Source organism: Borostomias antarcticus (assembly GCF_949987555.1).
Source record: "Borostomias antarcticus genome assembly, chromosome: 16".
Lineage (NCBI taxonomy): Eukaryota > Metazoa > Chordata > Actinopteri > Stomiiformes > Stomiidae > Borostomias > Borostomias antarcticus.
In genome coordinates this window covers 10,463,283-10,535,371 of record NC_140249.1, presented here as the reverse complement: position 1 = coordinate 10,535,371, position 72,089 = coordinate 10,463,283, and the positions used below count along the sequence as shown (strand labels likewise).

Genomic DNA, 72,089 nt, shown 5'->3' with positions numbered 1-72,089 from the left:
CCAGGGAGAGGCTGGGACCCAGACGTGTCCAGGCTTGCTGGTGTCTGATAACACGGCTTCAACACAGCATGGTGACCTGCTTCTGTACAGAGCTGGTACGGAGTAGGTGTGTCCTCTCTAATCTACAAAGCCATGTCATAAACACACACACAACTAACACACACACACACACACACACACACCTCCTGTGTTGGAGGCACAGCAACCCACAACATAAACAGACCCATCACTCAGCCTCTCTGTTAAGACGATAGCCTCTTAAATATGGTGGTGGAACAACTAATGGTAGACACACAGGAGAGAGGGAGAGGGAGAGAGAGAGAGAGAGATAGACACAGAGAGAGAGACAGAGAGAGAGAGATAGAAAGGGAGAGACAACTGGGAAACCCCCAGGACACAGTGTCAACACATCTGATTTCCTCCAATCCATCACACTCTGAACCAGTGTGTATCTGAGTCCACTGGGCATGCATACAGAATAAGAGCTCTCGTCTCATTGTGTGGTGGCTCAGAGCTCTGAAACGGCATAGAGCTGTGACTGAAGAAACAAGCCCTCTCTGCATGTTACTCCATCTCCTCACAACAGAGAAAGAGAGAGAGAGAGGGGTAGACAGAGGGAGAGAGAAAGATCATTTGAGCTGAAATGGTTCGCCACATATTGGAAGACCTGAGACAGCTTTTCTACCTATCTATGTTCTCTGAGCCCCTGGAACTCCCAAACAGAGGACCCTCCCCCCCCACTAGCCAGCCTGTATATACCTGTCTGTGGACAGGACCATGGCTGTCTCTTTAAGAGCATGACAAACCTGCTTTAACCCAATATTAACAACAACTCTGCTTTAACCCAACATTAACAACTCCCAACTGATCTGCATTTTCACTGAGGTCAGCCAGGTTAATGAGTAATGGACCCCACAGTATCTGTCTGCCACTTGTAAAATCACATTCACTTGCCTGAGTTCCTTCTCTGTGTGCTCCAGGCTGCTTCTTCTGTCCTGACTTCACATAGCTGCGTGTACAAAACAAGAAGGAGGATTACTAGGAGGAAGATACAGATAGCTTAGACCATGATAGTGCACTGAATGGCACATTCTTCCCAATACGTCCCAGGTCTCTCCTCAACCACTAGTCATGACAGTAAGATAACAGGTAGATCATTCGATCTCAGATCTACTGATAGATTCTAGAACAGCCTACTGGAAAAGATTCTAGAACAGCCTACTGGAAAACATTCTAGAACAGCGTACTGGAAAACATTGTAGAACAGCCTACTGGAAAAGATTCTAGAACAGCTTCTGGAAAAGATTCTAGAACAGCCTACTGGAAAAGATTCTAGAACAGACACGTCAGCAGTAGTGCCACGGCAGCCCAACTTACTCCAGCTTTTTGAACCTCTCGAAGCCAGCTGCCACATATTGCGCTCCGCTGCGCAGGTCGGTCAGCTCCCGGACCCGGGTGCCCTGCCGGGGGGTGTACAAGGTCCGCACGGCCAGCGGCGCCTGGATGTTCAGGGTCACGTCGTTCAGGAAGGCCTCCATGGTGGCCACCTGCCGCTGGTTGACCACGAACCTGCGGCCGCAGTGGAAGGGATCTCCGTTCCTGTAGACGACCACGCTCTTCACCGGGGGCAGCACGACCCCCAGGCTCCCACCAGACGACATCTCCACCGCTGAACGCTCCTCTCAGTCTCTGGGTGACACACACACACACACATAAACACACACGCGCGCACACACACACACACACACACACACACACACACACACACACACACACACACAGACTCCTCAGTCTTCAGTCTTGACCATCATGGCTGAGAGAGAGTGTAGAGGAGATACAACTAAATGTCTAGAGGGTGGTAGAATAAAAGGTAGCAGAGATGAAACTGAGACCCTTGTCTCTCTTGTTGTTGTGGGGTAGTCTCTCTCTCTCTCTCTCTCTCTCTGCTCTGGACTTGTCAGCTCTCCCTCTGAAACAAACACACAAAGCATTCACTACGGCCGTGAGTGGTTCCTGGTTGTCATGGCAACAGTGTAAGCAATGACTGGCGTTGTGGGCTAGCTAGACCATCAGCAGCCACCATGGATGTATTATATAAACTGGATACAGCCACTCCATTCACTGGCCGCTATCAACAATGAAGCCCTATTGAACCGCGCCATCTTGGCAAAATTTGTAGTCATTTGACTATTTCCGGTTACTTTTGACTTGCGCAGTTGTGCTTTTCTGGCCTTCCGGTTACTTTTGACTTGCGCAGTTGAGCTTCTCTGGCCGACGCGCGTCCACGAAAAAGTTCACATTTCTCTGAAATGTAGACGCGCGTTCCCGGCTCTCCCCGCTTTGATTTAGCAATGAAAACCGGCTTGCATATTAACCTGTTTTTGTCAAATATATCAATTGGAGAAATTATTTTTTGATCCTGGCATCTTAGTTTTAACAGGTTAAATATAATTTAACATGTTTTGTTTGCTAGTAGATGGTATTCATTCCGTTCGCGATAACGTTATTGCAGCCAGGCTAAATTCCTCCAGGGAGTCAGTGACCGGCGAGTTGAAGAGCTTCACTCCCCGCCAGCAGGAGCTCTGGCCGCGGCTACCGCATCTCGGAAAACCCGCTGAGTTCGTGGCTGCTATTTCACATTCGCCCTTGATCAATCCCAATACCGATCCATGGTAACAATGAATCAATCGTTCAGATCAGATCGGCAGTGCTGCATGCATGTTACAACATCATTGTTAGCTTTATTAACATAACCATAGCCTACATTTATCTCTCTAACGTTAGGCTATCCATCACACCAGTCGGCCATTCGATAGCTGGAAGCGGTGAACGCCAACGTTGACTGAAAACACCCAAACTCAGTGTATCGTTTCATCTTCATGCTACACATCAACTCCTTTACATTGTATGTGAATAAATTCCTGTTATTCTAAAAATATCCCATTTCTGTCCATTCTTGGAAAAGGCTAATAATTGCTGTCAAAAGATCACTCCAGTTTATCACCGTATCCCACTACCATTTCAACTATGCACAGGAGGTTGTCTTGTGGTCATTTTCATTAAAAAATGATTAGCCTGATTAGTTTGTTGTATGTATTAAGCCCTTTTTGAGCGTTTTGTGTGTGTGCATTGTTAAGTGTAAGCTTATGCAGCCTACTCCAAACTTTAATGGTTACAGCAGTCTGAAACTGTGAAAGTCTTCATGTAGGCCTAGTTGTTATTTCCAAGTCTCCAATAGTTTAAGAAAATTTGGTCTTATATTTAGATGTTGTGTATATTCCTCGATTATTTGTATGCTGTGTTGTCCCGTCTGAGTTTGTCCTGTTCGTGATTGGTCTCGTGTTCCCACTCGATAGGCTTGCACCTTGACGTTGGTGAGTGGGCTTTAAACCAAGACGGGCCTTTGTATGTGTATGTGTGTATGTATGTGGTTTGTGTTTTGTGTGTCATATTCTATTATTGAAATGTAATAACAGAAACAGTGTGCCTCCTCTTATCCTCACAGCTCAAGCCATTTTTAGGAGACCAGTTCACACCTCAACCAGACCTGCTGCTGTTTAGGACCTGCTTTAAGCCCTTTTTTGTGGTGTTCGTTTTCTGTGTTCTGTGTCAAGTAAGCCAACCCACCTTCAATGCAGTGTAGCCTCCACATTTGAATGGTTACAGCAGTCTTGTCGTCTACAAGCAACAGTCTCTGGCTTTGCATGGCAATTTATGTAGTATCATCCGAGTTCTACAAATGCTGTACTTTTTTGTACTGTAAGTAACCCCTCAATTATTCAATTTTACTGGGGAGCAGTGACCATAGCCTACTTGCCAACCCTCCTGACTTCCGCGGGAGATTCATAAATTTGAACTAGGTTGTGTAGTAGATAGGCTACAATAAATTAGGACAGATGCACATTTACTGAACAGCACAGACAAAAGTCGGACATTAAAAACAATTGCTCCATACACACATATATATATATATATATAATGTTTCACATTTCGTTTTAATGCTTTTAATGTCTAATTTGTAATGCTTTTAATGCCCCCCCCCCCCCCCGCAATTTGGTTTGGAAATGCTCCCTATTTCTGAGGTCCCAAGGTTGGTGAGTATGGCAAGCTATAAGCTATTAATACAAGCATACCGCTCAAAAAGGGCTTAATACATACAACAAACTGATCAGGCTAATCATTTTTTAATGAAAATGACCACAAGACAACCTCCTGTGCATAGTTGAAATGGTAGTGGGATACGGTGATAAACTGGAGTGATCATTTGACAGCAATTATTAGCCTTTTCCAGGAATGGACAGAAATGGGATATTTTTAGAATAACAGGAATTTATTCACATACAATGTAAAGGAGTTGATGTGTAGCATGAAGATGAAACGATACACTGAGTTTGGGTGTTTTCAGTCAACGTTGGCGTTGACCGCTTCCAGCTATCGAATGGCCGACTGGTGTGATGGATAGCTTAACGTTAGAGAGATAAATGTAGGCTATGGTTATGTTAATAAAGCTAACAATGATGTTGTAACATGCATGCAGCACTGCCGATCTGATCTGAACGATTGATTCATTATTACCATGGATCGGTATTGGGATTGATCAAGGGCGAGTGTGAAATAGCAGCCACGAACTCAGCGGGTTTTCCGAGATGCGGTAGCCGCGGCCAGAGCTCCTGCTGGCGGGGAGTGAAGCTCTTCAACTCGCCTGTCACTGACTCCCTGGAGGAATTTAGCCTGGCTGCAATAACGTTATCGCGAACGGAATGAATACCATCTACTAGCAAACAAAACATGTTCAATTATATTTAACTTGTTAAAACTAAGATGCCAGGATCAAAAAATAATTTCTCCAATTGATATATTTGACAAAAACAGGTTAATATGCAAGCCGGTTTTCATTGCTAAATCAAAGCGGGGAGAGCCGGGAACGTGCGTGGACGCGCGTCGGCCAGAGAAGCTCAACTGCGCAAGTCAAAAGTAACCGGAAATAGCCAAGTGACTACAAATCTAGCCAAGATGGCGCGGTTCAATAGGCCTTCACTTTAGATTTCGATTCCTGGGGGCTTGGCAGCCACGCACCGTAACATCAGAGGGCTAGAGAATAGAGGTGAAGATAAAACATATCGCAGCCGGCAGCTCGGCCTATATTCCAGGCCAGAAATATTAATCTAAAAAAGTACATATTTTGTTAAAGGATGTGTTATCAAAAGTGATGTTATCTAAGAAAACAGTTGCTAGCTAGTTTGATAAAGCAACCATGACCGAACATCTTAAGCCATTTGATAGGGTCCCGGCTGCGAGAGTGGGGGGAAGGGGGGGGGCAAGCTAAGCTAGCGAGGGGAATGCTAATGCTAACGAGTGCACCCTGCTGACGTGCTAGCTGACAATAAACAAGAGTCACGTAATTTGTAACCTGTTTGAGTGACGAGTCCATCGTTGGTCCACGTTACAATGGGGTTAGAAGTGGGATAGACTCCTCTGTTAAAACTAAGATGGCCGGAGGGTGGCGGAGACTGGGTCCCGGCTCTTAAGCACTCTTCCCGATGGGAGCAGTGTTGCGCATACTTGGATAAGTGGAGAGTCAACCCGGGATTCTCCACTTAGGATTCTGAGTAAGCCGAAGGTCGGAGGGCGTATCGGAACGGCCAAGACAGAGGAGTGCAGCGTGGACTCAGAGAGGTGGAGACCTGTGCCAACCGCTGAGTCAAATAGACATGCTGAGTTCTCACCCACGGGGCGGTGTCCAGTCACCCACGGGGCAATGTCCCGGGGGCAAGGAGAAGCCTGACCTTCACAGGCCTCCAAAGGAGCATTCCTGCTGCAACCAGACCTACCCCCGGGACCGACTGGACCTCCCAGACCTTCTGGATCTCCCAGACCTCCTAGACCTCCCAGAACTTCTGAACCTCCCAGACCTTCTGGATCTCCCAGAACTTCGAGACCTCCCAGACCTTCTGGACCTCCCAGGCCTTCTAGACCATCGTGGGAGGAGATCATCATTGAAAAATACTTTGATGAACTGCCACAAGTCCATAGTGACATTGATGAATGGCTGGAGGATTATAATGACTGATGAACTGCCACAATACCCTCCCTCCCGGCCAAGCTCTGACCCCCTAACAAGCACCCCGTGGGTGAAGTTAGGTCGTTATGATGGGACCACTAACTGGGAGGGGTTACTAGCTCAGTTCCATCTAATCTCTGATGTGTCAGGATGGACCGAGAGCCAGCGAGGCCTCAAACTAGTCGCAGCTCTGGAGGGGGAAGCCAGACAGGTGCTCCTAGACAGGAGAAGAATATCCCTGGAGACGCTGACTACTGCCCTGGGCCGGCGGTTCAGCGATCACCAGTCGCTGATCAGCCTCGGAGAGCAGCTCCACTCAAGGAAGAGGCGAACCCAGGTCGAACAAGTTGAGGACCCTAGAAGCCGACATCCGCTGCCTCGTGAACCAGGCATACGCTGACATGCCCCTGTCAGCCACACAGTGCCTCGTCTTGGACTACCTCCTGCGCAGCCTACAGCCCCTTCGCCTCAGGCAACAAGTGCGACTCGCCAAGCCAGCCATGATCGAAGAAGCCTTGCAGACTGCAGGAAGTGGAGGCCATCCTAGCCGAAGAGGGAACAGCTACCATTACCAGCTATCAGCAAGATTGCCATGCAATCACTAAAAACTAACACACATTTCATCAACATCTGTTTTCATCCCCAAGGCAAAATTATTTTATCATTATCATTTTATCATTATAATTTTAAAATACTTTATTTTTTATTTTTGCACACATTCTGCTCCTGCCTGCAGTTAGGGGGTGCAGCACACCCTCTGCCCCCCACTTCCAGCGTCCCTGCCACAGTGATAGGCCTACCTGGAGGAGGTGAGCAGCAGTGATAGGCCTACCTGGAGGAGGTGAGCAGCAGTGATAGGCCTACCTGGAGGAGGTGAGCAGCAGTGATAGGCCTACCTGGAGGAGATGAGCAGCAGTGATAGGCCTACCTAGAGGAGGTGAGCAGCAGTGATAGGCCTACCTGGAGGAGGTGAGCAGCAGTGATAGGCCTACCTGGAGGAGGTGAGCAGCAGTGATAGGCCTACCTGGAGGAGGTGAGCAGCAGTGATAGGCCTACCTGGAGGAGGTGAGCAGCAGTGATAGGCCTACCTGGAGGAGGTGAGCAGCAGTGCAGATTTGACCAAGCTTCTACTCATGCACGTTCGAGAGCATCCTGACTGGGAATATCACCACCTGGTAAAGGAACAGCAGCTCTCAGGGTCACAAGGCCCTACAGAGAGTGATACGGTCAGCTGAACGTACTGTACTTTAGGGGGGGCAATCCGCCACCTCAAGGACATCTATACCAGAAGATGCAAGACCAAGGCCAACAGGATTCTGAAGGACCCCAGCCACCCAGGACCACAACGGACTGTTCTCTCTGCTACAATCAGGGAAAAGGTACTGCACACACATGGTGGAGAGACTCAGGAAGAGCCTCCCTCTCCCTATTGCATCTCTCTCTCCCTCCTACCTTCTAACCAGGTCCAGTGGTTGCCCCACTGTCACCCGCAGACCACCCTGAGTCCGATAGATACCCCCGTGTCTGCTGTGGATGTCCAGTACAGCCACTAACCCTGTCCTCCTCCCTAGTGTCTCTCCCTCTTATACTCTAAACAGGTCCTGTGGACACCCCCCGTCTCCTGCAGGCCACCCTGTAGCAGGCCCCGGAGAACCCCCCCCCCGGCCAAAAGTCCACCCTATGGCTCCTGAAAGGCCCCCTGCCCCCCCATGACTAGCTCCTCCCCTGTGTCCTCAGCTGCCCCTCCCCAGCCAACGCTACCCTTTTTTTTTTTTTTTTTTTACCCATGGCTCTCTGCTTTCCGTTTCCCCACCTCTGCCTTGCGGCATTCTCTATAAGCCTGTTCTGCTAAGTGCTTACTGTGCTTTGTTATATGATTCACTCAAATATCATATTAGAGACTACAGGGATAGCCAACACATAATGGCCTACCATGTAGGCAACTTCTCTGTAACTATTTGTGCACTCTACACTTAGTCATGTCTCTCTTATGAAGTATCTAGCCCATGTTTACTGATCTGTACAGGTATATGTTCTTAGCCAATAGACAAACATTTTCCAGGAGCTTGCTCGATCGTCTCGTTGAGAGGGGTCAGGGAAGAATTTTTACAGATCACTTTTCTGGCCCCCAGGTGAAACTGTTTTTTTGCTTCCCTCTGGAATATGTAGGGGAGGGACCTATACCCCCACCCCTGCTCTCTGTAAAGCGCATTGTGTTGCCTCTGTGTATGAAATGCGCTAAACAAATAAAGTTTGATTTGATTCTTTCCCAGTTAGTCATCCGGCACCTGAATGGCTCTAACTAATGTATACAGTGCCACTATATCTAGTGGGTCAGAATATCATATGATATATGATATCAGATGTTATATATAAGTATATAACATCACCATACATGTAAACGCAATGACAATATATCTCACCCCCGGGATTATTGACTATAGCTATAGCATGTACATAACACACCCATGCTCCCCTGGGTTATTAATATCCATGTATATAGCATGGTACATCACCCTTGAATAAAGGTGAAGAATAAAGCCTAATTTATACTCCAGAGGACGAGCTGTGGCTCATAGCTGCCGTAGAAGGGAATGCCTGGGTGTGTTTGACTTGTTTTCCATGGCAGCCATGAGCCCCAGCCTGTCTTAGGGACTATAAGTGAGGGTAAGAGCAGGGCTCCCTCCAGCCTGTTGAGTATATGCTCTCAGTGGGAAACGTGAGCCCATATGACGCACGGGTGGAAAACTGGTTTATGGTGGTTCCTCCATCTCTCCTTTGTGAACAATGGACATCATCATTGTTCTGTGTAGTCACCAACCTCATAGCAACAATAGCAGTAGTGTGAGTGTCTCATTAATATTGAATATTTTCACCAAGGAAAAAATACAAAAATAATGTTTATTCATTTTACAAGAACATACTAACTCGCACAGTGCACTAAATCACCAATATTTAAATAAAATACTCCAGTGAATGGGTTTAGGAGGTGTTCCATTACCATTACATAATTTGAAACATCCAATAAACATCCTTTGACAGTCAGAGTCACAACCGGTCACAAAGCAATGTCCCACCGACCAGTTTAGAATTCCAGAACACTGTTCCTCTGTGGTTAAGAAACATCCAGTCTCTCTTTCAGCGACAGGTACTGCAGGAAGGAGAGGGGAGTGGAGAGAATCATGAGAAAGTGTTTCATCATTGTAGAGGGTTTGATACACACTCAGTATGACCTGATGTAACTTGCTTACACCTACAGCATATGTAAGGGTTAACGTACGTATGGCCAGCCGCAGCCGATCATTATAGAAAAATAAGAGCCCAAAGTGTGTTCATAACGGTTCTGTAATGCACTGAAGGGCCCTTATTTTTCGATAATGACTGGCTGGCCATACCACACTTATTACATGGCTACTTACTAACGACATTAATACATAGACAAAATATTGATTCGAATATATTTGATGTTTATTTTGCAGCTTCGGCGAAAGACAGTACCAAGGGTTGGCTTCAGCTACAAAACAGCATCCCTAGCAATGCTGCTGCTTGTTTCCGTAGAACATTGTGTATAAATATAGCCTATTAAACTAACCCTAACTCTATATCGTGGCATATACAACGGCTGTTAACCAATCAGATTGCAAGGTCGGAACTACCCATTGTATACATTTTATACAACGGGTAGTTCCGACCTCGCAATCTGATTGGTTAACAGCCGTTGTATATGCCACGATATACCACGGGCAAAACCTCTATTGTTTTATGTAAAATATCACTGCGCCAATTATTACTGCCTGTACAAACATCAGTTCCATTGCGTAACTGTGTGTTAGTTACATTACGGTTTCTCCTCAAGAAAAATTGAAACATTCAATGTGAATTTTGAGTTGTTCTATCCGTCCTGTAGCCTACCACTCTGGTTTATCATCACCACTTTTGCAACTCGTAGTTGCACAGCAAAGGTAGGCTACACTTCGTTCATGGCTAGCTAGGTTGGTCAGGAGCATTAGTTTGTTGCTAGGGCTCATTGTTTGTCGCTTTGAAACTCCATAGCAACGTGATAGTTTTATGAACTACTGTACCTTTCTTGGCGGAGTTCAGTAAAATCGATATTAAGACACTGAAATAGTCTGTATTTATCCAATAATGTTTCCCGATGATGTAACCGTTGTATACAAGCTATAACTCACTCGAGGGTTGTGGTATATGGTCAATATACCACGGGTTGTGCTGGTCGACGGCACTCGGCTGCGCCTGTGACCAGTATATTGGCCATTTACCACACCCTCTCATGAGTTATTGCTCCAATGTTTAGGCTACTGTTTAAATTAAATTGCACGTTGCCATTAATTGTAAAGTTTGACAGGCTAAATGGAACAATGGGGACATGTAAGTTGACAGCCAAATGGTTCGTGTTGTTCGTTTCCCTCAAGCAAAACAATATTACCCAGCTTACAAGTTTCAGTGTTGCAATGTCGTCCATGGTTGTACGCCACACTTTTTCTTCCGTCAGCGAATTCGCTTAGCTACTGTAGATAACAGTTGGACTTGGTGCCCCTAGCACCGGTCAATATTGCTCCGTTGCCCCTAATGTCGGTCAGGTGTTGAGAAATAATTCACTGTAGAATGTGTTGGTTGTCCAATCAGAATCAAGTATTTGAGAGAGCCATGTAATAAATCTGATTAACAGCGTCTTCTAAACAAGCACAATGTGATCTAGCCATCACCAAAACTGGAGCAGGGAGAGGATGATCGACAGCTGCCACCTTCTTCCTGCTGGTGATAGCCTGCTGTAACCACAGCAGCTCCATGGCGATGGTGTTCCTATGGAGACGCAGGGCATCTGGTGTACGGGGCATGTCCTGGGCCAAACAGCACTGCAAAAAACCTGAGAAGAGAGGGAGATAAGAGGTAGTGTCACACACACACAGTTATTCCACTGCGTAAACACAGCCACTCTCTCCTTACCTTTATGTAAGCGTCGGTAGCTCCGGTCCAGCCCCACGTTGTGGCTCCAGACGGTGGTGGTGTCCAGGACCCTCTCTGTCTCTCCACCGCCCCCTGAAGGGCAGGGCAAGATCCTGCAGAGAGGCGTCTGTCCCTGGCTCGGAGACCCGTCTCTCTCTGGCTCTATGCTCCTCTCAGGCTGGTGATGGCTCACTGCCTCATGCTCTGCATGACTGGCACCAACATCAGGTCCTGCTGTCACAGGCTTTTTGACAGAATTGCAGAGTGTCTGCAATAGGTTGTCCTGTATTGAACACAACAGAATAGCAGTCAGATATGAATTAATAGTTAAATCGTACAGCAGACACAAACCCTGTTGTGAGCAGAAATAATATAACTGCATACAGCTAGCTAGCTAGCTAGCTACCTGGTGAGTAGTGAATAACATCAATGCAAACTGACCGTGTCTGACTCTGTGAAGTGAGGCGTGCGGAGAACGCCCTCTCTCCAGGCTAGGTGGTCTGTCTCTCCATCCAGGTCTCTCACGATGTCTTCATACTCCGAACGAACACTGTTGATTTCCTTCCTGACCATGTATCCACGGACGTGAGCCTATACAATGAGACATGTTGTTGTAGCCAGCGTTGAGCGAGAGCCTGTAGCTAGCTAGAATAAACATGTCATTGTCTATGCTCAGTGTAGTGTTAACGTTAGTCTAACTTAACTAGCTAGATAGACCATAGTTAACGTTAGCCTAGCTAGCTAGGTTGAATAGGTTTTCTTCTTACGTTAGCTGCAACAGAACAGAGGGATGAGCTAACGTTAGCTAGCATGTGGATAGCAAACGAGCGACACAATTCACCATTCAGCGACAGCTAGCTACACGTTATCTAGGCTACGATTATGTTACTTTTGTACCTGAAAATGCGTGAAAGTAATTTCCCACTCACGTCCCGCCATTTCCATGGCAACGATGCGAAATCCGCGGCAGACGAACTGTTGACCTTGTCTTCCGGTCTGGACGCGTCGACATGTCAAAACAAAAGTCGAAAAATACAAGTGAGAGATACGATAAATGGTAACTGAAGATACGAAAAGCTAAAATAGGTTAACATTGTAAACTAAATACATAATTGTTGGGCACAAAGGAATAAAAACGTCGGGAAAACGTGAAAGGTATTTATCGGACTCTTTATTTTGAAAAGCATCTGACCGGAACTAAATCAGTGTTTATATATTTCTTCCCCCAACTTTTGAAGCGTTACCGCTCTGCACATGGACGCAACCCAGCTGCTCAGAATGAGTGGTGGGAACCAAATGACTTTGTTCCAGACGTGGGGCGCTTCGGCTCCTCAAAAGGTGCAAACGAACCAGGTTGTCAAAAAGGCAACTGCTGGAGGGCGGCGTAAAACGACCCCGAGCACCACGGGAACAGGCAAGAGTCGGCGGACAGACGGCGATAACATAACGCTGCCTGCCCGCAGCTCGCTCTGGGGTGAAATTGGACAAGGGTCCACAGCTGACTGCGGCATTAAGGATGATGTTGCTGATGAAGATAACGATGATGCTGATGATGATGACTTGATGGTAGTAGCTGTCTGTGAAGCTGAGAAATCTTTGCAAATTGATGCCCGTTTTGGACAACAAGATCCCCCATGTATCGCCGAGAGCACTCACCTCACGCCCACACCTGCGAGTGGAGTGTGTTACCAAGACTTCCCTGGACTTGACAGATCCTCAGCCCAAGTATGGATATATCCCACCAACTACCCAGTCAGGGACTACCAGCTGAAGATATCAGAGGCTGCGTTGTTCCAGAACACACTGGTCTGCCTGCCCACTGGCCTGGGCAAGACCTTCATTGCCTCTGTGGTGATGTACAACTTCTACCGCTGGTACCCTTCAGGGAAGATCGTGTTCATGGCACCCACAAAACCTCTTGTGGCACAACAGATAGAGGCTTGTTATAAAGTGATGGGGATACCACAGACACACATGGCTGAGCTGACAGGTGTGTGGGTGACACACACACACACGCACACACACACACACACACACACACACACACACACACACACACACACACACACACACACACACACACTCTTCATCGTCCTTTCCTTGCTCCCTCTCGTCCTCTGTTCTTCCCCCTGTTACAGTATTGTTCCTCCATGGTTTCTGTACCTGACGGGTGTTTAGCTGCGCAGACGGTAAACCTGACTCCTCCCCTGCAGGCAACACGCCGGCAGCACAGCGCCAGGCCCTGTGGCGAGGGAGGCGCGTGTTCTTCCTGACCCCCCAGGTGATGGTCAATGACCTGACCCGAGACAGCTGCCCCGGCCTGCAGGTGAAGTGTGTGGTGATCGACGAGGCCCACAAGGCTCTGGGTAACCACGCCTACTGCCAGGTACTGCTCAGCCTGTCTGGCTGGGTCTCCTGAACTGTTACTGAACACAAGATGAAGCCTATAGACTGAGAAATGTGTCACTGGGATTCTTCATGTCATATAAATGTCTTCTTCGGCCCATCAATTAGCCTAATCTGTGTCCATGGAATCTGACCTCTCATTGACGTCAATTCATCTCTACAGCACCTGGATGAGCTTTCACAGAGCGCTCTTTGTCCCACACCCCAGCGAAGTGGAAGGGGTGGGACTTTAGATCCACCCATAGTCTAGTATATTCAGGAAGCTGTCTACTTTGTAAATCCACAAATTGTCATTATATTTCATATTTGTGTGTGTGTTTGTGTGTGTGTGTGTGTGTGTGTGTTCAGGTGGTCAGACAGCTGGGTAGCCAGACCCAGCGTTTCCGTGTCCTGGCTCTCAGTGCTACTCCTGGAGGAGACACCAATGTGAGCAGATACTCTGTCATACTCTGTCAGAGTTGTTACAGCAGCGCATGGAAAGTGCTCGAGATATCGCCCAGGAACATGAAATGATGACTACTTCCGTCTGTCCCTCTCTCTCCCTCCTTCCTCTCCTCTCTGTCTCTCTCTCTCCTCTCCATCCCTCTCTCTCCCTCCTTCCTCTCTTTTCTGTCTCTCTCCTCTCCTCTCCATCCCTCTCTCCTCTCCTCTCCATCCCTCTCTCCCAGTCGGTGCAGCAGGTGATCTCCAACCTGCTGATCTCTCATATTGAGCTGCGATCTGAGGAGAGCCCAGACCTGCAGGCCCACTCCCACCAGCGCAGCCTGGAGAAGCTGGTCCTCCCCCTGGGAGAGGCCCTCACTGCCTACCAGGCTACCTATCTACAGGTCAGATAACACTGCTGCCTGCCAGGCTACCTACCTACAGGTCAGATAACACTGCTGCCTGCCAGGCTACCTACCTACAGGTCAGATAACACTGCTGCCTGCCAGGCTTCCTACTGTACCTACAGGTCAGATAACACTGCTGCCTGCCAGGCTACCTACCTACAGGTCAGATAACACTGCTGCCTGCCAGGCTTCCTACCTACAGGTCAGATAACACTGCTGCCTGCCAGGCTTCCTACCTACAGGTCAGATAACACTGCTGCCTGCCAGGCTACCTACCTACAGGTCAGATAACACTGCTGCCTGCCAGGCTACCTACCTACAGGTCAGATGGTATTGTGTATAACAGCTAGTACTGTGTGTATCAGCTAATTCAAACTTCTCGCCTGGTGGACTGCTGGCTTCGGAGGCTGCTTCCACACACACACATCCACTAGCCTGGCTTCATCCTGATCATGTGACCTCACATGCTGTGTTCGATCATGGAGAGACATCATGTGATGGTGGATGTTTTGAAGCAGGAGGGAACCACAGAACGTTGCAGAGAAAATGTCCGTTAAAAAAATCTGTTAAAAACACCAGAGCCATTTGACGGAGCGGGCTACGTCCGCTACAGCGGAAGAGATTGTACCAACCTCTGTAGAGCTGACTGTCAGTGTTCACTTTTGACATTATAGAGTACTTTCTGTTTATCAGTGACAAGAAAACTAAATTAAATCAATTTTAATTCTATGTAGTAACACAATAAAATTTGAAAAAGTCTAAAGGGGTAAAATACTTGTTATAAGCACTGCATTCTGCCTCTCTGCCCTCTGAGTATACCATCTGCTCATCTGTTCCACCAGACATGGGAACAGAGAATAAGAGAGGCAAACACTGTATTGTCTTTAGTTGAAATAATAACCTTTTCTCTCTTTCTCTGTCTCTCTCTCTGTCTCTCTCTGTCTCTCTCTGTCTCTCTCTGTCTCTCTCTGTCTCTCTCTCTCTGTCTCTCTGTCTCTCTGTCTCTCTGTCTCTCTCTCTGTCTCTCTCTCTCTCTCTCTCTCTCTCTCTCTCTCTCTCTCTCTCTCTCTCTCTCTCTCTCTCTCTCTGTGTGCAGGTTCTGGAAAGGTTTACCTCCAGGCTGATCCAGAGCAGGGTTCTCTCCTCCAGAGATCTGCGTTCCCTCACCAAGTACCAGCTCATCCTGGCTAGAGAACAGTTCCGCAGGAACCCTCCAGCCCACGTCATGGTACAGTACACACTCAGCCATCACCCACCAAACAGCCACCAGAACTCAGCCATCACCCACCAAACAGCCACCAGAACTCAGCCATCACCCACCAAACAGCCACCAGAACTCAGCCATCCCCCACCAAACAGCCACCAGAGAAATACCATACACACAATCACACTGACAGGTCTACATGTAGTGACTAGGGTTGCAACATTTCAGGAGTATTCAAAGCTGGAAACTTTCCATGGGAATTAACTGGAATTAACAGGAATTTAAGGGAATTAACGGGAATAAACTGGTCATTTTGGGGTTATCTATACCAACTGTATTTACCTTGTCATAAAGAGACATAAATATAAAAAATTTGTTTTGTCATAAGCAGACATGCAGGCAAACATTTCTAATACAAATATTATTTTGCTTAATCTATTTGTGAGTAGAACTTGAATGGATTCTACAGTCCTCTTAGTGTGTAGGATGCTAGGAATTAGCTGTGCATGTGATGGATGAATGCACTGCACATGTGATGGATGAATGCACTGCACATGTGATGGATGAATGCACTGCACATGTGATGGATGAATGCACAAAACAGGGTTGAAATTCAACTGGATTCGTTTTAAATCAGGTTGTTTTAACCAAGATCATGCAGCAAGATCTAGAATTGCATTTTATGTTTTTTTCTCCAACTAGGCCACATTGAAGTTCCCTGTTATAGAGTGGTCTCTCCCTTTCACATTGCCGACCGGACGGGTTGTGTGACGAATCCTCAACCGTTAGTAGGGGTAACTGGACACTAGGTCAGGGTCAATTTGCTACCAAATTGGATGAAAACGGGATAAAATCCTAAAATAAGTATATAAAATAAAAAATTTACAATTGTCAGAAAAAAGCTGTTATAGGCTACAAAAAGGTCAAAATTTCCAAAATTCCCGAGCCTAACTTCCCATGGTAAGTTGCCGGAAATTTGCCCGCTTGCAACCCTAGTAGTGACTACATGTAATGACATGCAAGGCCATACTGCATGATCTACTGCATGTTAATAAGGCCATGAGAAGCTAAGCTAGGTGAGGCTAGGCTGGGTTTATAGGCTAGACCTCTTACATGATATGACATCATCGACCAAACTCAGTGTGCTGATCTTAGCCTGGTGCTGTTTGCTGTTGACAGGGGGGGCAACAGGGGGCGCTAGAGGGGGACTTCGCCCTGTGTATCAGCCTGTACCACGGCTATGAGCTGCTGCTGCAGATGGGCCTGAGGTCACTCTTCTTCTATGTCCAGGGCATCATGGACGGCTTCAGAGGTAAGAGGCCCTCAGCCCACACACACACACACCTGTACTGTAGCTTCACGTTGTTTCTAGTTGTAGCTCACACTTTATACCTAGACCTTAGTTTGGGACTGGGGTGGGAGGGGCCGACCACAATCTCTCCTGCCCTCTTCAGGGCCCTGGTAGGTCGATTACCGTCTGTAATTGTTTTTAGCAGAATTTCTTGTTCTTGTATATTTTATGCTATTTTCTTGTTTGGCTTTTTTGTTTTTATCAGTCTTTATCGCTTTATCTCTTTCATTTTTATCTGTTTTATCTCAGTGTAAGTGAAAGTGTCCTTGGAGTTTAAGTAAAGGTTATTGAATTGAATTTTAGATTATACTATCTTCTATTGTTTTAATGTCTCTGTGTGTCAGAGATGCCCCGAGCCAAGAGCGAACTCAAGAGGAACTCCACCTTCATGGACCTGTACCAGGAGATGGAGAACATGTTCCTCAAACCCTCCACAGGTACAGAACATGTTTCGCAAGCCATTCACATAGGCATAGAACATGTTCCTCAAGCCGTTTGTTTTTTACAGAACATGTTCCTCAAGCCTTCTGTAGGTACAAAACATTCCCTCCCATCATTCACATGTCCCATCATGACTGGTTTGTGTTCAGAGTGTTGAGTGTAGACACTAGACACGATGCGCTCCGCTCTATGTTGGTAAGCCCTGTGATGAGGCTACAGAGCATTTTTCTCAGATAAGTTTGCCATGGGCCCTGCTGGTCATGTGACCTGGCGGTTCCTCCGTGTCCTAGGTCTGGACCAGCCCTTCATCTACAGCCATCCCAAGCTGCAGAAGCTGGAGGAGGTTGTGCTGCAGCACTTTAATCAATGGGCCGAGAACTCACACTCAGGTAATTCACTAAAGTCTATTTACCAGTGCTACTCCCTACTTTCTACCATGGCCCGATGAATTCCATGTTTTCCCATTTCAGTTCTGTTTTATTTTTTTTATTTTTTATTTTTAGGATTTTTGCTGTGCAAATCATTGTCAGATAAGCTTTGCTTCCATTGTTTCAGAAACTGGGTACTTGTATGTATTTGATCGGCTCCAAACATCTCTCCTCTTATTGTTCTAGGCTCTGGGTCTGCTGCTGGACAGCAGGTAGTGAGCACACGCGTGATGATCTTCTCATCTTATCGCGAGAGTGTGCAGGAGATTGCCGTCATGTTGAACCGCCACCGGCCCCTCATCAGTGTCATGACCTTCATGGGTCAGGCCTCGGTGGGCAAGGTCAAAGGGTTCACCCAGAAGGAGCAGCTGGAGGTAGGAAGTACAGCCACCATGTTATACCACTGCTAACACTCTAAACTACAGCCACCATGTTATATATCAAGGTTGTCTCCTCCTCCTCTTCTCTGCTCTCAGGTCATGCGGCGTTTCCGCGAGGGCGGCTTCAACACGCTGGTGTCCACCTGCGTGGGCGAGGAGGGGCTGGACATCGGCGAGGTCGACCTCATCATCTGCTTCGATGCTCAAAAGAGCCCGATCCGATTGGTCCAAAGAATGGGCCGCACGGGACGCAAACGCCAGGGCAGGATAGTGGTGATCCTGGCAGAGGGAAGAGAGGAGAGGGTGAGTTGGGGGAGGAGAGGAGAGGAGGAGGGGTGAGGAGAGGAGGAGAGGAGAGGTGAGGACGAGAGGAGAGGAGGAGAGGAGAGGAGGAGGGGTGAGGAGAGGAGGAGAGGAGAGGTGAGGACGAGAGGAGGAGGAGAGGAGGAGAGGAGAGGAGGAGGGGTGAGGAGAGGAGGAGAGGAGGAGAGGAGAGGAGGAGGGGTGAGGAGAGGAGGAGAGGAGAGGAGGAGGGGTGAGGAGAGGAGAGGAGGAGGGGTGAGGTGAGGAGGAGAGGAGAGAGGAGGTGAGGAGGGGTGAGGAGAGGAGGAGGAGGGGTGAGGTGAGGAGGAGAGGAGAGGTGATGAGAGAGGAGGTGAGGAGAGGAGGAGGGGTGAGGAGAGGAGGTGAGGTGAGGAGGAGAGGAGAGGAGAGGTGATGAGAGAGGAGGAGAGGAGGAGGGGTGAGGAGAGGAGGAGAGGAGAGGTAAGGAGGAGAGGAGAGGAGGAGGGGTGAAGAGAGGAGGAGGGGAGAGGAGAGGAGGAGGGGTGAGGAGAGCAGGAGGGGTGAGGTGAGGAGGAGAGGAGAGGAGAGGAGGAGGGGTGAGGAGAGGAGGAGGGGTGAGGTGAGGAGGAGAGGAGAGAGGAGGTGAGGAGGGGTGAGGAGAGGAGGAGGGGTGAGGTGAGGAGGAGAGGTGATGAGAGAGGAGGTGAGGAGGGGTGAGGAGAGGAGAGTTGATGAGAGAGGAGGTGAGGAGGGGTGAGGAGAGGAGGAGAGGAGAGGAGCTGAGGAGGGGTGAGGAGAGGAGAGGAGAGGTGATGAGAGAGCAGGAGAGGAGGGGCTGGGAGAGCGGGAGGAAGACAAGGGTAGAGAGGGTGATGAAGGTCTCATGGGTCTCAGTGTAATGGCCTCCTTCACTAATTTAACAACCACTTCAGCACAAACACACACACACACACACACACACACACACACACACACACACACACACACACACACACACACACACACACCAACTCCCTTCTTTACTGTCATCCCTCTATCTCTCCCAGATCTACAACCAGAGCCAGAGTAACAAGCGGAGCCTCCAGAAGTCCATCCTGAACCAGAGCAGCTTCCACATGCTGCCCCCCTGCCCCCTGCTGCCCCCGGGGCTCCGCCCGGCCCTGCACAGGATGCACATCACCTGCCCCCAGTCTGACCAGCAGGGGCCCCAGCAGGAGCCCAGCACAAGACGCTCACACACGCCTCACAGCCTGGACAGCAAGACCGCAGCCCTCATCCACCCCCACAACCTGGGTAAGAACTCATCCACCCCCACAACCTTGGTAAGAACTCATCCACCCCCACAACCTGGGTAAGAACTCATCCACCCACCCAACCTGGGTAAGAACTCATCCACCCCCACAACCTGGGTAAGAACTCATCCACCCTCATAACCTGGGTAAGAGATAGAGACCCTCATCAACTGTGTGTGTGTGTGTGTGTGTGTGTGTGTGTGTGTGTGGGTGTGTGTGTGTGTTGCAGTCAGTCACCAGGGGTCTGTGAAGGAGGACGGGTATCTCACTCCGTCTGAGTACTCTCTCTGGGCATCGACCATGAAGCTGGGGGAAGACGAGGCTCCGCCCACTCTAAGGCCATCTCACTTCCTGTCCCTCCCGGGAGACAGTCCCACACAGGAAGTCCCCGGGGCCAAGCGGCTCTCTCTGTGGGAATGGAGACACTGGCAGAACAGGCCCCTCCCCTTCCACAGCATTGACCACTCGCAGCTCTGCCTCCACTTCACCAGCGTCATGGAGATGATAGACGGCTTCAGACACCAGGAAGAGGTGAGAGGTCAACCTGGGGTCGGGGTTAGGGTTAGGGCAGGGTCAGGAGATGATAAGATGTCCTCAGACGTGAAAAGGGCTAACCGTTTCGCGGCAGAAAATAGATTTTTTAGAAGCTGCATTCTCAGTGCCCCGTCCGCCGCCATTACATGGATATACTTGGCTCGCGCTGGATTTTAACTGAAACGTTTCTTTTCAAATAAAGTTGAGTTTGCCAGTGAGAACAATGTGCGAGACCTCTCTTTTTAGACATCCTCAGACCACAGGAAGAGGTGAGCGGTCAACCTGGAGTCAGGGTTAGGGGTTAGGGTGAGGTCAGGGTTAGATAGCAGGAGAGAAGGGTTAGGAGAGGCTCTGTTTCTGTGTGAACAATGTTAAACTTTTTATTTAAGAAAAAAAATCACTATCAAACAAAACAATTTCTATCACTCTCACTATTTATACACTATTGGGTTGGACTCAGTTCTCCATTGATTGGTTGACATAACGGTTACAGGATGTGCCTTCAAAATAATCAAGTCTTCTGATGGACTGGACTGTCTGTCACATCTCTTCCAGGATGAGTGCAGGTATGAGCAGGATCTGTGCCTCCACCTCCACAAGGCTGATGTGGTGGGCCTCAGCGATGGCAGACTGCCGGAGGTCACCACCAAGCAGAGGAGAGCGAGGAACACCACCACCTCCACCAAGCAGGAGCCAGCCCACCCCCCCACGGCTGGCCTGGACCGTGTAGATGAGGGGGGGGAGAGAGAGAGGATTAGAAGAGGACAGATATCACAGTGGACCATCATTAACCACAAAGTAGCAGTAGAACCTGAACAGGAGGCCCATTATGATGACATCACAGAGGGACTCTGTCCCCTCCCCTCCAACCACTGTCCAATCACAGACTTGGATGTTGACTGTGTCATGCTTACGGATGAGACTGACAGCTCGGAGGGCCGGTCCCCAGCTCTGGGGAAGGGGGAGGGTTCGGTCAGTGGTCCAGTAGATTACCACACTAGTTTAGACCACATCTCCCAGGTGAACACCAATATTGAGCAGCCAAAGCTCGATGAGGACTCTGAACTGGAGGGCTTGTTTTATTTACCTCAGTGGGAATCTGCTGGCCGCTCCAAGCTGCTGACTGTCCGGCCGAGAGCCACGACCCTGGAGGTCATCCTCTCCAACGTAGCAAAGCTGCTCTCCAGTTCACCTCCACCTTTGAACTTTGAGCCCCACAGTTCACTCTCTGACCCCAGCACCACTAGACCCGCCGCCACGGAGTCACCTCCAAATTTGACCTTTGACCTTGAGAGTCCATCATGTGACCCCAGCCCCTCCTCCTCCCCCACCGTCCCCAGGTCACCTCAGCCTGGCCCTGGGCCAGGGGTCAAAGATCACCAACTGTTCCAGGTCACCTTCGCCCTGGCTATGGAGGAGGACTGGGGGGAGGATGACCCTGGTCCTCCTAGCGCTCCCCCTGCCTCCTCTCCTGGTCAGGGGGCTCTGGACAGGCAACCCCCCCAGTCTGTGTCTCCACACTCCAAACCCCCACTGCCTCCGCCACGTTCCTGTCCTCCGGCTAGCCCCGGGATCCTGGATGACACACTCGGAGCTGCCTCCAGCCCCAGCTGGGATGAGGTCTTTGGGGATGAGGGCAGTGACGACGTCAGTGATGATGGAGTGATCCAAGAAATGGATGATGGAGATGGTGGTATAGATGAGGGAGTGGACTTTAAGTGTCCATTTCAGCCTCCAGAACAGGTCCCCCGGCCCCCAGAACAGGTCCCCCAGCCCCCTGCACAGGTCCCCCAGCCCCCAGAACAGGTCCCCCAGCCCCCTGCACAGGTCCCCCAGCCCCCAGAACAGGTCCCCCAGCCCCCTGCACAGGTCCCCCAGCCCCCAGAACAGGTCCCCCAGCCCCCAGCACAGGTCCCCCAGCCCCCAGAACAGGTCCCCCAGCCCCCAGCACAGGTCCCCCAGCCCCCAGCACAGGTCCCCCAACCCCCAGCACAGGTCCCCCAGCCCCCAGCACAGGTCCCCCAACCCCCAGCACAGGTCCCCCAGCCCCCAGCACAGGTCCCCCAGCCCCCAGCACAGGTCCCCCAGCCCCCAGCACAGGTCCCCCAGCCCCCAGCACAGGTCCCCCAGCCCCCAGCACAGCCCCCCCAGCCCCCTGCACAGGTCCCCCAGCCCCGAGCACAGCAGCAGTGTAGAGCCCAGCTGGATGAGAGCATGGACCTGTTCGGAGACGATGAGGTCTTCCTCCAAATGAGCATCCCTGACATCCCCACCCCTGAAGACAGCACCACACCTAGTACCTCACCTCACACTACAGCCAACACCACACACACACCTGGTACCTCACCTCACACTACAGCCAACACCACACACACACCTGGTACATCACCTCACACTACAGCCAACACCACACACACACCTAGTACATCACGAATAGTTGCTACACACAAACTTGACACATCACTCACAATTACACACACACCAAATACCAAGAGCATCCAATGCACCACACACACACCTGCCACACCTCATGTCGCACACACTAAACACACACCTGAAAGCACAAGGCCATGGAAGAGGGAGGAGAGATGGGGTGGAGGAGAGAGAGAGAGGAGGGAGGGAGGGGGAGGAGAGACAGAGCAGGTGAACCATGGACAACCCTCTACACTAGCACATCACTCTGCCCAGGAGGCCCAGGAGTTTGACCTCTCTCAAGACTTCTTCTCTGTCAACTTTGACCTGGGCTTCTCACTGGAGGACTCTGCTGAGGAGGAGGAGGAGGAGGAGGAGGAGGAGGAGGAGCAGGCAGCTCCTCCCTGCCAGGCTGAGGAACAGCGGAGCCTTGGCTCCTCTATCAGCTGTCCCAGAGTGGGGGTGTTCAGGCTGTCCACGCCTCTGTCCTGTCTGGGAACAAACCAGAGGTCAACCCTGTCCCTGACCTCACCTCTGACCTCTAGGGGTCGGTCTCTCCCTTCACCAATCACGTCAGTGGGAGTAAGGCGAGCACTCCTGCCCCTCCCCCACCATTCGTGTGGCCCGCCCTGCTCACTATCAGCCCTCAGGATGCCATGCCAGGAGGGCGGGGCCTCTGGGGGTCAGGGCGGGGTCATGGGCGGGGACGTGGAGGACCAGGCCCCTCCCACTCAGCCAGGTCAGAGTGCTACTGGGATAGAACGTGTTCTTAGTGCAATAACGTGTTGCAGGAACTTGCTGGTAGATATATTTGCTAGTACAGTGGAAATGTGTATTTGTTAGTACTGGTTGTTACTAGTAAATGTATACTTGTTAGCACAGGTACTTCATAGGACAGGAGAAATGCATACTTGTTAGCACAGGTACTTGATAGGACAGGAGAAATGTATACTTGTTAGCACAGTAGACGTGTATTGGTTGCTACTGGTACTGTAAGTGCAGTAGATATGTACTTGTTAGTACAGGTACTTAGTGCAGTATATGTGTACTTGTTAGTACTGGTATTTGTTAGTGCAGTAGACATGCGTAGTTGTTCTGGTACTTGTTAGTGCAGTAGACATGTAGATGTTAGTTCTGGTACTTGTTGGGGCAGTAGACGTGTAGTTGTATAGTGTAGTGTGTAGCAGTGACAGTGTGTGTGTGTGTGTGTGTGTTCTGACCCCCAGGTGTGTGTAGAACTGACAGTGTGTGTGTGTGTGTGTGTTCTGACCCCCAGGTGTGTGTAGCACTGACTGTGTGTGTGTGTTCTGACCCCCAGGTGTGTGTAGCACTGACAGTGTGTGTGTGTGTGTGTGTTTTCTGACCCCCAGGTGTGTGTAGCACTGACAGTGTGTGTGTGTGTGTTCTGACCCCCAGGTGTGTGTAGCACTGACAGTGTGTGTGTGTGTGTGTGTGTGTGTGTGTTCTGACCCCCAGGTGTGTGTAGCACTGACAGTGTGTGTGTGTGTGTGTGTGTTCTGACCCCCAGGTGTGTGTAGCACTGACAGTGTGTGTGTGTGTGTGTGTGTGTGTGTTCTGACCCCCAGGTGTGTGTAGCACTGCCAGTGTGTGTGTGTGTGTGTGTGTGTGTGTTCTTACCCCCAGGTGTGTGTAGCACTGACAGTGTGTGTGTGTGTGTGTTCTGACCCCCAGGTGTGTGTAGCACTGACAGTGTGTGTGTGTGTGTGTGTGTGTGTGTGTGTGTGTGTGTGTGTGTGTGTTCTGATCCCCAGGTGTGTGTAACACTGACAGTGTGTGTGTTTGTGTGTGTGTTCTGACTCCCAGTTGTGTGTAGCACTGACAGTGTGTGTGTGTGTGTGTGTGTGTGTTCTGACCCCCAGGTGTGTGTAGCACTGACTGTGTGTGTGTGTGTGTGTGTGTGTGTGTGTGTGTGTGTGTGTGTGTGTGCTCTGACCCCCAGGTGTGTGTAGCAGTGACAGTGAGGGGGAGGTGGTGGGCCCTAAGCGGGGTCATCTCACCAGACCAGCCGACCTGCTGTCCTCTCCTGATCAGCTGGTGAGACTGTTGACCTTTGCACCAGGAAGTGGATCTCTGACATAAATCAAATGATTAAATAAAATGAAACCAAACCAAATTCAGGGTGCAAATCTTGCCAATGGGGATATAGGGAGAGTATATGTCATATATGTGATAGCTGAGAATTAGCTTTTTCAATCAACAACAGTACATGATGATGACATGCACCTGTGTTTTACAGCTAGTCGTGTATAAGGACTATTCATGTTGATGATGGGCATCTCTGTGAGTTTTAACAAACCTCAAGATGGTAAACCCACTTCATCCAGACATCTGGCCTGCTTTACACAACATTTCATTTACCAACCTGAGCGCAGTGATTAAACCAGTGATCTAGGGTCCAGCTGTGATTAAACCAGTGATCTAGGGTCCAGCAGTGATTAAACCAGTGATCTAGGGTCCAGCAGGACAGATCTGATACAGACGGTCTAATTCTAATTGGTCTCCTTGGTACTTGTGGTCGGCATGGCATCAGGCCAGTGAGCTGTGTGGTCAGTGGGTCAGTATGTTTTCATCCTGTCTTTCAGTCCGTCCTCTTTCTCCTTTCTCCCTTCTGTTTTGGATTAACTCTGATGTAGGCTGAGGTTAGACAAACAATTCACCAATGCACACACACACACACACAAACACACACACACACACCGGGACATGCTGCACAGTTTGAGGTTTTTCAGTCTGTGTCCTTGTGAGAGATGCTGAATAGAGCTGTTGGAACCACAGGTTTGTGTGGTTAATGGATCCAGGATTGAACAGATCTAGGATTGAACAGATCCAGGATTGAGCAGATCCGGGATTGAACAGTATTACACTTAATTCCCATCCGTAGTGGTGCATCAGAGCTTCATGGTAGCTGCAGATCTCCTCAACCCTCCCCTACTGTCTATACATACCAGCCTAGCTTCTCTGTTACCCTCTGTAGAGTCTGTGTTTATGTTCTTACCCTCTGTAGAGTCTGTGTTTATGTTCTTACCCTCTGTAGAGTCTGTGTTTATGTTCTTACCATCTGTAGAGTGTGTTTATGTTCTTACCCTCTGTAGAGTGTGTTTATGTTCTTACCCTCTGTAGAGTCTGTGTTTATGTTCTTACCCTCTGTAGAGTCTGTGTTTATGTTCTTACCCTCTGTAAAGGCTGTGCTGCGTGTCTATCTCTCCTCAGTCCAAGTCCCATTTTGAAGAGGCGGACTCTCCTGTCCAGGTGACCAGGAAACGTCCTGCTGCTCTCAACACAGTAAGACTCATCTGTCTCAACACAGTAAGACTCATCTGTCTCAACACAGTAAGACTCATCTGTCTCAACACAGTAAGACTTATCTCTCAACACAGTAAGACTCATCTCTCAACACAGTAAGACTCATCTCTCAACACAGTAAGACTCATCTCTCAACACAGTAAGACTCATCTCTCAACACAGTAAGACTCATCTCTCAACACAGTAAGGGATGAATTCACTTGCGCAGCTTTTCCTGACGCAAAACCTGTGCAAATAAGTCGAAAATAAACTTTGCTATTCACAAAGCCCTCGCAAAGGGTGAAATACGGTGTTAACTGCGTTGCCTTCCTCATAGCGTTTCTCTGCGTCGGTGTTATTAGCGGATATTTAAATTAGGTAATATGGGCGGAGAATGTTCCCCTTTCTATGCAAATGAACATTACTGCAAAATCCACCCAATTCACAAAGATCAGCGCCAATTGCCTCACGCGGTTAAAGTGAAATTAATTCCGTTTTCAGAGACGTGGTGGTATTTAAGCGCAAGGGGTGTGTCATGGCCAGCCTTTCTGCTGATCATGGCAGCAGTGATTGTTGCGAGGCGAAGGCATCGCAATGCCAGGCATGTCGTTCGTGAGAGAATATTTAGAAGAAGAATGTCACTTTTTGATTTATCTATTGTCTTTATCTCTGATTCCGTGTGTGTGACCTGTGCCCCAGTCAGATGAGCTGGAGAGGAAGACGGTGTCCGATGATGATGATGACTTCCAGACTGGCCGCCCCCAGCCCCGCCAGCGCCCCTGCAAACAGCTGCCCCTCCCGGGGACAGTCAAGGTCAGACAGGGGTCACCCTCTCCCCCTGGAGGTGTCTCACATCCATTCACTTGTCACTGTTTCAATACAGACTCTCAGTCTAGGACTCTACATACTGTATGTAGGAGCTCTAACCCTTCGAAACGTCGCATTTGCTGTGTACGTCTTCATTCATGGGAGTTATGGTGCGTTCGTTTGTGGTCGGAGGTGGCAAGTCGCAAGTGGCAAAATACCTACCTCCGACCTGTGTGCATTCGAGCTATATACCATTATATCACAGTTACTTAGTTATATCTAGTGCATTCAAGCAAATGGGGGCTGAGAAACATATCCGAATTTGCGACGAGGAAGTGCGAGTTCATGCGGTGTTTTATTTAATCATTCCTAGTAGCAAGTCGCAATTTGCCACCTCCCAGTTATAAACGAACACACCATTAATTCTATTATTTGCTAATTACTTGTGCGAATAAATGGCGCTGGGTTTGTAAGGACCTTATGCTTCACAGCAGGTGAGTGTTTGTGGTGTGCGGTCAAATGGAGGACCGCTGCACTACTGTATTTAAACCCAATTATTTCTACTTGGGGAAAAGGTTGAGGACAAAGACTTGAGATGCTGAACTACTGTCACAAAATGGCAAATATGTTTTATGTCCGTATACTACCAATATATAAATGAAACCTCAAGTAGCCTACTTCAGGATTTTTAGCATAATGTTTCCCAAAGTAAATTGAAAGCTCTTCTTGAACCATTTGTAGTAAATGCATGGGGTTGGTTTGCCTGCAGATGACTATAGCTGGGAGTTATTAGCTTTAAAATAATGGGATCAAAGCTTGTAGGCAAATGCGTTTTGCTTGAGGTTGCGCGCAAGACAGCCAGCAGCCGGTTCCTCATCTGGGTCCACATCTAGCCTGTTTTCACGGCTTCGACGTGTCGCCCATTGGGTGTGGCCACGGAAGGCAGCGAGCGCAGTGCATTGTGGTGGTTGTAGGTTTCTTCTGTTTGAGAAAATACATTTTCTGTCTTTTCTCTGGCCATAAGGCACAAATTACACAAACAACTGCATATTTCTATTACATAGGTGACCCAATTTCAATTGACCTTTAGATTACCCGCGGTGAAGTTCTCCTTTAAGCAACACTGTTATGCCAGGGATCAGGTTTTGAGACCTTGTGAGACCATGCTGATCTCGCCAGCTCACTGTTTCTCACCGCAAATCAGTTGGGACTTCCAGCCATATCCAACGATTTTCTCTGATTACTTTCTGACCGGGCCAATCAGGGACTGTGTTATGACTGCTGTTCTGCCCCCCAGTAGAACGTAGCCCCTTTCCTTTGGCAAAACAGTTTCTTGAAGCAACGAGCAGTAACATTAACGTTAGTAGAATAAACATAGCCATACGCGCATTTATAAGAATTAAACAAGAACAAGATTATGTAGTTTCTCGGAGGAAAATACATTTTTGCTGTTCTTCCTACTGGATTTGGCAAAGCTTTTGCTACACTGATTAGATTAAGGAGTTAGTCTGTCAAGCCAAGCAGTACTCACCCACTGAGATCACTGGAGAGACGAAAGAACAGACCGGTAAGAACAGACTCACAGACAGAAGAACAGACTGATTGAGGGAAGAACAGACTGATTGAGGGAAGAAAAGACCGATAGACTGAAGAACAGACTGATTGAGGGAAGAACAGACTGATTGAGGGAAGAACAGACTGATTGAGGGAAGAACAGACTGATTGAGGGAAGAACAGACTGATTGAGGGAAGAACAGACTGATTGACAGAAGAACAGACTGATTGACAGAAGAACAGACTGATTGAGGGAAGAACAGACTGATTGAGGGAAGAACAGACTGATTGAGGGAAGAACAGACTGATTGAGGGAAGAACAGACTGATTGACAGAAGAATTGACTGATTGACAGAAGAACAGACTGATTGAGGGAAGAACAGACTGATTGAGGGAAGAACAGACTGATTGACAGAAGAACAGACTGATTGACAGAAGAACAGACTGATTGACAGAAGAACAGACTGATTGAAAGAAGAACAGACTGATTGACAGAAGAACAGACTGATTGAGGGAAGAACAGACTGATTGAGGGAAGAACAGACTGATTGAGGGAAGAACAGACTGATTGAGGGAAGAACAGACTGATTGAGGGAAGAACAGACTGATTGACAGAAGAACAGACTGATTGAGGGAAGAACAGACTGATTGAGGGAAGAACAGACTGATCTGCGGAGGGAAACAGAATGTGAGCTTGCTAGATCGGGATGGTCTCACCAGACTGTAGAGCAGGGCCGGACTGGGTGAATATTTCATGCCGGGAGTCATGTCCAAGTCAGACCACGAGCTGAGCCGACGTGGTGAGATGGAACACTTTCAGTTTTGTTTTGTTGACGGAGAGGAGGGGGGCTGCGCGATTTGTTGACGGGGGGGGACGGGGGGGGCTGCGCGATTTGTTGACGGGGGGGGGGGGTGCTGCGCGATTTGTTGACGGAGGGTGGGGGGCAGCCATCCACCGTGTGCCAGGCCAGTTGGCGCACCAGGCCATCGGTGCTCCCGACGGCCAGTCCGCCCCTGCTGTAGAGCCTGGAGAGAGGTGGTCAGGAGATTCCAGGGCTGAGTTTCCCAGAGGCATCGTAGCGCTACGTTCATCGTAAGCTATGGCGTTCATAATAGCGCTACGATGCCTCTGGGAAACTCAGCCCTGGGGTCCTGTAGTGCGTCTCGACTGCCCTCTCAGACCAGAGTGTGCTAGCTGACGAGGCCTCTTCTTTACTCCCAGCATGCCGCGCGGCGAGGAGGCCGTCAGTTCCTGGACGAGGAGGCGGAGTTGTCTGAAGAGGAGGGAGGGGTGGTGTCATCTGATGAAGATGATGATGAGGGTCAGAACCACTCCCTGGAGGGCTTTGTGGTGGACAACACACACCTCTCACAGGGACTCAACGGTACAGAGGGCACACACACACCACACACACACACACACACACACACACCATGCACACTCGCACACATACCACACACACACGCACACACACACAAACCTTTATCACAGGAACTTGAAAGGTAGAATGGATTGCAGTCCACACACCCTCATGCCGTGCCTGTGTGACCCAGAGTCCGAGATGCATGGAGTGTACCTGAAGTCAGTGCGGAGTCCAGCGGTGGCCGGAAGGTACAAGATGGTCTACAGACACCAGCAGCACACCATGGACATCTTCTCCCAGGTACCCTGTACTGGTCCAGTCAGTCAGCTTATATGTGGGGCGGCTGTAGCTCAGTTGGTAGAGCGGGCTGTTCAGTGATTGAAGGGTCAGTGGTTCGAATCCCAGCTCCGACTGTCCACATGTCAGTGTCCTTGAGCAAGACACCTAACCCCAAATTGCTCCCAATGAGCAGGTTAGCACCTTGCATGGCAGCTACCACCATTGGTGTGTGAATGTGTGTGTGAATGGGTGAATGAGAAGCCATTGTAAAGCGCTTTGAGTGCCGCTAAGGTGGAAAAGCGCTATATAAAGTTTCTAAGAAAGAGAAAGAAAGTCTGGACTATGGACTACAAAACTGGTCGACTGGTTAATCTGATCAAGCTCCTCCCCCCTAACCCCGCCCCCAGGTGCCAGAGCAGGATGAGTCGTACGGGGAGGACAGCTTCGTGGTCCACTGCAGCGATGAGGAGGAAGAGGAGGAGGAAGGTGCAGGTTTTGGCGCAGTAGAGCTGATTCCTGAGGATTCGTACGTGGAGGGGAGGAGACAGTATCCCACCAGACGCAGGGCTTTCTTAAGACGCGCCCGCGCAGGGGCGGCGCCGGGCGACCCCAAACCACAAACCAAGCGCTCCCGCATCGTCCGCTGCATGGAGGACTCCAGCGAAGAGGAGCCGGACGAGAGGAGGAGCAGGAAGAGCCCGCGCGCTGAGGAGGACGTCGCTGCCCCCTGCAGGACGGCCGAGGTCCAGCAGGACTGGAGGATGCCAGCGATGCTGAAGCCTCCACAACAGCTGAAGCCTCCAGGAACCGCCGGCCCGCCTCCCAGGTCACTCAGCTCGACTCTCGCCGCAGCTAAAGCCTCCTCTCTCCTCTGCCCTGCCGCCGCCTCTTCCTCCTCCTCCTCCTCATCAGTAGCTGCAGTAAGGACATCTGCACACCCTGTAAGGTCACTGAGGGAGGAGCAGAGGGAGGAGCAGAGGGAGGAGCAGCGGGAGGAGCAGCGGGGGGACAGGTAACAGCCAGACCGGCGCACGGTTGCTCCTGATGTGACGATGTTTGTGTGTGATGTAATGCATGTGTGCCCCCAGGCACCGCGTGAGGCTGACCACCCAGGCCCGCCTGTCTGACCAGCTGGACTTCGCGCCGTCACGGTCCCCGCTGGTGTCATGTCCACAGTCCCCGCTGGTATCATGTCCACAGCCACGGGTAAGGTCCCGCCCCGATGCAGAAACACTCCTACACAGCCTCCTCATTTTTCAGATTATCTTATTGTTGCTGTCGGGTCAAAGCCTTGTATCTCCAAAAAGTTTTCAGAATGTTGACATTCCAATTTCTTTTGGAACATAAAATCACATATAAGCCTACAGACGAATAACCATATAATTGCCATTTACATTTACAGTTGTGTTACTGTTTTTTAACGTGTTTACTGTGTCTTCGGCCTTTCACATTAAAAGATGGTTAAATGCATTACTTGTCTCATATGATGAGCTGTTAAAGGACAATGCTCGTTTTTGACAACCTGGACCTTATTTACGACATATTATAAGACGTTTGACTCACCGAGATCACTTTGGTGTAGTTTGGAGGCATGTAGAAGAAATGTAAAATCCAGCGCGAGCCAGTATATCCATGTAATGGCGGTGGTGGGGGCACCGAGAATGCAGTTTCTAAAAATCTATTTTCTGCCGCGAAACGGTTGTTTTCATCAATCTGTCTTGATGAATCGCTAGTTGTGCTTACATAGAGAGCATAGGCCTGTTGTGGTTTTTCACATGCCTCTGTAATATGATCTTTAGAAACGTCTTTAGACACGAAATAGCTTCCTCACTTGCTCCAGCACGCATGCGCACAGCGTGCTGGAGCAACGATTGCGCGCTGTGCGATCATATTACAGAGGCATGTGAAAAACCACAACAGGACTACGCTCTATGTAAGCACAACTAGCGATTCATAAAGACAGATTGATGAAAACAACCGTTTCGCGGCAGAAAATAGATTTTTAGAAACTGCATTCTCGGTGCCCCCACCACCGCCATTAGATGGATATACTGGCTCGCGCTGGATTTTAAATTTCTTCTACATGCCTCCGAACTACACCAAAGTGATCTCGGTGAGTCAAACGTCTTATAATATGTCATAAATAAGGTCCAGGTTGTCAAAAACGAGCATTGTCCTTTAAGAAGACATATAATTGGCCCCAGGGCAGAGAGGGATTAGGCAGTAGTACCAGCTTTCACTTTCAAAATATCTATATATATTTTCTTGAACCAAGAAGGAGGTTTTGACCCAACAGCAGCGTCATGTTATTTCTGCACATCTCAGTATTTCATCTATCTGCTGTGTTTCCTCTCTGCTCCAGACCAGCGGCCCCTCGGCAGCCCAGGCTCAGAGCTCCATGGTCCGGGCCCCCGCCCCGGCCCCCTCACCGGCCCCGCTGGGAGGCCTGTCCATCCTGGTGGACAGCCGCTGTCTGGCCGGTGGAGGAGACGTGGTCTCATGCCTGCGTCAGAGGCACGCCGCCGCCGTCCGCGTGTGCTCGCTAGGCCCCGCCCACTTCATCATCAGCAACCGCATGGCCGTGGACAGGCTGAGCCAATCAGATCTGGCTGCCACGCAGAACCGCAAGCGATTGGCTGAGAGGATGAGCAGTCTGCAGAGTCTGTTTGAGCGTGTGTGCGTCATCGTGGAGAAGGAGCGAACCAAACCTGGTCAGTCCTGGAGCCTGGGGGCCTCCCCCTCTTATCTCTCTCTCTCCTCTCTCTCCCCTTCCCTTTGTCGTCTACTCTCTCCTCTCTCCTCTACTCTCCTCTCTCCTCTACTCTCCTCTCTTCTCTCCTCTACTCTCTCCTCCTCTCCTCTCTCCTCTTCTCGCTCTCCTCTCACCTTTTCTACTCTCTTAACCTTTATCTGTTACACTCACTTCACCGTTCATCTATCATCCTCTATTTCTCTCCCCTCTCCTCTCATCCCCCCTCCTCTCTCATCCCTCTCCTCACATTCCCCTCTCCTCTCATCCCATCCCCCTCTCCTCCCTCTCCTCACATCCCCCTCTCCTCTCCTCCCTCTCCTCTCATCCCCCTCCTCACATCCCCCTCTCCTCTCATCCCTCTCCTCTAATCCTCCTTCCTCTCTCATCCCCTTCTCCTCTCATCCCTCTCCTCTCTCATCCCCTTCTCCTCTCATCCCTCTCCTCTCATCCCTCCTCCTCTCTCATCCCTCTCCTCTCATCCCTTATCCTCTCCTCCCTCTCCTCTCATCCCCCCTCCTCTCTCATCCCTGTCGTCTCATCCCCCTCTCCTCTCATCCCTCGTCTCATCCCCTCTCCTCAGGTGAGATCCTCCGACCGTTCCAGCGGACCTGTTACTATGACAGCACGCTGGCGGGGCTGGTCCAGAGCGGGGTGCGTTTGTTTTGGAGCGAGGGCCCGGAGGGGACGGCAGGCCTGCTGGCAGAGCTGGGGCGGCTGGAGCAGAGGAAGGGCCATGGCGTGGTGGCGCCCCTGGAGGTGAAGGGTCAGAGCAGACAGCAGGCGCTCCAGTTCTACCTCACCCTGCCCTGCGTCAGCTACGTCGCCGCCCTCAACATGACGCACGCCTTCGGCTCCGTGGCTCAGCTGGTGAACAGGTACGTTACATTTAGGGTGTGTTAGGTTATGTTTAGAGTGTGTTAGGTTATGTTTTCGTGTGTTAGGTTGTGTTATGTTTAGAGTGTTAGGTTGTATTATGCTGAGTGTCTTAGGTTGTTTAGTTGTGTTATGTTTAGTGTATAAGGTTGTGTAGTTGTTATGTTTAGTGTGTTAGGTTGTGTAGTTATGTTTAGTGAGTTAGGTTGTGTTATGTTTAGAGTGTGTTAGGTTGTGTTTAGAGTGTGTTACGTTGTGTTATCTTTAGTGTGTGTTAGATGTGTCTATTACCCTTCACCAGGAAATGTAACGTATCTTACTGTGTTGGTCTGTTCTCATCAGCTGTTACAGCAGCCTCAATATGACTGTTATTTCTCATAAAGCATTCTGCTCTGTAGGATGTTATTGTTAGACATCCTTACATCTCTCCTCTCCTCTCCTCTCCTCTCCACCAGCTCAGTAGAGGCCCTCCAGCAGGGGGCGTGTGTGAGCCATGCCAGGGCAGAGGAGATCTTCCGCTGTCTCCGGTACTCCTGTGACTCCGCCCTCATGACCACCCCCATGGCCAGGAACAGCCTATAACCAATCACAACACAGACATGTGATGGAGGGCCTGTAGCCCTACACTGTTAAGCCCTCAGGATGCACCCCTGTGTCTCTGCTTGGTCTCTCTCCTGGGTCTCTCTCCTCTGCCCTGGTGTGAAAGTTTCCTCTCCTTCTCAAAGAGCCGTGTGCAGCCTTCAGAACCAGATGATGCGTTCCACAGTTCCACATGGCCTAGAGGCTGATGGTACAGGTCATACATGCAGGTCAGACATGGCAACTACATCTCTGTCTGTGATGTTGTATCAAACAAACATGATCTTGAATACAGCTTCCCTGAGATGACTGCACGCTAGAACAAGACTTCATGAAATAGGTCAGCACATAGACGCTTTGATTGGGAGAACTCATAGACGTGTGTAAAACAGGTATAAATGTGTAATATGATAAGGAAATATGGTTTATGTTAAGTTATTACTTAATTTCTGCAATAAAACAGCACTTTTTCTATCCGTGTGGTCCAATTCCCCCCAGATTAATTCAATATAGAATTGTTCTAGCTGTATTCATGGTAGAATCGTTCAGCTGTATTTATGGTAGAATTGTTCTAGTTGTATTAATGGTAGATTGTTCTAGCTGTATTTATGGTAGAATTGTTCTAGCTGTATTTTTGGTAGAATTGTTCTAGCTGTTGGTAGAATTGTTCTAGCTGTATTTTTGGTAGAATTGTTCTAGCTGTATTTATGGTGCCTGGCGTCCCTGTCCTGATCATGTGAACTCATTCTATTTCAGTCCGTAGTAATCTGGTCATAATCTGGTCCGTAGTAATCTGGTCATAATCTGGTCCGTAGTAAAAGTCTGGTCATCCAACCGTTCAGAATCCCATCCGACCAGATATTGGTCAAGCCACTCGCAGCGTTAATCTAATATGGGGAGGGTTTGATCAGCGTTAATCTAATATGGGGAGGGTTTGATCAGCGTTAATCTAATATGGGGAGGGTTTGATCAGCGTTAATCTAATATGGGGAGGGTTTGATCAGCGTTAATCTAATATGGGGAGGGTTTGATACAACTGTACCCACTTGATATATGAAGCCTAACCTGTGTTTCATTGCTGATTGGTTGTAGGTCTGTCCAATTAACCAATCACCTCCAGAGGCATGTGGTCTGACCATTGATAACGCCCTTGTTGGAAATCAAAAATGAATGCAGGATTTCCAGACCCTTAACATATTGAAGCCAGGCTGTAATCATGGTCCCTCATGAAGCCAGGCTGTAATCATGGTCCCTCATATGAAGCCAGGCTGTAATCATGGTCCCTCATGAAGTTCCAAGTCAATACCACATCTCAGATGGCACCACTAGAGGTCAGTATTCTGGACTTACAGTACCATGTAGAACTGCATAGATTCTGCTAGAAAAGCTGAGAAAGCACTTGAGAACAGGTTTTGGTGTTCTGTAACAGAAATATAACATATACAGTAACAGCATATACAGTGGGCTCCATAATTACTGGCATGACTGACTGACTGGCAATGTCCAATACATAAAAAAATATAAATAATATAATTATAAAGAAACTGAATATACCAACGTGTGAACTACTGTACTTGATTAATGCTTCAATAGAACCAACCAAAATAATTATTTAATATCAAACACATTTCAACAAAATCAAGGTTTCATAATTGTTGAAGAGTCGGCTACTGACCTATTGACCTCAAAGTGATGTCTTATTTATGTAAATTCCCTGCCACGGCTTATTGAACGTTTATTACCAACTTCTTTCTCCCACCAGGTTTTATTGTTATCCGTGGCTCATGAATCTAATATGTTACTGCTTTAAACTACCATCACATGAGTCAAACAGTCATAGCCTCTCTTAAAATGCTTCTCCCAATTCTCTCTCCCAAATGTGTGTGTGCTCCAATGCGCTCTCTGTCAGAGTGGTGCCACTTGATTTAGACCTCTGTTCGTGCTCACAGCTCAAAGGTCAACTCCTCAGTGTCAACTCACACACACGCATTCCTCTTCAACCTCCCTCTCCGGAGGAAAGGCCCAGGTTAGACCCTCTTTAGTCAACCTCGCCCTGCTGTAAGACCTGGATGAGAGCAGAGCTGGTTGTAATGCTAGGGAAAGGGATGTCTGGGGCCCCCTGCTGGAACTGCTGCCTCCGCGACCCGACCCCGGATAAGCGGATGAAGATGGATGGATGGATGGCGGACAGACACACACACAAGCAGTCACTCATGCACACACGCACGGGAGAGAGAGAGAACAAAAGACGCTCTGTTCACACATCCACGCAGAAAATAGGAAATATTCAACAAATAATATCTACATTAAACTAATCTCAAATATACAATCAACCCACTAGACAGTTACAAAGAACACAAAAAGACACAGGACATAGCAGGCGGCCAAACAGACTCTAACAAGACGCACGTAGGACTCCGGTTCTAGCCTGCGTACACATACCCGGGACCTTTAACTTTTCTCTTCTATAGGCTTTTACCACACTTAATACACTAATACGCAAACTTATACGTTTAATTTAACCGGCTTTTTTTTATAGACATTGAACTCACAAGTCTTCACTAAACTTGCGCCAACACATGCGACTTCTTTTATGCGACCTGAACATCCACGCCACACACCATCAAATGTGCGCTGGCCTTGAACATAACAAGCATCGCCGTATTTAGAGACCTTAACTCACAAGTGTGCGCAAACTATGCGTCTTAATTAGCCTACGCAATTTTAATCGCTTCTCCTTATTTATTGGAAGTTCTTTATAGCAATAGCAAATTTGACTGTCAAGACAATTAAGTTCTATACCTTTAGAACATCGGCAGCCTCCCGTCTCGGTGGTCTGAACTCTCCGGATGAGCAGAACTTCGGGCGTGAATATTTGTCGAAAAGAGGCAACAGTCCGTCGTCTTGATCTTTGCTATTTTAGCTTTCCCATCCCCGTCGCCAAAATGCAGTGTATTTAAAAAGCATCATCTTCGTGTGGAACAGAACTTCAAGGAGGTCAAAAACGTCGATTCATCACTTTATTGAGCATGCCTAACACAGGGTCAAATCTCTAGGCATTACTAAAGTTCTTCATCCGAGGTGCCGAGCTTATATCCTGGCTTCAAGCCAGGAATCACATGACAAACAAATTTGCATACAAACAACGTTCATTTAACACATATGGTCACAAAACGGTTCACTGATCTTCTGACTGGTCAAGGTGTCAGCTGGTCTTTGGCCCCCCTCCGGACAAAGGAGCTACACTATATACAATATACTACAGTGGCTCCACGGTTGACAGTTTCTGTCACAGAGTGACCCAGCCACTAACCCAGCATGCTGGGTTGCACAAAATCTACCCAGCACTGTGGAAATAACCCAACAAAATGACCCATAAGGCGCAACCCAGCAGTTGGGTTAATAAAATAACCCAGCATTTTTTAGGGTGTGGGACAATGTGACACCCATATTACTTGAGAGGAGGGCGATTGGCAGTAGTTGTTAGTATTAGTAACAAAGTAGCCTACTATGATTACATTGTTCAACTTCCTTCCATGTTGTCAACATTGTCTATGGTTGTCATGGCTATGCACCAGCAATGACGTTAGATTTAGATGGATATGTTGGTCCCTAGTGATTGGTTAGAGAAAATCAAATCTTCTTCCACATGGAAGTCAGTGTGGAGCAACGTCCTGTCTGCTATCAGGCTAACCAGAAAAATACAACAATAAAAGCCTGAGAATGGGTCTGAATGGGTCAGAGTTGGCTACAGTTCAGAGTGCTAAAGCTGAGTAAATCTCCTGCCAAAATCCTAGCAGCTTAGAAACAAAGCACACACACACACACAGTCACACATTTCATGCCGAATTACTAATGCTTCAATTCTGCTGGGAGCAAAACAGACTGGTATTAATCATATTTTTGGGATTTTGGAGTTCACTCCAAGTTGATTGCCTTTCTGTTGTCTGCTGCCTGGGTCTGGGGATGTGGGCTGTGGACACCACTCTCTGTCCTGACTACAAATATTTCAAGGGCCTATGATTTGCTTAATGACTTGATTTTCCACAGCACTGGGTCTTTTTTACTCGCAAAATATGAATATGAATTCTAGCTGCTGTGCAGCACTGAGTTGGGGCCGGGCGGAGTCAGAGGAGGAAGGAGACAAATGACAATGAGGGTCTAGTTCAGGGGTGGCTAACCAGTCAGAGACTCAATTACTGTGGTACCACCCAGAGCCTCAACATATATACCAGCGTTTCTCAACCTTTTTTTCAGTCACCACACCCTTCATAAGTACTTAAAATCCCAAGGCACCCAGTCTAAAATAAGAAGAAAAACATTATGGTCCATTAAATATACATTTAAAGTTAATTTATAAAAAATTAATACATACAACAAGATATTTTCTGACATAATATATTTTGGACTGGGTTGGGTTATGCTGGGCTGGACTGGGCTGGACTGGACTGGACTGGACTGGACTGGACTGGACTGGACTGGGCTGGGGTGGGTTAGGCTGGGCTGGACTGGACTGGGCTGGGTTAGGCTGGACTGGGCTGGTCTGGGTTAGGCTGGACTGGGCTGGGTTAGGCTGGACTGGACTGGGATGGGCTGGGTTAGGCTGGACTGGACTAGGATGGGCTGAGTTAGGCTGGACTAGGATGGGCTGAGTTAGGCTGGACTGGACTGGGTTAGGCTGGGCTGGGTTAGGATGGACTGTGCTGGGTTAGGCTGGACTGGGCTGGGTTAGGCTGGGCTGGGTTAGGTTAGGCTGGACTGGGCTGGGCTGGGCTGGGCTGGGTTAGGCTGGACTGGGCTGGGTTAGGTTGGACTGGGCTGGGCTGGGTTAGGCTGGACTGGGCTGGGCTGGGTTAGGCTGGGCTGGACTGGGTTAGGCTGGACTGGAGATTTGAGGCTTTGAAATGTCCCAATGATGTCTGGCATATCAGACAGAATGGCTTACCATTACGTTCTATGAAGAAAAAATGACTCTCCCACTCGGGTAAAAAATGTCCTGTGTTCGTCTTCATATTTTCTTTTCGCTGCGCATTTCTTTCCAGCCATTCTTTGGTTGTGTACAGTAGCCTAGGCTACGTTTTGTCGTAAAAGAGAATGACCCACGCAAAGCAAATTATTTTGTTTACAATTATTTTGTTACCAAGGTGATTTGCTACATATGATTGGTTTGAAGTGGTTCTCACACGACTTCCTCGCGACCTCCCTACTAACACAGTACGTAAAACTGACGGGACACATTGGTGTAATTGTGGTAACTTTGCGACGGTACCAGCAGCGGACCTAGCTGACACCTAGCTGACACTTGCCTTTTCAGTCGCAAAATAACCAAAATAGCCGTCCTCAAGTACACTGTAAAGGGAACGTAGCCGCCACTGCTGCTTAAATCCGTAACTACGATGTAATTAAATAACGTGACAATGTGGTTACATCACAGTCCCAATCTGACTTTATTGGAAATGTGTCACAGTGGGTCAGAACATTTGTAAATTACTTAGGTTTTAAAATAAATTTTGAAGTCATACAGTTACAGAATTGTAATAATGAGGAGAAATCCTGCATGTCTGTTTTGTGTGTAATTTCTCATTTACAGTAAATATTAACACTAAAGATTTGCAGTCTAGGCCTAATAAAAATAATGATAAAAAAATATGCCTATGAATAAACTCCTAATTTTGCAACCTAAATGTGAGCAATGAACGCTGAGCAGTGAACGTAGAATGCAAGGCATTGGGCTACTTTCTTAGGTGACACAATTGAAGAACTAGACAAACAAGTTACACACTCTGTGCCAGTAGGTGGCGGTATGCACATTAAAGTTGTTTGCGATCCGCCACTAAACCCAGCGAAGAAGACACACTTGGAAACTTCCGCTCCGTTTGAAACAGAAATTATTGAGAAAGACCAACATGCTGTCTTTGTGTCGACAACACAGATCATGTAAGTATCTCAATTTCAATGTATACATACATACTATGTATTTTGGTATCGTCCCAGATAAAACACCAACGTTATGTGCAAGCTACCCTTTTGTAATGATTATCTATATGCAGATGCTCTCTTTCCAATGTTAGCTAACTAGCTAGCCAGCTAACGTGATTAGCCTTTTTCTGTACATCATGGCTAGCTAAGTAGCCTACGTAAAATTACTCTCGCAATTATTGTTAAAACGTTCGCTTTTGTGTAATTGTAGCTTAAATTATAATGTTGGCTTGGCAACGTGAGAATATTTCAGTTGTGTACACTATAACTTTTATGAAGTGTTGTTGTGGGCCATTGTTTCCTAATTACGGGCAATGGTGGAGTCTTCTCAAGTCTAGCAGGCTCGCGCGAGCTCCTGCACGTTCGTACTGTTTCATCGCTTGGAATAAAATGCGATAATTAGCTTACTCATTGATTTCGCATTAACCCACGACACCGTTAGTATGTGTTTGTTTTTAGGCATTCATTTTTCCGATTTTAACGTTAACAGAATACTAGAAGCCCCAACAACGGAGCTAGGCTAGCTAGCAGGATTTGTTATAGCAGCCATCTTGGCTTTTGGCACGTGGTCCTGTGGAGTGTGCATGTCAGCCAACGAGAGGGTCACCCACCCACTTTCTCTCTCTCTCTCCCTCTCTCCCCTCCCATGCTCTCAGTTGCCAACCTCCCAGTTCTTGTTTGAACTGAGCAAGAAGCAGGTGAGCGGGGCAGGAAGAGGCGCTAAGACGGGGTCAGGCGTGGCCAGGGGCAGTCCTGGGACAGCACCACAGGCTCTGTGAGTCTTGTTCAGTTGAATGCCCTCATGAGTATTAACAGAAGAGCACCATATACATATGCACACATACACTCTAACATGTCGCTCTCTCCTCAGCTCAGCCCAATGGTCTCTGATGGTTCTGTCTGGCCAGCCCTTAGGTGGAGAAACACCTGATCATCAATATAGGCAGGCACACGTAAGTACAAATGCACATACGTTTCCATAGACGGGATAAACAAATGGGAATATTGATATTGAGTTAGCGGTAGACATGTGAGATTCATAAGACGCATCACTGACGCCAGTGACGCCACAATATCAGGGAAATTGAGCAATTGCTTCCCTGTAGTGCAAACTTGCAAGATTCGCTCAGTTATTAACCCTTCTTGCCTTTTTTGTTGTTGGTTTTCTCTCTCCTCCTTCCTCTCTGTGCAGTTCTCCTGTGTGCTGAGCCGCTATCCCATGTATTGCCACTGCTGACAGGGTAGAGCTCAGCCCCATGCAGAAGTGAGTGATGAGGAGAGGTAAGATCATTTTCCCGTTTTTTTTCCCTCCAGTTTTAGGAACCGTCTCAAGAATGTGTTCCCCACTTTTATGCCTTTAAATCAGGGTTGGAGTATTCCAGGTGTGTGGCCATGGCCATGAACACCAGTAGAGGAGGGAACCAAGTGTCTCATTCTCTCTCCACAGTTGTGTGGTTGTAACCCCCCACTAGCTACATATTCATTCAATCTTTATTTAACCTCGTGAATCAATTGAGAGTAAGCTCTCATTTACAATGACGTATAATCACTCTATATTTGAACTTGTACTACAGGTGAGATAATCCTTTTTAATGGTCTCTCTCATTGCTGTGCAAGACTTGGGTGTTCTCCTGCTCTGAGTGCCCATTCTCCTATACCTCCCAGATCTACCTCCACAAGCACATCAAGAGGAGCCATGACAACCTCTGTCTCTGCTGAGGAACACACAGAGCATTATGAAGTAGCCAGTGCCTTGGCGAAGGTGTTTGAGCAGCAGTCATCAATGGATTAACTCCCAAGACACAAGGAAGAGACAGCTCAACACACGCTATGACTCCAGTGACGAAGGTAATATAATAAAGTGCATTCAACAGTCCCAAAAGAGTACTACTTGAGTTGACTAATCTGAGCTAATTTACCTCTACTATATGTTCCAGTGCCCAGGCAGCCGGTCGGCAGAACTCAGACCAGACCAGCTATGCCAGGTGCCAGAGCCGGAAGGCCTGCTCTGCCAGTTATCAATGCAGGTATCCATGCATGTTTGTGTTGGTGAAATGTCTATGCATATTTGCACACTTACTTAGTTAACTCAGGACTGTCTGAAGACTCATGTACTCAGTTCACTAATTCGCTCATCTCACATCTCACTACTCGGCAGTAGATGTTCATCGCCCGGGTCCTTTGAGCCAAGGCGCTGTGAGCCCAGGCCCTTCAGCCCTTCAGACGTCCAGGCACGAGCAGCATGCATCAGCGATTAGCACCCCGGCCAGACCAGGTCAGGGTCTGACATGTCTCATGTCGAGTTGATTCTTCCCCTTATGCCAGAATCACTACGCCGCCAGCACCATAGTTTCCTGCTCATCCCTTTATCCTCTGGTTTTCAGGTAGTTCTCTGATGCCATCGCCTGTGAGACCAACAGCTCCAGCAGGGTTGCCATCAAGCTCTGCAGATGCTGGTATGCTGAATTTTGTGAACTACTTCATGCTGCATGTAGGGATATACTTTGAGCTGAATATCCATTATGGGACCGTACAATTACTTATAGCCACATCTGTGTTTAATATCCAGACTTCCAGAGGATGATGTGTCAGCAGTTCTCCAGCGTCATGCAGAGTCTGAGGGAGATGGCACAGACAATGATGAGGCTGGAGCAGAGACTGTCCGGCGAGTCTGCAGACAGCTATCGGGGAGCAGTACTGGATGACCTGCACCCTGCTAAAACGGAGGAGGAGCTGCTGGTCTTGGAGGAGCAGCTGAAGGACAAGGATCATCAAAGGAAGATGGTGAGTAACTTCAAGGCAGAACTTTGTTCCTTATTTTTGCAGAGAAGTGTTAAGGAAATGTAAAAGTAAATGATTGTCTTTATGTTTTGCAGACACGATATCTGAGTTCCATTGGCGGCAAAGATCTGCCAGATGTGGTCCGGCGGGTGCTGTCAGCCATTGCCATACACAGAGTGTGGTGTGTCTACAGCGTCCATGGGAAGAGGGGGAAGAAGCCTCTGAAGAATATGACCCTCTACAATGTCATATTACGTAAGGGATTGTTCATATTTTCGCAAAATAATACATTGTCTTTGCTTCATGCCATGTGCATTGAAACCATTCCCTTTTTGGTTAAAAGGTGCAGTTATGGCCTGTAAGCCAAGCACCACTGTGACGGAGGTGTCTGCCCAGCTGCAGGAGATGCTGAAACATGCCCCTGCTCGATGCAAAAAGGTATGTGATGTCAGGCAGTTAATTTTCTCGTATCCAGTGACATGGCACGCTTCCAATGAACGTATGCGACTTGCTTTTACAGCCATTTCATTATGTCCTTAGGCATCTGCTCCAGCCCAGCTGACCTCCCCAGCCCAGCCCCTGACCGCAGCTCCAGCCCTGACCACAGTGGAGTATTCAGATGAGGATGACCTCTTCTGCCCAGACCCTCGATTCAGATGTGGGTGACCCCCAGCCCGTCTCCCTAAACCTGCCTTTCCAGCCTGCCAGGATGGATGCCTTTTTTGTAAATAGTTTTTGTAAATTTTAACCTTTTTTTTGTGGGATACAACGGTCTGTTCCCGGTCTGCCTGCCACAGAATGCGCACTGTTTCATTTTTGTTTTTAGAACTTTTGCAATTGTCAGATAATGGGTTGCTAGCCAGAGCTTGTACATGCTTTTTTTTGCTTTTCTGGCTGTGCGTAATGTGACAGACCGTAAACCTCATCCTTGTAAATATGTATACTTTTAATTTGTAATGTACTTTGTGTAATAAAATGTTCTAAACTGTTCAGTCTTATATTGGTTTGTATCATAATGCTTGCTGCTATATCCCCATATAGCATTAATTCGTTTTTGTACTGGTAAATGCTAAATATAGCCAGTGGTACTGCAAATGCTAAATATAGCCAGTGGTACTGCAAATGCTAAATATAGCCAGTGGTACTGCAAATGCTAAATATAGCCAGTGGTCAGGGTTTAGTAAGTAAGTGACCATATTTGCACCGTGCGAAAAAGACGTGCAGACCAAGTCATATAAATACCTGTAAATCTAGTGTCAGCCAAGTGAGTTTATTACGGAAGTTCCTTCCCACGTTTTTTGCACGCGGCCGCACCGTATTTGCACCGTGCGAAAAAGACGTGCAGACCAAGTCATATAAATACCTGTTAATCTAGTGTCAGCCAAGTGAGTTTATAACGGAGGTTCCTGCCCACGTGATCACGTGCGTTCTTTGCACGCGGCCGCAACTTCGGAATGACGTGTCCTTCATACGTAGCGTCTACTAAACGGCAGATCTCGCGTTTCCGTAAATAGCCGCGTAATTTCCGCACGCGGCGCAGACGAATCGTCACCTATAGCAGCCGTATGTAGAACGTTTGCGCAACCTGCGTGTGTTAGTAGGGCTAGCGAAACGAATCATATGATTTTATAACAAATCTGCAATAAACTAAAATGGGCAGGAAGAAATGCACAGCGAAACTAGAGAGAGAGAGAGAGAAACGTTCTTATGGAATGAATGAATACATTTTTTTAATGAAAGGATGGAAGAGCCGCACATTGACGGGCAAAGAGCCGCATGCGGCTCGCGAGCCGCGGGTTGGCCACCCCCTGGTCTAGTTGTACACATATATATATACTGATGCAGGTATATGTTTTCTTGTTAACAGGTACAGTAGATGGAACCAGGTTTGAGGTTGTGACATGGCCACAGCTCTTTTCTGTCCTGGCCACACAGTGAACTGCCCACTGACATCAGGACTGCTCATATTTTGCCATAGACTCAAAACTCACCTCTTTAAGACGTACTACCAGGATTGTCCTCTTAAGCACCTATTGATTTTTTTTTAGTTATTTACGTTTGCACTTTGCCTTGAGCACTAGATTATATAGCCTACTCCCCTACTAACACAGTGGGTTGCAGCAACGTTGCACATAAGTTGTACTTAGGTAACTTAGGTTGTACTTTTGCAACGTTACCATCAGGCGATGTTGTGACAACGTCCATCTATGGTCGAAAATAACTTTACCCTCCTAAGTCTAATTAGACTTTACTGCAACGTTGCAGGAACATTGGCAACATGGGTCCCTGCAACGTTACATAACGTGACAGTGACGTTGTATTACAGTCCTATTAGGCTAGCAATCGGGCTATACCGTGACGTCACTGCTTGCTGGTTCACAGTTAAAGTAGGCAGGATTCTTTGCCAAACTGCTCCTGTATTTTATTTTATTTTTAATTTTCGCTTATAAAACCCCCCGAGGTAACTCGGTAAATTTTAACTCATCTTAGAAATGTTGTTGATTGTATATTTCCCTGTTTGTTATAAATTGAATGCTTTTTCATTAATTTAATTTAGAAAAATTCTACTAACTTTTCGGTGTCGACCAAGATATAATTTTTCAAAAGACGTGTCTATGAGAAATCCCATTCATTCTCTCGGCATTATGGAACGCTTCCACTAAGGGGCGATGAGATTACTTTCCTTCCCTATAGATGTGTTCGCCGCCTACGTCACAGCGGGGTGCGCACGCAGCCTCTAGGTAAAAAGGCAAACGAACTCGCAAGCCACAGTGGCTCCGTTTCATGTAGCTAATTATACCTCAAAGCTGCTGTGCTGTGAACTGTACAAACAGAAAAGGACAAGATGATGGCCTCAGATTCTTCAGCATCCCCTTGAGATGTCACCCTTTTCAGAGGAACCGCCGAAAGCTTTGGTTTAAAGCCATAAAGAGAACAGATTGGGGACCAACAAACACTTTTTTGTGTGGTGTGCACTTCATCTCTGGTAAGTTACACCAGTTACCTCGGGGGGGTTTTCTCATCAAATTACATTGATTTGACTGTTGGTTTAGCTATTTATTTGTTTACTTACCGGTAATAATTTAAGTAAACAGAATTAACTCATAACCTGCACGCTAAACTAAGTTCAGGAATTGGAAGCCTAATGATAGCTAGCTAACGTTAGCTAATGCTAGCTAGCACGCTACCTAGTGCTAGCTAGCTAAGTCAAGGCCCGAACTTGACTAACGTTTAGACAATATTGCAAATACTCCGACAAACTATTGCAAACCTTTTTTCTGTTACTGCTGGCTTTGTGTTCGCCGCGAACATTTGCAGAAACATAAGCGAACGGTCTGAGCTGTTAGTTTGTGTTAGTTAACGTTACTCTAAAATGGCCGCTGGACTGAGGGAAATGTGAATTGTTTGTTTGTTTGACTCTGCTGAATTTGAGACTCACATTGGGAGCTCGCTCGTGTCAGGCTTTCTAAGGCCATCACGAATCTTAGGCTAATTTTACATAGGCAAAAGTGAAGGCGAAGCCAAGATAATGCTTTATATATTTTCCATTTGTCTGGAAAGTGAGAGATTGAGAACGATGCCACCCACGAGGTAAGCGGGGTACCATGGACAATAACGTTAGCTCGAAACAAAGATGGAGGCAGCTTTGTTTGCCACATTAGTAGTATCGGTGTGTATTGTTGGAGTTCACGAGTCAAAAACAGGCGTTCGTGTTAAAACTGCGAGTAGTAACGCGTGATTCACGGGCCTTATACATTTAATCTGTGCACTGCAGTGGCTCATGCCTAAACTAGCTTCATGTGTCCCACACTGATGATTGACCGCCATTGACCGCATCTGTCCTGGGCAGATGCCGGCAGAGAATCAAAAAAAAAAAGAATAGAATAGTGGCGTGTCACTAATTACTTATCAGCTGTAATGACTTGTTGAATTGTTGTTTTAGTCGCTTCTTCCCCTCTGCCTACTTTCCCATAGGGTCCTTATGTGTTTATAAACTTAATATTTTTTTGTTTATTGGGCAGACTGTATTGCAGTGTGGAGTTTCTGGGGGAGGACACTGTCGGTTGTCCCAGTATCCTGGCTCTCCAAAAAGGATGGGGTAAGAACATGTTTGTGTGAACAATGTTTCTGATTGGTGTACTACTTTTCAATTGTACAGGGAAGCGGGTACTAACATGGTTTCACTCACAGTTGCAGATGTGTTCCTGGCCAATGAATGAGTCAGCCAATGGATAAAGAGCTGTGTGGAACCTTACCCTGGCTGGGCGCTCCACAGAGTCCGGGTTTTCCCAAAGTCCACAACTGGTACCGTTTGCATTTTAAGCTGTTAAAAAATACTGATGGGGGGGGGGGGGGTCATGACTCATTATTCTGAGGAAAAAGGATGGCTGAAATGTATTGATTATGGTACTTTATGCACACAGATCATTACGAAGGTGCCAGGCTCATGGCAAAAGTCTTTGAGCAGCAGTCGTCAATGGACGAGTGCCAAGACGTTCGAAAGAGACGGCGCAACACGCACTATCACTCCAGTGACGAAGGTAATATACTAAAGTGCATTCAACAGTCCCAAAAGAGTAGTACTTTTGAAATTGAGTAATCTGAGCTAATATACTGATATTCCACTAGATATTCCAAGCCCCGGGCAGCCATTGGTCCCCACAATGCAGGCCAAAGACGGTATGCCAGGTGCCGGAGTTGAAAGGCCTCTGCCGGCTGTCCAGTACAATCCACGTGTGCTGTACAATCCAGGTATGCATGTTTGTGTTGAAATGAAATGTCTATGCCTACTGCACACTGATAGTTTGACTATTTTTTATTTATTTTGAATACCATTTTACTCATCTTGCAGATTTTCCAAGCTTGTCCCATGTGAGCGAGCGAGGCCCAGACCCCAGGTATAGCACCCCAGCCAGACCAGGTAAGAGTGGCATGTACTGCTGTGGTGTTGTGGTGTCTACCTGTCATGTCTTTATTTAGTTTCCCTCCAAATGCCAGAAGCCAAAGCCAACACCATAAAGTTTCCTGCTAATCCCTTTAGGTTTTCAGTTAGCTCTGTGATTGGCTTTTTTAGATTGAATACCATTTTACTCATCTTGCAGATTTTCCGAGCTCATCCCCTGTGAGCGAAAACCACATGAGCCCAGGCCTCATGTATAGCACCCCAGCCAGACCAGGTAAGAGTGGCATGTACTACTGTGGTGTTGTGATGTCTACCTGTTAATGTCTTAATTTATTTTCCTTCAAATGCCAGAAGCCAAAGCATGCTGCCAACACCATACAGTTTCCTGCTAATTCCTTTCCTTTATCCCTTTTGTTTTTCAGTTAGGTCTGTGATGCCGTCGCCCAAGAAAACGGCTCCAGCACCATTGACTCCATGTACCCCTCTACCGAATCGATGCTGCTCTGCAGATGCTGGTATGGAACTACTTCATGTTGCATGCAGGGATATATTTTGAGTTTCATTTAGTTTTATGTCAATGTACTTATAGCCACATCTGTGTTTATCTAGATTTCCAGAGGTCTGTACATCAGCAGTTCTCAGATTTGCGGGAGCAACTCTGTGAGCTTGCACAGAGTGTGAGGGAACTGGCCCAGAGCATGCGGTCTGGGGAGTCTGGAGCCCAGGGAGAAGTGCTGGATGTACTGGACCCTGCCCAAACGGAGGAGGAGCTGCAGGTCTTTGAGGCCAGGTTGAAGGACCGGGAACATCAGAGGAAGATGGTGAGTGTCTGCAGGGCAGAACTTTGTCTTATTTTTGCAGGGAAGGTTACAGTAAATGACTGTCTTTGTTTTGCAGACACAATACCTAGGTGCCATTGGTGGCAGAGACTTGGTGGACACAGTCCGGCGGGTGCTGTCAGCTGTTGTTGTGGAGCGCCTACAGTGTGCACGGGAAGAAGGGGAAGAAGCCACTGAAGAGTATGACACTCTTCAATGTTCTAACACGTAAGAAATGGTTCATATTTTTTAATATTTTTTAATACATCGTCTTTGTTCCATGACCGATGTGAATTGAAACCATTACCTTTCTTGATAACTTAAAGGTGCAGTTATGGTCTCCATGCCGAAGGCTACGATGGCGGAGGTGGCCGCCCAGCTGCAGGAGACATTAAAACATGCCCCTGCTAAATGCAGAAGGGTAAGTGATGTCTTTTTTTTTTGGTTTCTCCTACCCAGTGACACTGCATGGTTCCAAAGATTGTGTACCACTTTTTTGTGCATGTATGTGCGTTGTGTATTTATGGCCATTTCATTATGTCTTTAGGTATCTGCAGAAGTCCGTCTGAGCACAGCCCATCCAAGAACAGTCCATCTGAGCACTCCCCAGCATTCTGATGAGGAAGACTTCCCTTCCTAGCTGCCCCCCAGCCCATCTGAGCACAGCCCCCCCCCCCAGCCCATCTGACGCCCACCCGCAGCCCATCTGAGCACAGCCCCCCCCCCCCCCCCAGCCTATCTGAGCACAGCCTGTCATTTTTTTGTAAATAACTTTTTGTAAATAACTGTTTTTTTGTTGTTTTTTTAATCCTTTTTGTTTTTAAAACTTGTTTATCATGTTGCAGCTGATTTGTTTTGTAATGCAAATTATAAATGTAGCCAACGGAAGTGTAGACCACGTTGCAGCAACGTAACAAAGTAATATTTAAACGTGTATACAACGTTGCAGCCATATACATAGAAATCATCACGGAAATCACAACGTTGTGTGGACATTGCAGGCACGTTGCAGACACGTTGGACCTGCACGTTGCAGCAACTTGTGTGCAGATACCGCGTTTGCGTTGCATGCACGTTTAACTTGACGTTGAGTGGACCATACAAAAGTCTAAATTGCACGTTTCTGCAACATTGCTGCAACCTGATTGTGTTAGTAGGGTCGGCGAAAAAGGTTAGTAGGCGGCAAACCCTGTGCAAATGAGACAAAAAAATAGCATCTAATTCACACGCAAAGGAGGGAAAGCATTTCAAACTGCACCAATGAGCAAATAGCTCCACGAATGTGCCAGGCTCATAAATTCTCTTACCTTTCCTCAGTAGAGTTGCAGCTTCCTGGTTGCTTGTTTGTTGAACTTCCTGAGTAAACGACCCTTCGTCTTTTTCACGAAATCGTTTTGTAAGATCCATTTCAAACCAGGCCCCCAGGATTCAAAATATAAAGTGAAGCCCTATTGAACCACGCCATCTTTGAAAAAAATGCGTCACTGATACCTTTGACATGCGCAGTCAAAGGTATCAATGACGCGTTCTTGTAGTCCACGAACAGATTGCGTTCATGGCTCTCCCCGCTCTGAGTTAATGATGAAAAGCGGCTTGCTGATTAATCTACTTTCGTCAAATATGTACGTTGAACATATACATACATATACACGAACTCGCAGCCTCCGGCTGGAAAAGTATGTGGTGAATGGAGAACCAGAGGCCAAGGAGCTCCCGGTTGAAGTACGTGCTGTATTTGGCCTGTGGGTTAACTGTGGACTGGAGAAAGGCAGGGGCTGCCAGGCACCCCCCCCCCTCCTGCTGGAGCACCGCTGCTGGGATACTGGGGCTGTCCACAAACTGGAGCTGTTTATGCTTAATCATAACACCCCCCTGAGTACTGTTTTAACCAATAGAAACATGACACAGCAGGACAACAGGTAGTGTGAGGTGAGGGGGATGTTGACCCCCACTCTTTCACTCTTCCAGCATCCAACCACTACATGCAATATAAACACAGCAGGGGGTCTCTGAGAAACCATCTGCCAGGCAGCTCTAATGAGAGAAATAACTAAAACAGTAAACCTACTGAGTAAAGAAATGTATTGATGTGGAAGAACCCGCCATGGTGGTCATGCTGAGCAAGCACCAGGCTGGGCTGATGATCAGAGAGCTGGGAGGGGCACGGCTGTTCCGCTGTGGAGCTGCTGGAGATGAGGACGTCTAGATAGACGAGGACAAGAGGCAGGTCCCGTAGCACCGAGTCCATGAGGCGCTGTGAGGTCTGTGCGGCATTCTTAGCAGGAAACTAGGTGCTGGCGGCATAGGGCTTCTTGCATAAGGGGAAGAATCGACTAGTCATGAAACAGGTAGACATGTCAGACCCTTACCTGGATCTGGCCGGGGTGCTAATCTCCGATGGATGCTGCTTGTGCCTGGAGGTCAGACGGGCTGAAGGGCCTGGCTCACAGGGCCATCGCTCACAGCGCCTTAGCTCTAAGGGCCTGGGGGATGAACATCTACTGCTGAGTAAAGTGAGATGAGTAAATTAGTGAGATTAGTAAATTAATCTTCAAAACGTCCTGAGTTAACTGTCAGTGTGCAAATATGCATAGACATTTCACCAACACAAACATGCATGCATACCTGCGTTGATAACTGGCAGAGCAGGCCTTCCGGCTCTGGCACCTGGCATAGCTGGTCTGGTCTGAGTTCTGCCGACCGGCTGCCTGGGCACTGGAACATATAGTAGAGGTAAATTAGCTCAGATTAGTCAACTCAAGTAGTACTCTTTTGGGACTGTTGAATGCACTTTATTATATTACCTTACTGGAGTCATAGCGCGTGTTGCGCTGTCTCTTCCTTGTGTCTTGGGAGTTAATCTTTTGACGACTGCTACTCAAACACCTTCGCCAAGGCACTGGCTACTTCATAATGCTCTGTGTGTTCCTCAGCAGAGACAGAGGTTGTCATGGCTCCTCTTGATGTGCTTGTGGAGGTAGATCTGGGAGGTGTAGGAGAATGGGCACTCAGAGCAGGAGAACACCCAAGTCTTGGACACCTCTGACATCACACCTAGGAGAGTGAACGAGAGAGACCATTAAAAAAGATTCTCTCACCTGTAGTACAAGTTCAAATATAGAGTGATTATACGTCATTGTGAATGAGAGCTTACTCTCAATTGACTCACGAGGTTAAATAAAGATTGAATGAATATGTTGCTAGTGGGGGGTAACAACCACACAACTGTGGAGAGAGAATGAGACACTTGGTTCCCTCCTCTACTGGTGTTCATGGCCATGGCCACACACCTGGAATACTCCAACCCTGATTTAAAGGCATAAAAGTGGGGAACACATTCTTGAGACGGTTCCTAAAACTGGAGAAAAAAAAACAGGAAAATGATCTTCCTCTTCCCTCTCCTCATCACTCACTTCTGCATGGGGCTGAGCTCTACCCTGACAATGAGCTCGGTCTTGGAGGGCCTGTGTTGTAAGACATCAGCCTTCTGAGCATGTGTGGACCAAGCGTGTTGTGAAGCTTCCTTATCTGGTTCTCTTTGGTGATGTCTGCAAACTCCTCCAGGAAACCCTCCAGGTTACTGGACAGAAGAGGGTAGAATGATTCAGTTTGTACATTATTAGATATGTTGACATTCATGAAGTTGGATATGTTTGTGGTTGAAACAACATTCTCATCCACAACACTTTTTCCAATCTAATCCACTTTTGGCCAGCAGACAATTTCATACACAGCACTTTTTAATTCATGTCTTATTCACTTTACAATCACACACACACACACACACACACACACACACAGGGGTGTACTGACTTGAATCTCTAGGGGGGGAGGAAGTTGAGCAGGTGGAAGAGCTCCACCAGTTTGGCTGTTCTGTTCTGAAGTTTGAGTTGAATTGAGAAATGTATGCATATTACCTAATTTTACCACCTGCGCGCTATTTCATGGCAACACTGTTTGCACTGTATTCAACCCTTTGTGAGTGTTTTGTGAAGAGCAATGTTTATTTTGGAGTTATTTGCACAGGTTTAGCATCAGAAAAAGCAGCACAATCTCTTTGTGAGTTCGCCCCTGAGTGTTAATGTCTAAAACCAGTCACTGAGTTTCCCTCAGCCCCCCACCACCTCCTGCTCTCCCCTCTGTCCATTGACAGGCCCTTATCTTTGATATGAGACATTATGTCCAGTCTCTGTCAGCAGTCTGTTATCTCCTCTCCAGGACCATTCACTAGATCAATAGCTGGCATTGTCCACACCATTTAATGAGTCAGAATGAATGGCATGTGAGTGTGTTTGTGAGCAGATATCAAAGTAATAAGCCCACAGCCGGCTGAGACGCTGGTTAACCTACTGACTTCCTGTCCTGTGCGAGGCATTGAGTGGCAGCAGCACTCAATCCATTATCACACACACTTCCTTCTCTGTGTCCTGACTTCCCCTTTATCTGTTATTCTATATGCCACCTTTTTTCTCTGTCGCTATCACTCCCTGCTCTCTTTCCAAACACCTCCCTCATCCACCTCCATTCCTTATCTCTGTCCATCTCTCCACTGTCCATCTTTTCCAGATATATACCGTGCCTCACCCTTCTCTATGCCTCTCTCCTCTGCTCCCTTCTCTCTCTTCCACTCTTTCTTTCTCTCTAGACCATGGGTTCCCAAACTCCATCAATGTGGGCCTCCCCTCTGAAAACAGTGACACACCACGCCCCCCCAACCCCCCAAATTTGTCCATTATGCAAGGCAGCGTTAGCTAGCCCATAACGTTACACAGCTAAGTTAGCTCGGTGGCACCTGCTGCTAGTTAACGTTATGATGTTTTCGCACAATACATTCATGCCTGCGGGGGCACTATCCACAAATTTAGTATACATCTATCCCATTATTTATTTAGATCTTCGGACCTTTAAAATCATGTTTCATTCATAAAAACCATAGACATTTAAAAAAAATAAAAAACATGTTTTTCCTTCTCTTTTTTTTCCGACCCATCCCTTCGCGCCTCCCCTGAATTTCTTTCTTCCCTCCTCTGTGTGTGTCTCTCACTCATGGCTGTGTTTGCTTTATTTGTGTTGTAATTTTGTAAAATGCATGTTGTATTTTAATTTGTATTGTATGCAGATCAGCTGCCAAAGAAAAATGTGCATATATATCTTCTGCAGAAGCCAGAAAACAAAGCATTTTAATTTTGTTTTCGCTTCCCCCTGGCCAGTCAGCAAAAAAGAACATGCATTCTGTAGACTGCAGTATGGTGTAGTGTTTGGCAGGGTAGGCAGCCCTGCCCGCTCTTCCTACTGTAGGCTGCAGTATGGTGTAGTGTTTGGCAGGGTAGGTAGCACTGCCAAACAAAAGATACCCCTTTTGGGGGGTGAGTAGGGGCGTTATGAAAGTCACTACACTAACAGTTTCTACAGAAAAGAGATAGCAGTTGAAATCAAAATCATTCAAACCTCATTGCAAATTAGGTTTATTGGTAAATTCAACAGAAAATGCTACTTTTAATGAATACTGCAGTCTAAGTCTTATTCAACCCCTTCGTGACGAGCGTATTTAGTACTTAGTAGAGCACCCATTTGCTGTTATCAGTGCAAATGTGATGTATAGCCTGACGCCAGCTTCTGGCACATTCCTGAGGAATCTCAGCCCATTCCTGATGGCCTCTAGGTCACTAATATTATTGGGTTTGCATGCTGCAATGCCTTCTTTAAATCCCACCAGAGATGTTCTATGGAGTTCAAGTCAAGCGACTTTGACAGCCACATTAAATAAAAAGTATGTGTATCTCCAGTGTTATAGAATTTACATCCAAACACCTTAAACCTTTTGTTCTCTCTCTCCTTTTTGTAATTCACCACCTCCCCCAACCGTTCACATAGCTGTGCTAACCTACAGAATGGCCTCCAGGAGGCCATACACCTAGAAATCTGTCTACACCAGAATAACCATCCTTTGTCCTTTTGTCTCCAAGAAATTGCCGCCTTTTCTCATGTCACATGTCTGTATTCTCGGCCACGCCTGCCATTTCACATGACGTACAATGGATTAGCCAATCACATCCTGGAAGCACCGTACCTGTGTTTTGCTAGAATATAAGTCAGCCCAGGATCAGGAGACTTCACTTCTCTGGATAAACCACTCTTGTTGCGTTGTCCAGAAAGTCCTTGGGCTCGTATGTTTTCACAATAAACCAGACTTAACCTTTTGAGCAAATCTTGGTAAATCCTTTTTTGACTAGATCAGTTAAAATCCATTACACCAGGCACCTGTCTCCCTGTGTCTCCTGGTATCTGTCTCCCTGTGTCTCCTGGTATCTGTCTCCCTGTGTCTCCTGGTATCTGTCTCCATGTGTCTCCTGGTATCTGTCTCCCTGTGTCTCCTGGTATCTGTCTCCCTGTGTCTCCTGGTATCTGTCTCCCTGTTTCTCCTGGTATCTGTCTCTCTGTGTCTCCTGATATCTGTCTCCCTGTGTCTCCTGGTATTTGTCTCTTATTATTTTTTTTATTTAACCTTTATTTAACCAGGCAAGCGTTTAAGAACAAAGGCGGCCTGGCAAAAAGCAAAACGCCTCTTGAGGGAAGGGGGTTAGGGGGGTAAAAATAAAGTGTCTCTAGGTATCTGTCTCTCTGTGTCTCCTGGTATCTGTCTCTCTGTGTCTCCTGGTATCTGTCTCCCTGCATCTCCTGGTATCTGTCTCCCTGTGTCTCTAGGTATCTGTCTCCCTGTGTCTCCTGGTATCTGTCTCCCTGTGTCTCCTGATATCTGTCTCCCTGTGTCTCCTGGTATCTGTCTCCCTGTGTCTCCTAATATCTGTCTCCCTGTGTCTCTAGGTATCTGTCTCCCTGTGTCTCTAGGTATCTGTCTCCCTGTGTCTCCTGGTATCTGTCTCCCTGTGTCTCTAGGTATCTGTCTCCCTGTGTCTCTAGGTATCTGTCTCCCTGTGTCTCTAGGTATCTGTCTCCCTGTGTCTCTAGGTATCTGTCTCCCTGTGTCTCCTGGTATCTGTCTCCCTGTGTCTAGGTATCTGTCTCCCTGTGTCTCCTGGTATCTGTCTCCATGTGTCTCCTGGTATCTGTCTCCCTGTGTCTCCTGGTATCTGTCTCCCTGTGTCTCCTGGTATCTGTCTCCCTGTTTCTCCTGGTATCTGTCTCTCTGTGTCTCCTGATATCTGTCTCCCTGTGTCTCCTGGTATTTGTCTCTTTTTTTTTTTTTTATTTAACCAGGCAAGCGTTTAAGAACAAAGGCGGCCTGGCAAAAAGCAAAACGCCTCTTGAGGGAAGGGGGTTAGGGGGGTAAAAATAAAGTGTCTCTAGGTATCTGTCTCTCTGTGTCTCCTGGTATCTGTCTCTCTGTGTCTCCTGGTATCTGTCTCCCTGCATCTCCTGGTATCTGTCTCCCTGTGTCTCCTGGTATCTGTCTCCCTGTGTCTCCTGATATCTGTCTCCCTGTGTCTCCTGGTATCTGTCTCCCTGTGTCTCCTAATATCTGTCTCCCTGTGTCTCTAGGTATCTGTCTCCCTGTGTCTCTAGGTATCTGTCTCCCTGTGTCTCCTGGTATCTGTCTCCCTGTGTCTAGGTATCTGTCTCCCTGTGTCTCCTGGTATCTGTCTCCCTGTGTCTCCTGATATCTGTCTCCCTGTGTCTCCTGGTATCTGTCTCCCTGTGTCTCTAGGTATCTGTCTCCCTGTGTCTCCTGGTATCTGTCTCCCTGTGTCTCTACTGTAGGCATCTGTCTCTCTGTGTCTTCTGGTATCTGTCCCTCTGTGTCTCCTGGTGTTTGTCTCTCTCTGTGTCCTGGTATCTCGCTGTGTCTCCTGGTGTCTCATGTTATCTGTCTCTGTGTTTCTAGGTATCTGTGTCTCCAGGCAGCTCCCCAGCTGCTCCTGCTCTGACCTGGTTTGCTCTCCCATTCACCAACATAATTAATGTTATGCTCTGTTAACATCTCTAATTACTGTGTTTCAACATGGCTATGGTTTGTGTGTGTGTGTGTGTGTGTGTGTGTGTGTTGGGGGGGGGGTGGTGAGGAAAATGTGTTGTACACAATTCTGTTACAGTTGTTTGGGTGTGTATAGAGAGATACACAATCACACACCAATCATGTAGGACAGTGTGGAGAAAGGCTGGTACTGAATGTTCATCTCATATACCCTGTCTTACTGAGGGAAGTGAAACAAACCCACGCTTAACAAGCATGGTCTGGAAAAGAAAGGCATCTATATAAATGTATATGTTTTGTATATATAGGACCCAGGGGCCTCATTTATCATTGAGGTACGCCTTCTTTTACACGGTCTTTTTCGCGATTTCAGGCGTACGCCATTTGCCCCCCCCACATTGCGATTTATCAAGCCGAAAGGGCGGAAATTTAGTCGCCTTTCTCCGCGCTTTTGTACGACACCTCTCAAGTTGTCGTACCGATTTACACGGTGTTCTACGCCCTTTTTGAACACAGGGGGAACTGGCGACGCAGGTGGTGCGTCGGTGAATTACTATGTTTGACGGAGAGAATAAGAGCGACAGTTCATGAACGCACAATCATGTAGGCTAATAGCCCAATTCAGCACAAACATATATCGCAATGCAAGATTAGACGTGTCCTCTAACCGGCTCATTAATGGTCCGATATGGATTTGTTCCCCAAACTGAACCTATGCGCTGTCCCAAACCTTTCCGCGCTATATGTCACACACCTAATGCAGGCACTCCATCAAACGGCAATAATTGACCAATTAAATTGTCATTAATATGTGATCATGTGGACCTGTTTGCTCTTTGGTAAGCATATAAATGACAGTCCTCCTGTGCGTAATGCGAGCCTAAATGAATCCGGCGCTACTCGGCCTACTGGCCGAGATAGAACTCCAAAGAGGTGACGGCGATGGCGACTGCACCCACATAAGGGCACCATCAGTGAATGAATACGTCTATGTGAATCGCTAAAATGTGCACACTAGAAATACCCAAATCATATGTGACGCCGACATGCTCATCACAAGTGTAGTGGCACGGTGGCCTGGCTCCACACACGACTCATTCATCCTGGCGCACAGCAGGGTAGGGCTAGACTGGAGGCAGGCGCTGCGCGTGACGGCTGGCTTGTTGGTATGTCCATAGCCAAGATACATATTCTTTGTCTTATTTACTTTTAATCTTTATTAGCATTTTCCATCCATACAACGACAATACAATGAAACATAAAAACCTACAATAACAGCTTATGGGTACATCCATCCATGCAGCTTTTTTTTCTTACTCAAATATGACAATTTTAATATTAGTGGTATCATCACACTTCCTTCTATAATCCATCCATTTTTCCCATCTCCCTTCAAACTTTCCTTCCTGCATCCTCAATGCATGCGTGAACCTCTCCCTAACATACATCTCCTCCACAACACCCACCACTGCTCCTTGGTTGGGGGTTCCACCTTATACCAAGCCCTCGTTATTGTCTTTTTACTAGCAACCAATAGTACTTTCACTAGGTACCTGTCCCCTCCTTGTACATCATCCCGTGTTATGTTTGCCAAGATATATATTCAAAGCTGATAAGAAGGTGGAGGCCGGTGCGCTGGAGGTGGAGGCACTGGAGGTCGTGGCGCTGGAGGTGGAGGCTACAACTCGCGGGGGCACGACCGTCAGGTCAAGGACCACTGCAGACTCCCCCTCCTCTGAGTCCCACCCCACGTCAGAGTCTGGAGAAACAATTTCAATCATTTTCTTTGAGTTTGTCTGTGAACTTGATTATGCATTAAACATTTCATTGTGCAGCCATATTCATTTGATATGTTTTTCTGTTGGCAGCCAAATAAATGCTGTGATTTACCGGGTGATTTAGATGAGTCTTAATTTCCCAGAGGGGAAAATGTTTAATGTGTTCTAACATTATGAAGTGGTCATCTGCGTTATTGTTCCCTGTTTTTGGTCCTAATTTAATCATAGCCTACCACAGAATGTTTGCTTTCCTCACAGCCACATGTTACAGTATGTCCGTGTATGCCAAATCCTAGATGCACAAAACGTAGCTAAAGTAGGCTACTAAGCTGTAGGAGCAATCAGACAAAGGTAGGCTATTAATACCTTCCGAAGAGGATTGTCTTCCTCGCGTGGACCTCACCAACAAGCACATGCACCTCCGTCTCCGAGAAGTTCCTCTTCTTAGCTCTTCGTTCCATGTTTCATTGTCCCGCCTGGGTGCTCCACGCTACCTTTTTAAGCCGGTTCCTTCCGGGAAACCACGTTTGGCCACTCATGGTTTTGACCATATATGGTTGGATTAGGGCGTGGCGAGGGCGGAACACGGGGCGCGTGCGCGTACGCTCTATTCTCCGCCAGTCTCGGATTTCAGAGCGTACGACATGTTTGATAGATCCGAAAAGCGTGTAAATATTCTCGTCGTACGCTACATTTCGCATTTTCCGCGTTTTCGTCGTACGCCCTCTTTTACACCAGAATTTACACGCTCTTTGATAAATGAGGCCCCAGGAGTGGAGCAACTCCCATGTGTGGACGTAGGACGTGATGTATATGTTCTTGGGGACAAACTGGATGAAGCCCCCCTTGATGGGCACTAGGTGGGGATACCGGTCACAGATTGGAGGCACCTCATCATGCTTTAGCCAAGCACACAGTGGGAGATCGAGATCGATAAAGGGACTTTACCAGTAACAATAGTGGTGACACATGCTCCAGCCATTATGGGTCACTCATTGGCACATCTTAAATGTGCTCCATGATTATTTATGCTAGAAATATATCTAGATATCCTGCATTCATCTGCATAAGTATAAGCGGCCACTAGCCTCTTATCACTTATCTACATCACTAATCAGCTGGCTTGCATAGAATTACAGGATGTTTGTGTTTGTGATAAACACATACAATCATACTGAGACCATAAACAGTGGGTGGGGAGCGGGGTGGGAGAGGAGAGGAGAGGGAGAGAGGAGGGACAGCGGGTGGGTAGTGGGGTGGTAGAGGAGAGGAGAGGGAGAGAGGAGAGGGGGAGACGAGAGGGAGAGAGGAGGGACAGTGGGTGAGGAGAGGAGAGGGGGAGAGGAGGGGGAGCGGGTGGGGAGTGGGGTGGTAGAGGGGAGGGGGAGAGGAGGGCGATGGGGGAACAGGAAGTGGAGCATTGACAAACCAGCCATGATGACTACAGCGAGGTGAACAGCTGGCTAGGCTGAATCACACGACCATCCTTTTCTCTCTCCAGCCGATGAATAATCTTCATACAAGGACACACTCTCCTCTCAGTGGTGCCAGAAGGGTCTGTTTCCCACTGCTGAGCTGTGCTTCCGTTACGGAGGCGGTTTCAAGTTCAAATCTTTATTGTCCCACAAGGGAAATCAGATTTGCAGCAGAGTTTAAAACCAGATAACAAAATGTAGCTGCAAGCAGTGATATGGGGGCCAAGCAGGAAGTGCAACAACCACATCAAAGGCAACAATTGAAACACACTGTAGCCACATTTGAAACCCTACTGCAATTTTGAAAATCGGGCGCACGGTTCTGGATGACTTTTGTAGACATTGGTCTATAGATTGTTCCTACCGAGTTTTGTGGTCGAAATTTTCACAAAATCCAAAATGGCGGAAAATTCAGTGTGGCAGAAATGACGTCACAAGGTGTGTTGAACTGAATGAAGTTAACTGAATGAAGGAATACAACGATGCTTTGTTTTTGAAAATCTGACTTACGGGTCCAAAGTGGCGTGCATAAACGCACCTCCAACTTTGACATGTTGGTGGCGCTAGAATGTTTGAGATGATGACATGAGACTTGATGACAAGAGTCAGGGGACTGTCATGAATGAGTGTGCCAAAGTGCACAACTTTTTACCTGTGACTCACCATCCAGTACAACGTTTGGTATTCCATGTAAAGATTGCGACTGCTGTCCACCAATGATATCAAGTACCACATCTGTATATTCTCCCCTTTTATATGGTTTGTTACCCGTCTGTGGGTTTTTAGCCTGGCTGTGGTCTTTGGTAGCTTGCTGCTTCAAATTCTTCAACCTCAACCTCACTTGGTCCACCGTCCTCTTGTGTCCAGATCCTGTGGCTCATTCACATTGTCTGTTACTTCCATCCATATTTCGCTCTTTACTTTAGTCGCTCCACCCTCTCTGTTAAAGCTACCAACTATGGAGTCATAATTATTCCTTACACTCTGCAGCAGTGCACGGGTCTCAGCAGATGTAAAATTAGGCCCCTTTTTGTCCATCTTTCCAACTCACTGGTTTGGTCAGGTCAGCAATTTGTTTTTATAGTGTCGTGATCCTGACCACCAGTCAGAAACGAGGTGGACTGTCAAGTGCACCAAGGGCTGGAACATTAGGCCCAAGAGTCAGACATGAGAGACGAGAGGCCTACGGTGGCAGATCAGGCCCAAGCACCTGGGACAGGCCGGAAAGGTAGTAATTAATATTCTCAGTGGATCCCTCTAAAAAATGGATGGATGGATGAATAATGAATGGTCCACACACACATGGAACTGACAAGGGCCCGGCTAGCTCTGGTGATAAGGACCCCCCCGCCCCCCCCTTTCTAGCCAGGGTCTGGCGCTTATCAGAAGAAACAAAGGGATAGTGATGGATGAACTGCCTGAAGACGAACAACTTTCCTGTATGAGGTTGCAAATAATAGATGTTAAAAGGAGAAGGTGTAATCAAGCAAGTAACACTGTTTAGAGTGAATATCATTTGTTGGACATGTAATCACTTAAAGTAGAAGTAGATATAAGTCATGTATCTGTTCTTAGTCAAGATCAACTATGTAACCTTGTATACGTGTGAGACAGTAATGACAATGTAATGATTGGAGAATGTATCCATGTATCAACTGTTTGAGTATATAGGTAATGCTTAAAGTTGGATATTTAATAAGATATTAATTAGACATTTATTCTGTGATGTCCTGCTTTGGGTGTGAGAGAGATAAGATGTTGAATGCAGGAATTGTTAACCTGTCAGGGAGAGAAAGAGAGAGAAAAAAAGAATGGAGAGTGATGAAGGGAAAGTGACATCAACACCCTGCCCCTCTGGGATGGGGGTCAAAAGAAGGCTCGCAAAGAGAGGGACTTCACTTCTTCTTTCCATCAACAGAGGAATGGAGCAAGTCAGACTTTTCTTTCCATCAACAGAGGAATGGAGCAAGTCAGACTTTTCTTTCCATCAACAGAGGAATGGAGTAAGTCAGACCTTTCTTTCCACCAACAGAGGCGTGGAAGAAGTCAGAGGCTGGAGACCTGGGAGCTATTCTCTTTCATGTTTTTCTTTTGTAACCTGTATTTTTCATGTAACTGGATTATCTGTATATCTTATGTATAACATCAAATTTTATATAAAGATTTTTACCCTTGCATCAGATATTTTCTCCTCGCCTTTATTGGTTTGTTGAGTATTGATATATCTTGCTTGAGTCATTGAATTGATGATTGAGATTTAGCTTAAAGGTCTTACAGCAGGGCGATTAGGCCCGTCCACCCAGGTGGACTAAAGAGGGTCTAACCTGGGCTTTCCTCCGGAGAGGGAGGTTGAAGAGGAATGTGTGTGTGTGAGTTGACACTGAGGAGTTGACCTTTGAACTGTGAGCACGAACAGAGGTCTAAATCAAGTGGCACCACTCTGACAGAGAGAGCGCATTGGAGCACACACACATTTGGGAGAGAGAATTGGGAGATGCATTTTAAGAGAGGCTATGACTGTTTGACTAATGTGATGGTAGTTTAAGGAGTAACATATTAGATTCATGAGCCACGGATAACAATAAAACCTGGTGGGAGAAAGGGGTTGGTAATAAAGGTTCAATAAGCCGTGGCAGGTAATTTACATAAATAAGCCATCACTTTGAGATCGAAAGGTCGAATAGCCATGACATTCGATTGTCCACAACAGGAGTGAATGAACTTTGAAATTATCTTGAAGAAATGTATGATATTTGTTTAGAAGAGTTATAATGTTTTGAAACATGAGCTGGAAAATGGTTTTGAAGGGTAAATTCTATTGGGTTTTTCCTCTAAATTGACCAAGAGGTTTTTTCCCCTCTTCAGAATATTGACTGTTTTAGACTAGTAACCATGTAATCTTTTTACCTTGTTTCCGTCAAATTTTTGAAGCATGGTTTGCATGTGGAGAGAAAATAATCTGATTTTTGTTAAATGTTTCATAATAAAATCCTCAGGCCTTTTTACTCTTCTCCACCTAGTGGAGAAAAGAGATGACTTCCTTTCCACATGTGTAGCATAGAGTTAAGTGTTTACACTTTGTGTTTGGAATAGATTTTTGTGATATGCTTATTTTATATTTGATGTTTCTATATTTTTATCTGCCTGGTTAGGCAGGGGGAAATTGTCATAGAAATTGTAATTTCACCACCTCCCTCAACTTTTCACATAGCTGTGCTAACCTCATTTATGACAGGATGACCTCTCTTCAGGAGATCGACACACCTAGACATTGTCTGCCCTGAATAACCATTCTTTGTTCCATTGTCCCTGCAAGATTTACCGCCCTTTCTCATGTCATGTGTCTGTATTTCTCGACTACTGTTGATGATGTCCGCCACTCTTATGACGTGTACAGATGGGTTAGCCAATCAAATCCCTGGAAGCGTCATACCTGTGTATTGCTTGTATATAAGACCCTGCAACAAAGGGGGCACTTCTGTTGGATACCGCTCACAGGCGTTATCCTGAAGTCCTTGCGCTCGTATGTTTTCTCACTAAATCAGAGTTAACCTTTTTGAGCGAACCTTGGAAAATCTTGTACTTTAGATCAGATTAAATTCCACTACAGTCTCCATGTAGTGGCCAAAAAAAATCCACTGAAGTGGTACAGTAGATAACAGTCCCTCTGCAATATAATATCAATTTTTAAACACCAACATGGCTACTGAACACCTGAAGCTCTGCTCTCTGTGGATTTAGAGTGCCTGGCTTCCTGAGTAAACTGGACCATATGTTTACTGAGACACAAAGCATACTTTCTTATTGTAAGAATCAAAATGTACTTCACAATGGAAACATGAACTGTAACAGCACCCCTTTGGTGGTGGGCTCTGGTACTACATGTGCGGGACTCAGATGCACTAGCGGAAAAGGGCAGATTTATAGTCTACCCCCTTCGGCATTGTCATCTGGTGGGGGACAATTAGCCTCAAATTAGACACAGCTTTAAAGGTGGAGCGCCTTTAATACTGACCATCTAACGTAGCTTCTAACGCTATAGCTATTTCTGAATGCCACTGGAACACACATTTGCACATTGAAATTACACAGCTGTTGGTCTGTTAGCTCTCTGAAGGCCTTTGAGACAAGGTAGATGTGTAAACTCTCTCTCTCTCATACACACACACACACACACACACAAACACACACACAAGGAAGACATGAACACACACAGACACTAAAAGGCTCAGTGATGCAATGCGAGCAGGAGAAAGTGCCTCACTGACTGGCTGAAAGAGAAAAACGCATCACACAGTTGTATCACTGCCTCCCTTGCCTACTGCAAGATGGAGCCTCTTCCCTCCTCCCTCTTTTGCTGTCCCTCTCATCTTCCTCTCTCTCTCTCTCTCACTCTCTCTACTCCCAGTGTTAAAGCCATCATCTCACACAGAGACTGTAATTGGATTTCAGATTTGATTAACCCCTCGTTACCTCTGCTGCTGCCAGTCAGATGTAAAGCCCTGGCTCAATGCAGGCTCAGTCTGACACTGACTTACAGGCAATTACTCACAGAGAAACAGCAGGCAGACCACTGCCTGAAGAGCTGAGCACAAATTGAATTGATCATAGACTTGATACACATTGGTGTGAAAAATCACCATCACCACTAATCACCACCATCATCAGTCTGTCACAAGTGAGATTCAACTCAAAATGAGAATCAACTCTGCTGAGAATCAACTCAAACTGAGAATCAACTCTGCTGAGAATCAACTCAAACTGAGAATCAACTCTGCTGAGAATCAACTCAAACTGAGAATCAACTCTGCTGAGAATCAACTCTGCTGAGAATCCACTCTGCTGAGAATCAACTCAAACTGAGAATCAACTCTGCTGAGAATCAACTCTGCTGAGAATCAACTCAAACTGAGAATCAACTCAAACTGAGAATCAACTCTGCTGAGAATCAACTCAAACTGAGAATCAACTCAAACTGAGAATCAACTCAAACTGAGAATCACCTTTAGAGTCTGAGGATAAATTATCTTCTGGGTTTGAGAGTGTGTCTGTGTTACGTCTGTGTCTGTGTCTGTGTGTGCTGTATTTGGAGGAGAAAATGTATTCTGTACCCATAACTCCACTGGTGTTAGTGAGTCAGACGCAGGTGTGTTTATATTTTCAGTATGCTCACTGTACATCATTATTATCTATATCATACTACCAAGATATATGTGTGCTATATATATATATATATATATGGGTCAAAGATGGGACGTACAGATTTGGTGTCCCGAGGACCCAAGTTTAACTTAGAAATATATTTATTTATAAATATAATATTACATCGCTCAACTAATACCCTTATTTTAATCCAGAAATAACTGTATCAAAAACTTTTAAATTGAGGCCACTTTTAAGGCATGTCATATGATGCTGATCATGTGACCATTTCATATCACCAAGAGGACCCCCTGATGCACTCCTGCAATGTGCAGAGGTGAGTAAAGCTCTCTTCAATATTTTTATGATTTCACCTTTTCTCCCTCTAGTAATGATCCGTTCAAAAATGGATGTCCTTCAGTAGGAAACATGCTTTTAATATTTTTATTTTAGAAAGAGCTATATTACATATGAAATGTGAGGATAAACTTTGCAGGTCAACATCATTATTTTACTTTGGTGGCCAAGGCACTGCCTGTTAAATATGTTTATGTAAAAAATCAGTCCTTCGGTGTAATGTTACACTGAAGGACAATAGTTTTGATATCCCATTATTTGAGGTTTTTAAAACATTTTAATCAGGCAAATCATACACTTGTTGTTTGAATATTATATATTATAGTTTAAAACTATTTCATTACATTTTAAGGTATTCAATTAAATTGAATTAAATGAGATAGTCTTATTCCTGTATAGATGCCTTTATCTAATAAGGAGAGGATTGCACAGCACAGAAAAAGGGTCAACGAAGATCCAGTTGCCAGATCAGAAATGATGGCCAAAAGAAGAGAAAGGTATACTGTTTTTATTGTTTCATGATCCTGTATGGTCAGCTGTGTGGATAACACCAGCAAGTTACACTACACTTTATGGTCATGTCATACAGTTAAGGTATGAACTGGAAATTGATTAAATATTAGTTGATATTTCATATGCACTCTGCCTCTGTCTCTCTCTCACTCACGCATGCACGCACAGTCACTCTCTCTCACACACACACACACACACACACACACACACACCCACATGCACACACACACCCCATACGCACTTGCATATTGTTACATTTCAGGCACCGCGAGAAGCCATCTGGTGGCACTTTCCCGCACTCAAGCTGTCATACTGGCATTTTTCCCGACTGCACCCATTCTACATTACAGAGCCAAAGGCACAAAGGACCGCAATACCTGTGCCTGTCTGGATCATGAGAATGTGAAACTCCTAGTTGACAAGTTGCGCCAAAGTGGTTTGCTGAAAACCTCAAGCATTTCCGAGTTACTGTCTTTGATTGTCTGTGATCTCCAGAACAAGAAATGCTCGTACCGTGTTTGTGCAAAGTGTTGCTACAATGAAATAGAGCTAGCCCTACCTGAAGATAATGTACCAATTTCATGGAAACAGTGGCAAAGGCAATGGAGAAAGTTCCTTCACAAACTTTATAAAAAAAACAAGCACAGGCACATGGGAAGATCTGCTTAAAATCTTCAATGAGAAACTGGATGCTCTTGCCAGGCACCAGTTTAAGATACAGATATACAGTAAATGAGCTTTGATAAGAAGCGTCTTTCTATTGTGGAATTCTCTCCCTTCTCGTCTCACGGACAATTACCATCACCCTGCAATCACCATATATATATCACAGCCGCTGCACTACTTCATGGGCCGGCTCTACAACACACCAATATTGACAGAACCAATCATATCTGTTTCAGCTATCACACGCTCACTCTTCGAAATCTCACTCACCAATGGCAGACTAATCAGTACCTTGATACTCTTGATCTTATGATGTTGGTTTACTCAAGAGATGTATGATGTTTGAGTTGCACCATGTTTGAGTTTGCATTCACCTATCTGACTGTTAATGTTTATGTCATTAATCCAATCCCGTTCTCAGAGAATTCCTTATAATAGGAGTATATATGTATAAAAGACAGCAGATGCACTATATCAGACAGAAGGTATCGACCAAAGCAATCAGATGTAAGTTATCACATAGAAGTTGTCTTGTAGTTATCAGATAGAAGTTATCCTGTAGTTATCAGATAGAAGTTGTCTTGTAGTTATCAGATAGAAATTATCCTGTAGTTATCAGATAGAAGTTATCCTGTAGTTATCAGATAGAAGTTATCCTGTAGTTATCAGATAGAAGTTATCCTGTAGTAATCAGATGCCAGCAGGTGTGGACGGACAAGAAGGGGACAGCTGACAGGAACTAACAAGGTTGTCAGAGTTTACCTTCAGGCTGTATCATAGTGTTAATATTCCCACATCTGTAAACAGGGTTGGGGAGTAACGGATTACATGTAACGCCGTTACGTAATCAGATTACAAAAAAACAGTAACTGTAATCCGTTACAGTACAATTTAAAATATGTAATCTAGATTACAGTTACATTTGCATAGTAACGGGGATTACAGGCGTGATTACAATCACCCCTCGCCTCCTCATTAGTTTTACAAAATAGCTTAAAAAAAAAAGAAAAAGAAGATTTTAATGCCGCAATGTGCATTAAAATCCTGGAAATACCACCATTTTTTTTTATTTACCTGTCACAGAACCATAACAATATTACAGCACAGTGTAAACTATGCCTCCCAGCCAACAAAATGTCTCAATGTCCAACCTGAAAAAGCATTTGCCGGTAAGTTAACGTTAGCTATGTCAAACGTTTGGGTAGCTAACATTAACCTTACTTCCACTGAAAGCTAAATTAGCTAGTAGTAGGCTTCTACAGTATAGCACTAATGTTCAACCAGAAAACCAGACCTAAGCGCCCATTCAGATTATTTTCACTCAATAGTGCCTGTCGGTGTTATTCAAGAGCTATAACTAACTGCCTGGGAAAACTGGTCAGTGGGTGCTTTATCCATAATATATAAGGCTGTGTCCACTGGCAAGCTGAATAGCGTCAATCACAGCTGCTTAGAATGCATTAGAGCTGGAGTTTAGAGCTGGCTCCGACGTTTACACCTAACTACATTAGCAACGAGTGTTGTGTTTTGCAGACTGCAATTAACTAGCCAAGGCAAGATGACACGCACCCTAACCTCTTGGCATTAAAACTTGCTCTAACTGGGCAGGCGCTGGGCAACTGCTGTTCTATGTTGTCAGCTCTAGAACACAGAAAAAGAATAAATAATGTAGGATTTCTGGTGAAATACACAGTACATTTTATTTAAAGTAATCCAAAAGTAACTGAAAGTAATCCCTTACTTTACTTTTAAATTGTGGTAATCGGATTACGTTACTGACTAAAATTTTTCACAAGTAACTTGTAACTGTAAGGGATTACTTTTTAAAAGTAACCTTCCCAACCCTGTCTGTAAATCACTGCATAATCATATGCAGTACAAGGTCAAAGAGTCAGAAAATGTCTTTTTAGATTCCCCATTGCTGTTATGCATTGGGGCACTTCACATCCAGATACTTGACTCTATCATTGCATGCCTGTGTTATCCATAAGTCTAATTCAGATGTTAAGCATCATGGTGCATTCTCTATTTACAGGGCAGTGGAAGTGCAGTTATGTAACAACATAAAGCGTAGATGTTGACAGATAAAGATGTGACTGCAGGTTACATCAGCTATGTGACAAATGTGACACTGGATAATGATCACAATGGATAATGGTATAACTTGATATGGTTCAAATGCTGATACTGTTCTAGATTTATATGGTTATAATCAATCAATCAATCAATCAATCAATCAAAGCTTTATTTGTATAGCGCATTTCATACCCAGAGGCAACACAATGCGCTTTACAGAGAACAAGGGAGGTGGGCAGACATCCCACCCCTACATATTCCAGAGGGAAGCAAAAAAACAGTAATCACCCGGGGGCCAGATAAGTGAGCTGTAAAAATTCTTCCCTGACCCCTCTCAACGAGGCGATCGAGCAAGCTCCTGGAGTATGTTTGTCTACCGGCTAAGAACATTTATAGAGCAATAAATAACATTAAATTACATTTTCAGAGTAAGAGAGGCTAATAACATCATAGGAGAGACATGGCAAACACTGGTGTATGTCTGTGTGTGTGTGAGTGTGCCTGGGTCCAGGTAGAGGCAGGGGTCAGGGGTAGGGTGGGGGTAGGAAGAGGATACGGACCCGGGTTAGGGTGAGGGGAAGGGGGTACTGGGCCCAGGCCTAATGCCGGAAGTGGACTGTTGTATGTCTGTGTGTACGTGTCTGTGTGTTAACTAATTTGCTACGACATCTGCAGCAGACACAGGGGTATCTATCTGACTCAGGGTGGTCTGCTGGTGACAGTGGGGCATCCACTGGACCTGGTTAGAAGATAGGAGGGAGAGAGAGAGGCACTAGGGAGAGGGGAGGCAGAACAGGGTTAGTAGCACACAGAGCCATATATAGAGCGATACATTACGTCAAACTACATTTTCAGAGCAAGAAAGGCTAAGAGCATCATGGGAGAGGTGTGGCAAACCCTGATGTGTGTCTGTGTGTGTGTGCGTGCCTGGGCCCAGATAGAGGCAGGGGTTGGGGTAGGGTGGGGGTAGGAAAAGGATACGGACCCGGGTTAGGGTGAGGGGGAGGGGATCTGAGCCCAGGACTGGTGTATGGCGGTGTGTGTGTGAGCGTGAGTGTGCCTGGGTCCAGGTAGAGGCAGGGGTCAGGGGTAGGGTGGGATAGGAAAAGGATACGGACCCGGGTTAGGGTGAGGGTGAGGGGATCCGAGCCCAGGACTGGTGTATGTCTGTGTGTGTGTGAGCGTGAGTGTAGGTGTGCCTGGTTCCAGTTAGAGGCAGGGGTCGGGGGTAGGGTGGGGGTGGGAAAAGGATACGGACCCGGGTTAGGGTGAGGGGAAAGGGAACTGGGCCCAGGTCCAGGCCTAAGCTGGATGTGGACTGGTGTGTGTCTGTGTGTACGTGTGTGTGTTAACTAAGTACTACAACATCCACAGCTGACACGGGGGTATCTATTGTCTGCGGGCGACAGTGGGGCATCTACTGGACCAATGTATACAGAGGATTCACAGGTAGGTTTGAGGCTGCCTTTCTGTGTCTCAAGTTCCTAGCTAGTGATTGTAGGCTAGGTCGAAAAGGTACGTCTTGAGGTCTCGCTTGAAGACCTCCGTTGTTTCGGCCCTTCTTAGGCACTCCGGTAGGGTGTTCCAGAGGTTGGGGGCATAGAAACTAAAAGCTGCCTCTCCATGTTTCTTGGTCCTGGCTTTTGGAACTGTTAAAAGTTCAGTACCTGAGGATCTGAGTGGTCTGTTGGGCATGTACTTAACAAGCATGTTTGAAATATATTCTGGTGAGTGATTGTGGAGAGATTTATAGACTAGTAATAGTATTTTAAAGTCTATTCTAGAGTTGACTGGAAACCAGTGTAGTGATTAGTGATTAGAGTTTAAGGCTGGTGTGATGTGTGCCCTTCGTCTAGTCTTAGTGAGGACTCGTGCTGCAGCATTCTGTATCATTTGTAGCTTAGAGATTGCTTTCTTTGGTAGGATAGTAGAGCATTGCAGTAGTCCAGCCTGCTTGTGATGAAAGCATGCATTAATCTTTCGGTGTCAGCCTGAGAGAGAAAGGGTTGCACCATGGCAATGTTCCTTAGGTGGTAAAAAGATGTCTTTGTAATATTCTTGATGTGGTTTTCGAAGTTAAGATCTGAGTCAAGTATGACACCTAGGTTTTTTGCCTGGCAATTGGTGTCAATTTCCAGAGTTTTTAAGTGTGCAGCTAGTTTCTCTCATTCAGCTTTTTCTCCATAATGACACTGTCTTCATAATGACACTGTTCTGTTTGTATACGTGTTACTGGCAGAGCTTGCTAGGATTTCAATACTGGTGCCTGTAAAATATGTATGGTTGCAAAGAACTCAGACTAGACTATCCCATAGGAGGACAGCTGCTCACTGTGTCTATCTGTGGAAGCGGTTCCTCTGATCAGAGGTGGGACACTGAGGAGCATTGAGGAACCGTGGAACCAAGCTAATGAGGGATTATTTCTCCATTGTGGGGAACCCTGGCCCAGGATCAATCTGTGCTGCATTCCACTCTGCTGTGCTGTCCAAGCCCCAGCGCCAGCCTTTATAAGCCATTAATCTTGGTGTGGGAGGATCAGGGGAAGGCCGGGAGGAGCAGACATATGGGTCTATATATAGCATCCCTGGCTGGGCTGAGATGAGCCCGGGCTGCCTGGCTGAATGACTGATCACAATCAGAAGATAATTATTTTAGCCAGGAAGGTTTTCACACATACTAGGAATGTGTTCTGAACTGTCGGTGCATAACACTGATGGATAGACAACAATAGACACCAAGAACAAGACAGGACCATGCAAAATACATAATGGCACAAGAAGCAAAGGGCGAATACAATATATGTACAATGTGTTTATGTATGTGTAGCGTGATCAACAATACAGGACTGGCCCCAAACATTAAAACGTTATTTCTTTGTATTGACATTCTAATCTCACTTCAGGCATTCAAAGTTTTCGCTCTGGCTGTGAAGAAATCCACTGTGTGGAAACACCCCAAGCTTATTAAAGACAGAGACATGAAAGAGGCTCATTGTTTAATATGCGACAATAAACTAGCATTCCACGGTGAGCAACTAATCTGAGTGCTCATTTAAAATCTGTAAGTAGACCTATGTCTAATTTACTTTCCAGTGAAAAGGGAGCCTAGAACCTACTACAAGCCTGTAGTAGTAGTAGGCATAGTTAGTTATCTTTGCATTGGCTAACTGCTGTTATTACACAGGCAATTACATAGGCAATTGGCGTCTCTAATATTATTATTATTATTATTATTATTATTATGATGTGTCACTGTCTGCAATGGTGCCGGTGTTAAGCAACTTGTCACCAGAAAATGGACGCTGATCGTTGCAAAACAAATAAGTTGTGGCACCTTTAAATGTTATAATATTTGTTATTAGGGGTCCTATGCTAGTAAGCGTAGGAACCCTATTGTTATTGTCAGCATTCTTTTTTTCCCGGAAATGCTTGAACAAGTCTTGAAGTTCTGGTGAAAATGCAGAAAATCACCAGGCCCAAACTACAATGAACATTTAACAAAACCTAAGTTTCTTCTCATAACCCGTAAATCCGATCAATCTGAAATTTCACACATATGTTTACTG

The 72,089-nt window shown here is 46.7% G+C and overlaps 2 protein-coding genes and 1 long non-coding RNA gene across 3 annotated transcripts in view; 2 read left to right on the top strand and 1 right to left on the bottom strand.

Moving 5' to 3' along the window:
- The window catches only part of dcdc2b (doublecortin domain containing 2B), an 8,714-nt gene extending 6,722 nt beyond the window's left edge, over nucleotides 1–1,992 (bottom strand). The window contains exons 1-3 of the mRNA XM_084451123.1: nucleotides 1,893–1,992; nucleotides 1,378–1,689; nucleotides 955–1,009 (exon numbers count right to left, since the gene is read on the bottom strand). Of these exons, the coding sequence (XP_084307249.1) occupies nucleotides 955–1,009; nucleotides 1,378–1,661 (339 nt within the window). The 5' untranslated portion in view covers nucleotides 1,662–1,689; nucleotides 1,893–1,992. The remainder of the gene's footprint in view (nucleotides 1–954; nucleotides 1,010–1,377; nucleotides 1,690–1,892) is intronic.
- A 10,333-nt stretch (nucleotides 1,993–12,325) lies between these two features.
- Nucleotides 12,326–34,106, top strand: fancm (FA complementation group M; the record flags this gene model as incomplete). The annotated part of the gene is made up of 26 exons (XM_084451292.1): nucleotides 12,326–13,019; nucleotides 13,243–13,415; nucleotides 13,784–13,861; nucleotides 14,104–14,262; nucleotides 15,362–15,493; nucleotides 16,649–16,781; nucleotides 17,165–17,257; nucleotides 17,552–17,650; nucleotides 17,876–18,063; nucleotides 18,166–18,372; nucleotides 19,401–19,647; nucleotides 19,876–20,177; nucleotides 20,736–21,986; nucleotides 22,344–22,518; nucleotides 22,852–23,139; nucleotides 23,236–23,331; nucleotides 25,618–25,643; nucleotides 25,824–25,895; nucleotides 26,595–26,708; nucleotides 29,479–29,641; nucleotides 29,811–29,920; nucleotides 30,307–30,725; nucleotides 30,988–31,105; nucleotides 32,262–32,610; nucleotides 33,232–33,526; nucleotides 33,980–34,106. The coding sequence occupies 26 exons, from the start codon at nucleotides 12,326–12,328 to the stop codon at nucleotides 34,104–34,106; spliced, it is 6,108 nt and encodes a 2,035-aa protein (XP_084307418.1).
- Nucleotides 34,107–40,727: 6,621 nt separating this feature from the next.
- On the top strand, nucleotides 40,728–41,874 carry LOC311319237. The gene is made up of 4 exons (XR_014630825.1): nucleotides 40,728–40,857; nucleotides 40,954–41,035; nucleotides 41,275–41,346; nucleotides 41,748–41,874. It is a non-coding gene; the product is annotated as an uncharacterized lncRNA (long non-coding RNA).
- Nucleotides 41,875–72,089: the final 30,215 nt, after the last annotated feature.